We start from the raw sequence: 72,089 nt of genomic DNA on the forward strand, positions 1-72,089 counted from the left end.
AGAAAATCATATCAATACTGATCTTCGCACTAAAAATGAAACCAGAAAGTATTAGTAAATTGCAGCTAAATTGAAGTATGTCTCCTAGGGTTTTCTGATAGAGGAATAAGTAGGAGGCAAGGGTTTGGTTTCATCATGCCTCCAAATAGAGCAAGCAATGTAATGTCTCAGGCCAACTGGCTATTTCTCCTTTTAAAAAGCAGAAGCCAAAAAAGAAAAAAAATCCACCAAGACCAACTTTAAATCTATAATCTTATAATCTAATTATCTGACCAAAAGTCTTACTTTCCAGCTCTATGAAATCTTTATGAGATTTATTCTTGTATCAAAAGTATAAAGATATAAGAAAGGAACAGGCAGGCTTTTGCAAATGATATTCTATAACATCACATTTTTATAGCTACATAATTGACTGAAGGGTACAGAGAATACAAAATCTTACATGAACATTTGTTGATTATAAAACAGTGCTTGATTCAGTAAAAGAAAATGTTATCTTAAAATCCTCAACAAGATATTTCCCATGTATATATTAAGATCACAAAAATATATTACTTGATAGACAACAAAAGTGATGCCTACTTATTATTATCTAATTACTCAACAAGCTTTAAAAAAGGGAAATTTTCAAATATGCTTACCATGGTCATGAAGGACATCCAGCATAGAGTTGAAGTAGAACAGAAATTAGAAATAGTAAGTTTTTAACACTGATGTTCCTGAGTAGAGATAGCATTATGCTGATTACATCAGTCCCTAGAACACTAAATGATAATTCGATAGAGTTTCATTAACCATTTACATAGGAGAAAAAAACAACAACAGATAAAGAATGTATAATGTCCAGTCTATGATATGCTGTTGGATGGACAATTCATAGAACTGTTCCATCAGTATCTAAAACTTGTATAGACACTGTTGGTAGATATCTAATTGAATTCAGAATTGAAAAGGGAGAGCAAAGTGGGTTGCGTTGTCTTTGAGAAATTGCATGGCATTTTCAATTTACCCAAAATTCTTCCTGGAGCAAAAACCCATCATTTTAGAAACCAATATTCTTCTGGTGATGTTATAATCTGCAAATCATAGAATAACATATATACCAAAGAATTAAAATGGTGAGTCATCCCAAGGATGATGGAGAGAAACATGGTGGATTGAATAGGCTGCAGCTTGTTACAAATGGTAAATTGTATGCCAAAAGTGTTACATAAGAGGTAGAGAGATAATAAAGTTTTGCTTTGACCACAATACAGCACCTTAGCCATAGAAGCTTGATAATATTCATAATAAAGCCATGATTATATAGTAGTTGAATAGAGTATAATTATATTGCCTCTTGAAGAATTTATCTTTTATTTTAAATCATATTTATTTGCCTGCTAAACCTAAAAAGATCTAGGGATTCTCTACTTAGAAAGTAGATTGGAGGCAGTTAGGTAGCTCAGTGGATTAAGAACCAAGTCTAGAGATGGAGGTCAAATATGGCCTCAGACACTTCCTAACTAATGTGACTCTGGGGAAGTCACTTAATGCCATTACCTAGTCCTTACTGCTCTTCTGCCTTCGAACTGAAACACAGTATTGATTATAAATGGGAATGTAAAGATTTTTAAAAATGTGTTTTTTTTTTTTTTCAAAATTAGCTAGACTGCTATCTGTAACAGAGGGCTATGATTTCTAAACAAAAAGAAAATAATCTTAATCTGGGAGCATCATGCCTGTCCTTTGTTAGATGGGTGTGGCTTGTCCTTTGACTCTTTGTGACCCCAGGAAACATTGTTTTCCAAGGGCTATTTCTTTTATATATATAGTTGTTGTTTCAAATTTTACAAAACCAAATGGAATAAGTATATCCATATATAAAGAACAAGAATTTAGCAACCACAGCTTTTTGCAAAAGTGAATTCAGAACTCTAATCATGCAAGGGCTTTAACCAAAGTTGAAATAGCTATTAGGTGGTCTTGAAGAGATGAGCCCAGAAGAGTACAATCTCAGGTAGAGATTAAACACCCACTCTAGCCACCAGGAGACCTTCTGAGAGACCTAGGCAGCTTCTCAATAAGTCCCCCTGAGAAAGATTCCAACTATTTAACAGCAGCCTCAAGTGGCCAACAGAGACATTAAATTCATCAGGGAGCAGATCTAGTGAGAGTCACATGATTATCTCACCTAAAGATATTATTCAGTCATGTCTATGTGATTCCATGGACTTTTTATCAATGAATTTTTCTTGGCAAAGATATTGAATTGGTATGCTTCTCCAATTTATGCTCATTTTACAGATGAGAACCTAAGACAAATAGGTGTTGAATGACTTGCCTGGGGTGACAAAGGTAGTAAATAAATATCTGAGGGTGGTTTGAATTGAAATCTTCCTGACTCCAAGCCCAGTAGCCTATCCATGGCACCAACTAGCTGCCCTTTCCTGAAGATATTAGTGGACCTGACATTTTGTAAACATCAGTAGCCTCTCCATGCAAGAACCCTACCCATACAAGTTCCCTAAGTGTTTTTATGTATGTGTATTTGTGGATGAATATTACTAAGTTTATGGGAGAAGATTCTTTTTTTAACTATTCAGTTTCTCTAAATTACTTTCCTTAAAACTAATTGTGTCCTTTAGTTGACTAGAGCAAATGTGAACACATTTTGGGGGGCTTGAGAACTATAGTTTAGATTAGACTTAGCCTCCCCTGAGCAGCTCAAATTTGGGATAGCTAATCCAAGGGTCCTATGTGTGGAGGTATCTACAAAGATATCATCCAAAAGATATGTGATTAGAAAAGGAAATGAATTGGACATTCAGTAAGACCAATAACTATATCTGACATTCATTTTACATATTTATTCAATAACAATTAATGACCGAACTCACAATCCAGAAGCTTAACATGTCAAAAATGAACTTACTATCTCTCTCCCTAAACCTGAACTTCTGACTTCACTTCTGTCTTGGAAGAGTTCTTTCTCTCAGTCCCCTAAATTTAAATTTCTCTCTGAAACTGTTCCTCACCTTGCATATCCAATGAGTTTCCAAATCCTGACAATTCTCCCTCTACAGCATCCCTCAAATCAGTCCCTTTCTCTCTTTTCTCTTAGCTGGTATACAAAAAGGTCTCATAGATAATAAGAAAAAAGACTTGTACAAAAATATGTATAGCTGTGCTCTTTGTGGTGGCAAAAAAACGGAAAATGAAATGATGCTCTTCAATTGGGGAATGGCTGAAAAAAATGGTGATGTATGGTGGTGATGCAACATTATTGTGCTCAAAGGAATGATGAACTGGAGGAATTCCATGTGAAGGGGAATGACCTCCAGGAACTGATGCAGAGTGAAAGGAGCAGAAGAACCAGGAGAACATTGTACACAGAGATGGATACACTGTGGTACAATCAAATGTAACAGATTTCTTCACTAGCAGCAATGTAATGACCCAAGACAATCCAGGACAAATATGAGAAAAACACTATCCACATCCAGAGAAAGAACTGTGGGAGTAGAAACATAGAAGAAAAACAACTGCTTGATCACATGGTTCCATGGGGATATGATTGGGGATGTAGACTCTAAGTGATCACCCTAGTGCAAATACTGATAATATGGAAATAGGTCTTAATCAATGACACATGTAAAACCCAATGGAATTGCTTGTTGGCTGGGGTGGGGGGAGAGAAGGAGGAGGGCAGGGAAAAAACATTAATCATATAACCATGGGAAACTACTATAAATTAATTAATTTTTTTCAATTTTTTAAAAAAAGGTCTCATCTTCCTGTCTGTACAAATACACTTGTAGGGAGAAACAAATCATGTTTTATAATTGAAAAAATATCAATGAATTCCCTAGACAGGCCAAGCTACTCTCTGTCCTTCAAATTTATCTTGGAAACTGCTCAATATGTTTCTTATGACCTCTTTCCTTGCTGTACCTTGTTTTAAAGCCCAATTCAGAATAATGTTCTAAATGTTCTAAATTGACTAAATGAACTAATTCAAATGGGGAAAAATGAAGAGGAAGAACCTCTAAAAAAATTAAAAAATAAAAATAAAGTTCGATTCAAATGCCACCTCTGCTAAGAAGCATTCCCTGATTCCCACATCAATAGCTGCCTTCTTTTAAATATCTCCTATAGTATTTTTTAATTCTCCAATGATTTCACTTATAATAGTATATATTTATATTGTCTCTTTGCATTATCCCCATGCTTGATTGAAAGCATCATATAGATGAGGTACTGATGTTATATTAATTCTGAAGCCACTCCTTGACAAATATGGTGTTCTACATGCAACTGACATCTAATAAATGTTACACAAATGAATTAATGAGGTTCAGAAAGATTAAATTATATAATTAGTTAAGTTAGTTGTGGACCCAGAGTGACTACCTTGTTGTGTCTTTGCCCCTCCAGAAATGAATAAGAAGCTCTTAAAATGGAGGTCTTGGAAAGCCGGTGTCCCAGATAGCAACATATCAAATGAGATGCTAAAACCTAGCATTGATCATGCTCAGGAAGCCTGACTGAAGATGTTTATCCTAACCCTCCAATCCGGACACTTCCTGAGATATGGTCAGGAGGACTAATTACTCCAATACATAAAAACTGAAATGCTCTCAACCCAAACAGCTAAAGATATCTGCATTAGCAGTGAGAGCAGTAAACTATGAGGCTGCATCCTTGGTGAAAGACTAAAGCAATATCTGACCAATGACAGCGACATCTATAAAAGCCAAATTGGATTCGTCCCTTGAAAATGAACTACAGACTTCATCTCTCCCCTATTGCTGCATATTAACAAACATGTGAAAAGAAATCCAACCAAGGGAAGAACTTGCCTTGTTTTATTACAATTTAAAATCTCCTAGAAATCCATCTGGCACCAGGAATGAATCTCCAACTGCTACAATAGAGAACAAACCGGTAGGAGAATGGATGACGTAATTACATTTCTGTACCAATCCATCAACTGAAGGATGAAAATAAGTAACACTCAAACGGATGCCTTCAAGCGGGAAAGGGAGTGAGACAAGGATGCAAATCTCCATAGTTTAATAGATACCTTGATGGGTTACTTACTTTGTTGGAGCAGTGCCCAAGCCCAGGGCTCCCATTAAACCACTCCAAAAGAAAATGCCTAATACATATCCTGCTCTGTAGAGCTGATCCAAAGACCAAGTGCTCTCTTTTTTTCTTCATGGACCTTAGATCATTCTGGCAGAATCTGCAAGGAGGGACGGATTAAGGTGTATGACAGCATCATACTCAATAACTAAGCAATATGAAAGCACTGGTGATTGGTCTGAATGAACTCAGTGTGGTTGGGAGAGCTAATGGGTAGAGATAATTCCTGGAGATAATTCCTGGATCTGTGAATTGTTGGCCATTGTACCTTGAATGATTCTCTACCTCTCTGTATTAACTACATTTTCCTTCTTTACAAAGTAAAGGATTTTGACGAGGTCACCTTTAAATTCTCTCTATTCTATTTATAGAATTTTTAATTGTGGAATTATTCTCTAATAACTGAGCAGACAAATAATCAAATCAATCAGTTTGATTAAATTAATGACTATCTGCCTGCCATTTTGTGAGGCAATGGTTGTTTTTTGTCCTTTGTTTTTAAAGACGATCAATGACATCACAAGGTGATGTCTTGACTGGGGCATGAATTAAATTTAAGTGAGCCAGAATTACACCAAGTTCTCAGTCTCATTGTCTCTTTCAGAATCATCCAAGTCCAATAGCAAAGCAGAAGTTAGAACCACTGATTATGGCCTGGGATACAGTGGATGACCTTGGCATCTTTGATATCTGATCAAGCTCTCAGTGGTCCACAGTGCCTGTTCATGACTATTAAAACAAATTGTTCTCCTCTGTCCATTTCACCAGGAGAAGTGTTCACAATTGGAAATTGTAGGAGACAAGAAAGCGTAAAACATGATTACTTCTTCCATTTAATTTATATTCACCTTGAAGAAAAAGAAATCCATGTGAAAAAATATTTGACCCCCTCCTCACCAAAAAAAAAAAAAAAACAACCAACTTTAAATGATATGTATGGCAAGGATCTGTATTTTCATCTATATGGGATTTTTTTCCCACCAGTGCAGATCATGGCCTGTCTTCAATTTAGTGGATGATAAGAATAACTGACATTTATATAGTGCTTTAAAGTATGCAAATCACTTTGCATACATTAGCTCATTTGAGCCTCACCACAACCCTGAGGGTTAAGAACTAAAAGTTTTATGATCCCTTTTGGCAGATAAGGAAATAGAAACTCAAGGAAATTAAACTCATGGTCACAGTTTAACCATTTGAGCCAGAATTTGAACCCAGTTCACCTTCCTGCTTCCAGACCTTGCATTTTATTCATGATGCAATGGCGCCTTTCTAAATGACTGAGGGGGACACAAAATTTCATTGATATGGGGAACTCTCAGGTAAGGAAATTCCCTTTAATGAAGGTCAATACTTTTTCTGCAACTTGCAATCTTAGAGAATTGTCTAGAACACTGAGAAGTTAAGTGACTTGGCCAGGTCACACAGCAGTATGTATCAGGGGTGTTACTAGGTCTTTTTGCTTCCCTTTGTGATAGATATTAAGTGAAATATGACTTCAAAGAGGAAAGGTATAAATACAGAAAAGTGGGGTTTTGTGATGGAGGTAAAACTTGAACATGGACCCAGGGTTGCGGGAACATTAAAAAATAAACAAACAAACAAACAAACAAACAACTACCTAAATAACATATTGATGAGACTACCAAGAGAAAATTATGTAGGTTTCTTTTTCTTATCACAGTAGATATGTTCCTAAAAAATTGTCTAGTATGTCTGGTGTTTGCACAGTGAATCACATTTGCTCATTGACTTGGAATTTTTAAAAAGTCCATCTTCATCTCTGATCAATCTCTAATTGGATGTGGCTCCTACTATTTTTAGCTTTCGGTTTCATAATATTCCAGACTCTCTTAAGTATTAACCTAACAGAAATGCACTTGAGCAACTCCCTATTTCAAGGAATAGGGAATCCATTGTAATTTGAACTATCAATGACTATATATTTTTTTGTTTCCTACATTTAGATTTTCAGATTTAAAAACAAGTTTTTGCTATGTGAAGATATCTCTAACTGTTAAATCTGTAAGCCAGTTTTTCTGATGACTCCCAGAAGCAGTTTAAAAATTATTTACTCAGTGACCTGCCACTGGGGCCATTTCTAAGGCAAAATGACTAGCTTTGCCTCAGTGTGAGAATTTAAAGGGTGTTAATACCATTTGTACATTGCTAACAGGTAGAAACAACAGAATATAGCACCTAGTTAAGAAGAGTAATTATTTTAAATGGAAAACTATGGGATGATGTGCTTCCTTCCTTAGAAGCTTTACCCAAGGGGAGCTTCTCCCCACTTTCCCCACCCCCAATCCTTGTCCTGACAATACCCTTCCTGGTGTCAGTCTTCTGACCTTGTATCCAGACTCTAATGTCTCTCTCCAAAGTTCCTTCCCTGCCCCAAATGTATTCATCTTTAAAATCTGGTGTATTTTATACTTTTTTTGAGCTGGGCATACTGTTATGGTGGTTGGAACCATAACTAGAATTTTCTCCAATAGCTATTCTGTTGAGGTAGGAAGAGAAAATGGGGCTAGTAATAAGCTCTTGCTTGGCTTAGATCTTAATGGGTCTTTTTCCCCTGTCACATCTTATCAGGGACCACTAATCCTAGAAGTCTGGCTCCCAGATGCCATCTTCTTGGAAATTTTTCCCAATGATGCTGCTGCTGCTGATGATAGCAATGACAAATAACATTTATATAACAAATGGGCTTTCAAAGCACTTCATTAATATATCATTTGATTCTCACAGTGATTGATATTAGAAGAACTGGCCTGTCCTGATAGGTTAATTTAGGTTGTTTTGCCATGTAAAAGCCACATGGATGAAAACATATGGAAAGAATAATTACAGATGCATACTAAAAGCAGGTTTCAATCATTTTAAGAAATCAAGATTGAAGTCTGGTTTCAACTCTTTCCTTGGCTTTGTGTTGGTCAGTGGCTGTGTCTAGGATCGTTATAACCAATTCTGTTAGGATAATTCATAAAGAAAGAAATTTCATGGTATAAAAATGTCTTCCTTTTATGTCCATTTTCTTCTCTCCATTCAAATAGCCTCTTTCCTAGATGCATTCTTCATTATCTCTTGCCTAGATTATTATAAAAGATTCCTTATTGGTCACTCTACCTCTAGTCACTTCCATCTCCAATCTAGACTGCTGCCAATTTGGCATTTCTAAAATTCAGATCTGACTTAGTCATCACCACAGCTCCACTAAAAAATCTTCAATGTCTTCTTATTTTTTCAAGTGTCTCTTTTCCCTCAGATAAGGAACAACAATTTTAGCCTGGCATTTAAACACTTTAACAACATGACTGCCAAACACCTTTCTGATTCTATTTCCTATCTCTTTCCTTCACACACTTTCCTTCACCAACTAAACTTGCCTTGCAGTTGTTCACAATAAGTAACATCCCATCTTCCACCTCTGTGCCATTCCAGGTATTCCAGTTAACTAGAATGCACTCCATCTTCATATATTGAATATTTAGCTTCCTTCCAAACACAGTCCAGGTGCCTCCTCTTTCATAAGACCTCTGCTAATCCCACTCCTAGTCCTCAAGTTACTAGCATTCATTCCCCTCTTATAAGTCAATTTACATTATTTTGCAAATATTTCATATTAACCTACTTTGTACCTGTTGTGCCTTCCTAGACAAATTTAAGCTCCTTGAGGTCAGATACTCCTTTGCTTTGTGTCTTCCTATTTCCATGTGGTAGGAGTTTCATAAATATGTTTGGAATTGATGAAATTTCCTCCTTTATGGCCAGAATATTTGATGAACCAGATACTTCTGCCGTTGATCCTACTATATAGCAGACCATTTACCATATCTATAATAGTTACACAATGACACCAATAATCAATACTACCCATGTTGCTCCTCTGCTAAATTCAGATTTTCTTTGCGGCTCTTGGTTGTAAGTATCTGTTGTAAGTAAGTTTTAAGTAAGCTCTTTCTAAAAGCCCAAGGAAGTATATTTTTCACATTTCTTTTTATTTGGTGTGGTAAAAAAAGAAAGCTCTGTCTCGGTCCCAGTGATTATTAAGTCATTTCTCCACAGGTTTCCAGGGACCCTCTGCTAACTAATTTCCATTTTCAGCCTGGTGATGACTATGTTCATTCAACTAGAGTGATGGAGTTTCTTTTCATTGGGTTTTAAATAGGATATTTGATGTAAGGTTGCTGGATATCACTGTTGAGTTTTGAGTATACCATTTGTGTTTATTAAAAGTTTTATTCAGTGCATACATGACTGACTACTTTTGGATGGTGAGTTCTGTCTTTTAATGGTTAGAAGATAAAGAAATTTTCCTAGCAGCTTATGGAAAATTTCTATTGCTTTTGGTTCATTCTCTAGCTGCCTATCCTCAGAACCATTAAATCAGCGTTTTAGTGAGCAAGGTATTTTGGGGCCTCAAAACATATAACAGAATTTAGAGACAAGAAGAATAGGGTGGTGGCTATGGGGCACTGGACATGGAGTCAAGAAGACCTAGATTTAAATTTGCTCCTCTGTGAAATGTGGGAGTTAGAGTCTATGTCTCTGAGGCTCCTCCTAGCACTCTGTCGATGCACTTATGGTCCCAGTTTGAATCCTGACTTTTCTAATTACATATTTGACCTGGACCAGGTATTTTGCCTCTCTTGTCCTGAACTTCAGTTCCCTCCTCTATGAAATGAAGATAATTATATATACAATTATTTTCCCAGTGGGGTCCTAGTGAGACTAAGTTAAGATATGTGCCAAGTATCTTAAAACTATAAAGTGTTACCTCAATGCCAACTGTTACTATTGTTCATTTGTAACTCTCTCTCTCTCTCTCTCACACACACACACACACACACACATACACACACACACACACACACACACACACAATTATGTGTGTATGTGTAAGTGTTATCCCAAAGGAGAATCACTACCCATTCATAAATGCTTACTATGTCTCTACTATGTACAAACACAGTAGTTTGGTAGAGTGGATAGAGTGCTGCCCTGAAAGCCAGGGAGATCTGGGCTTCCTTCCCACTTTTGACAAATGTTGGCTATGTGGCCTAGGGCAAATCACTTAAACTCTCCATTCTCCAGGCAATTCTCAAAAACTATTAAGTAGATGAAAAGGTGCTAGCCTACACTGGTTGAAGGAATTTCCTCACTCGGGAGTTCCCTATGCCATTGAAATCACAGACTTATTTCCTAGCATACTGTGTGAGTCACTGAAGGTGCTTGTTGACTGACTGCCTGAGTGATTTTTCTGTATTGAATCTTATATTATTTTTAGTATCAGCTGGTAGATTTTTCCTTCATCCCTTAATTTGTTGTTTCTTAGATTCCTCCCAAACAGCACCAGTAAAGGAAATAAAGGCCAAAGTACATGGCTTGGTAACATAATTTCTTTAGCATCCTCTAGAGATGGCTCTGGTTATGTATATGATTAATTATGATTCCTCTAAATCCTAAAATACTTGAGAATTTTGAGAAAAAAATAATGAGAAGAAACTACTTTTTAAACTTCATTGAGGAAGTTTAGGACCAATATAGTTAAATAATAGATACAATAGCTAGTGAAGCTATAGAATTAATTCCTACAAGAACAGCAAACAAATGGTTTGTGAAAGGATTTGGACCAATTTATGGATGGCATTGCCAAAAATGGCTCCTAAGAAAATCTGGAAACATAGCTATGCTTTCTCATACCCCTGGAAAAATGGATTCGAGACAGGGAGAAACAAAGAAAAGAAGGGGAGGAAGGAAGGAAGGAAGGAAGGAAGGAAGGAAGGAAGGAAGGAAGGAAGGAAGGAAGGAAGGAAGGAAGGAAGGAAGGAAGGAAAGAAGGAAGGAAGGAAGGAAAGAAGGAAGGAAGGAATGAAAAAGGAAGGAAGGAAGGAAGGAAGGAAGGAAAGAAGGAAGGAAAGAAGGAAGGAAGGAAGGAAAGAAGGAAAGAAGGAAGGAAGGAAAGAAGGAAGGAAGGAAGGAAAGAAGGAAGGAAGGAAGGAAGGAAGGAAGGAAGGAAGGAAGGAAGGAAGGAAGGAAGGAAGGAAGGAAGGAAGGAAGGAAGGAAAATGGGAAGGAACATAGGAAGGAACAAAGGAACAAAGGAACGAAGGAAGGAAGGAAGGAAGGAACATAGGAAGGAACAAAGGAACGAAGGAACGAAGGAAGATAGGAAGGAAGGAACAAAGGACTTATTAGTCATTTATTATGTATCAGGCACTGTGTTAAGTAATTCACAAATACTATCACATTTGTTCCTCACAACAACAACCCTGAAAAGTAGTTGCTATTATGATCCTCATTCTACAGTTGAGGACATTGAGGCAGACAGAGATTGAGTGACTTGCCCAGCATCACACAACTAAGTAAGTATCTGAGGCTGGATGTGAACTCAGATCTTCTTGACTCCAGGTCTAATACTCTACCCATTAAATCAACTAACTGCCTCCTAATACAGACCAGATGTTCTCTGAGTAGTTGTTCAGAGAGTCAATAAGAACTTATAAATGACCTACAATGTGCCAGGAATTGTGATAAGCATTGAGGATACAGAAGGAAAAAAAATAGTCACTGCTTCAAGGAGGTCACAGTCTAGCGTGGAAGATAGCATGAAAAGAATAATGTAGAAGCAAATTTCATACAGGATTAATTGGGGACAATCAATAGAGGAAAGGCACTAGCATTAATGGCAATCAGGAAAGGTTTCTTGTAGAAGACTGAAGGAGAGAATCAATCTCCCTGGGCTATTTTTATCAAAAGCCAAAACAGAAGCAGTATCATAACTGTGCTTCATATATAATAATCAATCAATCAATAAACATTTATTAAGAGTTTACTATGGGCCGGGTATTGTGCTAAGCTCTTATATTTGTTTGTTAAATGTTGGACAGATGAATATTCATGAAAAACTATCGCTGCATCTTTAATGGCCATCAAGAGAAAAGAAAGAAACTAGGTATGAAATCCCATCCCTGGATAGAAAGTATTGATGTATTAACTTCAGCATCTTATGTCTTGTCATGCCAATATTATTATTGAGATTGAAGGCGAATTGAATTGACAGGCCATGAGCACTATAGTTAAACTGACAGAAGGGGATTTCTTGCACTGTAGAAAGTAATATGGTGAATTCTGTTGGGATTTTAATCATAAAAAATTTTAAAGGCTGTAGAAACAATAAAAAGGCTAAAGAACAAGTATTCCAGAAATTGTCTGATATATTGGGAAAAGAACAATCCTATCCAAAAATACGAGCACTATGTAAGTTGCTCCAAAATAGTCATTTTCAATAACATTTCAGTGCTGATATCTCTTCTTCATAGTTTTCATATCCTAAAGAAACTGCTCATCTTTATCTTCCAATGATTTCATCTTCAATATTTAGCATCTTGATTCAAAAAAGCCAAAAATGTCTTCACTTTATTTCAGTCAGTCAAGAATATTTACTGAGTACTCACTATCTGTTTACTACCTAGGTGACCTTGGGTAAGCTAATTGAAGCCCTTGGGCTTTACACACTAAGGACCACAGGCTTTTCCATCTGACTTGAGCCTGAAACATTCCATATATTGTCTCCCTGTTACAATATAAGTTCTTTAAGAGCAGGGTTTCTATTAGTTTGCTACTTATATCTCCACTATTTAGCACAGGATTTTATATATATTAAGCACTTAATAAAAGCTTCATTTATTCATTCAGAATTTCATTCATTCATTCATTCATTCATTCATTCATTCTCTCATCTGTAAAGTGAGAGGTTGGAGTCTTCCAATTCCAAAGCTCTGGTTCTATGACTGCAAGACATGGACCTTAACTTTAAGTAACATAATCTGAGGCCAAACAAAATAAATTAATATATAATACTTTAAAAATTAGTGATTACAAACAACAAAGACATTAAAAGCTATATTACAATTGTGTACATTTATAATTTATGGAGGCTCCTGTGGGTTTTAAAATGTTGTGGATGTGGGAACTTCATCCCCTAGCATGCCTCAGGGGTCCCTCCCTACTACTTCCTGGTGTGGGATGGGTCTCGATTGGCCCAATCTTGTGCTGAGGGAGGGACTGTGCCCCTACTTCCTGGTGTGGGATTGGTCTTGAATTGGACCAATCCCATGCTAGGGAGGGTTCACGCCCCCTACAGGACCAATCCTGTGCCCAGGAAGAAACTAATTCAAAGTCTTGGAGAGGCTTCTCAGCTTCAGGCTGCTGGACCTCTGGTTTTCTTTCAATTAAAGTTTTACTCTCCTAAAATATGGTACTGACTAGAACTAGTTGGAGATCGTTAGCAGCAATTCAAATCTTGGCACAAATGTACTTCTTTCTGACACTTTTCTTGATAACTTTTATCAGGGACCCCATGGAATATTAAAATGGTTCAACCAAATAATTCAATGAAGTATTTTGAAAACTTAACTTCAATATAATTGAGTTCCATTGTTATCATATTTATTTCATTTTATATATCTAGAAACATAAATTTCAGGGCAACTAGGTGATTCAGTGAATTGATAGCCAGGCATAGAGATGGGACATCTTGGCTTCAAATCTATAGACTCAGACATTCTCTAGCTGTGTGACTCTGGGCACTAAGTCACTTAACCCCCAGTGACTAACCCTTACCACTCTTCTGCCTTGTAACTAATATGCAATATTGATTCTAAGATGGAGGGTAAAAGTTTAAATATATATGTATATATATATATAATATGTAAATTTAATATATAAATATATATTAAATATATATCTATATATATTATAAACCCTTACCTTCTGTCTTAGAATCAATACTATGTATTGGTTCAAGGCAGAAGAGTGATAAGGGCTGGGCAATGGGGGTTGTAATGATTATTGTTTTGATGGTGTTATATGATCCAGGGGAAGCCACTACTTGTGAACAGACAAGTGAGGAAAGGTAGGCGTCGAGGTGAAGTGACTCCTTTTTTCCTCTCTCGCTGCTCTCTCTTCCTGGGCTGTGATACAGAGGGTTACAACTCAAGAAAATGTGGTTCGACCATGGAAAGCCGTGTTGGTGAGTTGAAGGAGGGTCTCCTCTAATAGATGGTGGAAGGGGTACCCCCAAAATACCCGAGCATGAATCGCCCAGGAAGACAAGTCACCCCTCAGTCCGCCGACTCAGTGGGGGGAGGGGTCTTGACCAGCGCGTAGCAATGGCTGATCAGTAACCCCAGAGAGTTGCTTCCTCCAAGCTCCTTGAATAAGTCCCTTTTTACTATCTGACTGTGTTTTGAATAGTTTAATAACACAGAATATCTGGAAATGTGGTGCTCGGTTAGAGGTTATTGGTGTCCCTATTTCTAAGACCCAACGAGGTCCTTCGTTCTGATTGCTTCAGAGCAAGATGAGAATTTCTCCTAAATTAAATACTCAGGGATCAGGTCATTCCATAATTTGAGGAGCCCTTAGTCTTCACCAGATTGCCAAAGTAGTACATGACAGAGAAAAAAAAATAAAGTTAAGCAGCTTCACCCTAATTACCCTAAAAGGGAAAGTACACTCTCCTTTTTCAAATTATTTCTATTTTACTTGTCTGAACCTACTGTACCTGCCAATGAGAACCACAATCTCCTTGAGGTCATTGTTATTTTTGTATCCAGTATATAATACGATATCTATACATATGTAAATAATTTGTATATCGATGAGTTAACCAATGTAGATATCCCTTCCAATTGTACAGATTATCTTTTTATCATGTTCAACTCTCGTCCAAGTCCTCTCAAAAAATTCTCCAAAGGACACTTACTGAATGTCCTTCTTCAAAATCCTTTGACATCAATGAAACATAAGGGCTATCTATCTAAGTTGTCCCTGTCACTTTATGCCCAATCTTCTTCCTTTTCTAATCAAACAAATATACATCCTCCTAAGGGTCTATATTCTTGTGATATTTCTTTTTTTGCATTACTTCCTCGTAATTCCTCATAGGCAATATGTTATAATAAATTTCTACCCGCCATCTCCATCTTCATTGCCTTTTGGAAGACCCACATATTAATTCTTCAAAAACTGCTACTTTCAGACTCTTTGTTAGAATTATACAGAAACATATATACATATATTTTAGCTAAATACAGTTTAGTTACTATATAGGAAGAATGTTGTGTTGTTGCTGATTTTGAATGATGAGAAGGATTTTTGTTTCAGCAAAAGTCTTGGGGTCATTAGAAGGGCTGAAAATTTTCCTAAAGGCTATTCTACGCACTCTGATTATTCAATTATGAGCTCAGGTCATTGTCTAGAAACAGTATCTGTACAAAACCTAATTATGGATTAGCTATATGGTTTGTTTATTCAATTGGATATTAGAATTTCCACCAGTGGTTTCCAAACTTTTTTCATTATTCACCCCTATTTTCTTTATTTTGCCTGGTGGTATTTCTTAGCAAGGGGTAAGGTGTAGATATGTATGATTTTCTCATTTACATCAGGGTAGCTGCTGTGGTCAATATTATGTTATAACTTCTGGAAGTCCAATGTGTTGATTAAAAAGGGGATGATTGGGAATTTGCACATCTCTGGTAGAATAGAGTTGAGGAAAAGTAGACTATAATGAGCAGAAGGATAGGCACAAGATTTATATGGAAGAGAATCTCATAAACCTCTCCTTCCCATCCTCAAACTCATGAATCATATAGCTTCTTAGGCTTAATGATGGCTCCCTTGTAGGTAATACCATTGCCACCAGTGTGGAGACCAGTAGTCTAGATAACAGGGATTTTTCTTTTTTTTTTTCCTATGTGAATAGTTCAGCCAAAATATTTTCAAAAATAATGGGTCTCATTGTTACTAAAATGTTCAAAAGCCAGATTCAATCAGCACAATGTCACCCACAAATAAGAATATGTAGAGGACATCATCATCTATAGAGAATTCCATTTCAATTTGGCCCCTATGCTGGACATTTTTCATAATGGATGGATACACATTCAGTAAACATATGTCTCCATGTTTTACAACTTGCTTGTTATTAATAATCAGACATTTATTAAAGCCATCTATTGTTATACTTGTCAAGACATATCATATGATTTTGACTTTTGCATAAGTGACTTCTTATTGCAAGAGAATCTTTAAGACTGATTTTTAGTCTACTAATGAAATGTACTGTTTTGGTTTTATAGTCAACAAAAAGCAAATGCCACTGGATCTCATATTTTCTGTGCTGTTCTGTAAATGGTATGACTATAATGTTATCTGCTGAAGAATGTCATTTGTGAAAGGCATTTCCTTTCCTGTTCCCCCCTCGTACTTTCATCATAGATGTCCCCTAGATATTTATAGATTATTCTCGTAAAGATTTTTTAGACCTGAGAAAATAGATACATGGATCAGTAGTTATCTATGTTTTCTCAGGTTGCCTTTTGTTTTTTAAAGGAATACTGTGGTCTGAATTTTTTCCTCACCCTTCAGATATCTTGAAAATCAATTCCTTTATTTCCAAAAAATTGTATTACCTCCAAAACAGTTCTCCTCTTTGTTTACCATGTCTAACTACTTAGCTCTATCTTGGGAAAACTGAACTAGGTTAGTATTTCCCAATGAAATCCTGGTATTCTATGGATTGTAGAAAGGGGTCCCAAGTAGCTGTGGGAAAAGAAGGTGATATTGCCATACTGCCTCTTGCCTTGAGGTTTATTTTCATATGCATCCATCCTCTGACCTTGATACCTGTTCCTCAAGAAATTCATGGGCTTGGCCATGGAATTCCATGTTTAGGTGGATTCTAGCAATTATTTTCATTCCCCTACATATTTTGTGCCCAAATTAGTTGGGGGAACATTGTCCTCAATGGCTGATGAGATCCCTTGTGAGACTAACTTTCTACAAGATCCTTGTATTACTTAGGGAAAGCTTTGCAAGGGATGCTTTGGAAGGCTTTGAAGAAAGAAAAAGATGGGACCTAAATTATGATAGGTTAAGTGATGGCATATGAGTTTGGAGGGGAGAGTGACTCAACAATAGGCTGCAGTTTTTGTTTGAGTATGATGAGATATTAGATTATGGGATAAAATTTCTCCCTCATCTTCTTTTCCAGGGATGCCTTTTTCCTTAGTCACCGAACTGGAATTTTTCTACATTTAAATTCCCAGGCCATATTCTAAATCCTTAAACCTTTTTAGCTCATAGTAAGATGCCAACATCCTATTCTGAATGTAGGTCTACATTCTCCCATATGCTATTACTCCAAAAGTTACATCTTGCCAGCTATGTAATTGTGCTTCTTGAGCTACAGATTCATTCTTAGTCTGTGCAAGAATAGAGGAATTGGATGCTTCATCAGGTGATGAATTGAGCCAAGATGGGGCCTCGGTTCAGAATGGTAAAAATGATACTTTGATCTTTTTTGTTTCCAAACTAGGATAAAAGGACTTTTAAGAGAACTATATTGTTCACACCAAAAAAGGCAAAAACAAAAACAAAAAACCCTAAAGACTTATATGCTCTAAAATCCAGCTGTGAGAATATTCCTATCACATGCACAACCCACCAGATATTGAGTTGCAGAATTTCAAGCAATTTTATGAACATCTTTCCCACTGGAGAGGTGCACATTTCTCCATAAAGGTAATAATAAATGAAAACTGATGTAAATATGCAGCAGCTCCTTACATTTTACTGTTCTAGTTAGTCTCTGTGACATGCATGTGTATTTTTTCTGGTTGTACAATGATAATCAAGACCAGGAGAGAGATCTGGAAGTTGCAGATTTCACATTATGCAAAACCTTTCCCAAGTGCTAATTGGCATGTTTTAGCTTGAAAGATGAGTGGGCACATAGAAACTCACTCTTTATTATCACAGTTGTCTGTTCTACTAATGCAATATGCACCACGACCTCAGAGCTCTTTAATGATATATTTTGCGGCATTTTTTTCCCTCCTACACGAATGGCAGATTCAGGATGATATGGTTCTGTTGAGCAAAATGTTATATGTTCTGCACTTCACGGAAACCCTAGGACTAGAAAATGGAGAAATGTGGCTTTAAGGTCTCCAGGGATGGTGGGGAGGAGACACACTCCATGAAATAACTTATGCATTCATATCCAGTGCAGGATCCTTGTTTCACTTCCAAGTGTGACACAAACTAAGCACTTCTCTCAATAGCAGGACAAACCCCTTCGGCAAGTAAAGTCTACTCCCCAGTATACACAAATTACACTGGCTTGAGTTTTATTGTGTCAAAAGAAGCAATCGCCATGCTTAATGGGAGGCAATGGATTAGTACCTTTTGTTTAAACTGAAGAAGGGTTGTTCAGTTACTGAGAAAGTGAGACTGCTTGGAGGGTGTAGTGAAGGTCATTCTCTTACGTAGGGAAATCAATTCTTTTTCATTTCTTCAAATACCAGCGTATTCAGTTCTCTGTTTACATATATTTGAGGCAATTTTGCTTTCATTTGCTTTCAGTTTCAAACACTCCTGTAAGAAATGTATCTAACAATCACTTGAGTTGATTTTTTTTTCAGGGAGGCTTTTTCCTCCCTTGGGGCACTATATCTGATCTCACATAATGGCACAATGTACCTGTTGACCTATGACAATGTGGCTACATCACAGAAAGGGGGGGAAGGAATATGCACTGTTTCCCAGAAGGGAGTGAAACCTTAGACATTGTTGACCTCAAATTTAGTGATTTAAAACAATATTTTGATAACTGTATTTATAGATTTCCTTTGTATTTTATTTTATGCATTTAAAAATATGAAACTGAGAAGAGGTCAATAGGCTTTACCAGACTGACACATCATTCCATGTTACAAAGAAATTTAAGAGCCCCTGCCTACGATAAAAATAATAGCTGATAAATCATAGTTGTGTCAAGGTTTTGTGAGCTACCTCATTTTCCTTGCAGCTTTAACTACTCCAGCCTCTGGCTTAAAACTCTTGCATTGCTTTAATGGTCCTTTATCCTTTTCTGTCCTAGGACTTTGGCATGTCTGAGAAACTCTGGTTCCTAGCAAGATGTGGTCTCTGATTTTCATTTCTCTTGTACTAGGACTATTATCCAGCCTGATCTTTCCTATAGTCTCCCTTTAAGCAATAACCAGATCACCCATGTTATATAACACACTTGTACAAAATAAAAACATTGTTAGCACAGCAAGAAAGGCAGTGAAGTGAGTTGCAGGATTGTCAAGGCAGCAGCTATAGACAGTAATTATGAAGGATAAATAAGAGAATTTTTTCCCATTTATGTTTGAACTCCCGGTATGATCATTATTAACTAGATATATCTTTACAAACTGGTCTATGATACAATGTTGTCCAAAGTCTGAAATACATGTTACACTAAAAAGATTGACATTAAAGACTATCCATGCGTTGCTTCTGAACCCAATGAAACTCCTTAGCATGAAATTTGTAGTTATATATTATAATAATCAGTTCAATAAACATTTATTAAGTGCCTATTCTATGCCTGGCAATGAGGATACTAAGGATACCGAGTCATGGTGCCGTCCTTGCCCTAGTTTGGAGCTCTAATTAGAGCATAACTCTTATTATTGGTTCAGATGATATTCAGATAATCATCAAAAGCCCTCTCAAACGCAATTATAACCTATCACTTAATCACTAAAACTTATAAAACATACTATATGCCAGAAACTGTTAAGTGCTAGGAAGACAAAGCCAAAAGTAGAGCCCTAGCTGCTTTCAAGAAGCTTACATCCTACTGAGGAAGGCAAAATAAACATACACACAATAGACTATGTACGCATGTATGCGCGTGGGTGAGTGTAATGCAAGTAGTTAGGAGAGACTGCATTGGCAGTTGGGATCATCAAGAAAATCATTGTGTAAAAGACATAGGGAGAGGAGATAGGATGTAAGGTATTGTTAAGATTAAAATCAATTTCTCTACTAAAAGTATTATATTTTAGAGGTTTATTAAAGATTTAAGAAATAAAGAAAAACCTACATCTTCCCGGCTAGGTAGAGAGCTACTTGTGTGTAAAAGCAGAAGCCGAGAGAGCAAACCGTGTGTACAGTCAGTTTAAATACCCCTTTTTTTTCTCGGCCCAGGTGAGGACTCAGGGAGATTAGAGCGAATTCTGGGAGCTAGCAAGGACTAATAGGGATTGAAGTCTGGGGTTCAAATCTCCATTTTTACAGTATGAAGAATAAAGAGAAAACTAACTTAGCTTGACCATAAAGTGAAGGAAGGATAGCCTTATATAATAAGTTGGGGAAAATAGGTTGGGATCAAATTGTGAAGGACTTTAAAAGCCAAAGAAGGTTTATATTTTATCTCAGAGGTGATAAGGAGCCACTGTTGTTTATTGAGTAGAAGAATAACATGGTCAGATCTGAGCCTAAGGAAATCTATTTCCAACCTTATTTCATAATTCCCTTTCACATATTAGCCAAACTAGTCATTATTAAATAGAGTCAAATTAGTCTGCTCATCAACTCTGGTACTTATTCTGTCTCTCCATCTCTGAGTCTTTTATCACCCTCCATGCCTAAAATAGGGAACTGCCCAGCGCTAATCTCTACCTATTTAAATGTCTCCCTTCCAAGTTCAGGTTCCATATCCTTTTGGAAGTCTTGTTTGACATCTCCTCTCCCCAACCTCATTTACTCACATACCCTCTAACTAGTAATTATTGCTCTTTCCTCCTGTATTTCATAGTATTTTGTTTTGAATCATCAGAATCTAAGAATCTCAAAGTTGAAATGAACTTCAAAGTCATGTTCTCCAATTTTTGCCTTAACAAAGCATCCTTCTATAATATTAATGAAATGAAAGATTCTAGTGAGGGGGAACACAACCTCTACTTTCCGAAGGAGCTCATTCAACTTTTGGATGACTGAATGTTAGAAATCTTTCCCAACATAAAGCTAAAACCCATCTTTCTTCAGCTTCTACATAATATTCCTTCTTCTGGAGCCAGTCAAAATAATCTAGTCCATATTTCATGTGGTAGTCATTCAAACTCTTAAAAACTGCTATCTTGAGGACAGCTGTGTAGCTCAGCAGATTGAGAGTCAGACCCAGAGATGGGAGGTCCTGGGTTCAAATCTGGTCTTAGACACTTTCTAGCTCTGTGACCCTGGGTAAGTTACTTAACCCCCATTGCCTAGCCCTTACCACTTTTCTGCCTTGGAACCAATCAATATACAGTATTGATTCTAAGATGAAAGGTAAGGGTTTCAAAAACAAAAACAAAAAACAACTCTCTTATACCTGCTGGCTTTTCTTCTCAGGTCTAAATAATCCCATTTCCTTGAATTTATCCTCAGATGGTGTGGTTTCAGGGTCTCACCATTTCAAATTCCATTTTCTAGAAGCTTTACAACTAATCAATGTTCTTCTTAAAATATGGTGCTTAACACTGTTCACAATAGCCATATGGAATCTGACCAGGGTGGAATAAAAAAAAGATTATCACCTCCCTGTGTGGGAGCACTCTGCTTTTCCTAACTTAAAACTGGACTAATTTAAGGCATTCAGATCACCCTATTGCATCATTTTGAGCTTGTATTCAATCTCTGTCCTTTTTTAGAATCACTGTTATCTAGCTACATCTCCTATGTTCACAGTTTTTTTTTTAACCATATGTAAAACTTAACATTTATCCTTATTAAATTCCATTCAATTTGAGTCAGACGAAGTTTTCCCTTCTAGCTCAAGTCAATCTGTACATTTGATAAGCATTCTATCTATATCTTTACTATTCTTTGAGGGAAAAAAACACATAAAAATAGGAACAAGATCCTTGGGCTACTACCCTAAACACACCTTTCAGTTGATATGGAATATGGCTATACTTTAGGAGTCCCCATTCCTCTAATTCCAAATCTACTTAATGATATCAATGAAAATCTAGCCTAGGTGTCTCCATCTTGTCATCAAAATTAGTATAAGACTATATCAAATGCTGCATTGAAATATAGGTATACTTTATTTACAACATTCTCCTGATCTATATGTCTTGTCAAAAAAATTAAACGAAATTGGTCTGATGTGGCCTATTCTTGATAATCACTACTTTCTTTGTAAAACATTTCAAAACCTTCAATTTAATAATAGATTCTGGGCGGGGGGGGGGGGGGAGAAGACAGTGGATTGAGAGTCAGGTCTAGATATGGGAGATCCTAGGTTCAAATCTGACCTCAGACACTTCCCAGCTGTGTGACCCTGGGCAAGTCACTTAACCCCCATTGCCTGACCCTTTCCACTCTTCTGCCTTGGAACGTAAGGGTTCTAAAAATAAATAAATGAATGAATAAATTAAATAAAATAAAAATAATAGATTCTAGGATTTTTGGTCTGAGTCAGTTAGGTGTGAAGTGGAGAGGGCCAGGGCCAGAGTCAGAAAGACTCAATTTTCTGAGCTAACTTCTGGTCTTGGACAGTCACTATGTGATGCTAGGCAAGTCACTTAACCCTGTTTGCCTCAGTTTCCTCATGCATAAAAATAGCTAGAGAAGGAAATGCCAAACTACTCTAGTATCTTTGCCAAGAAAACCCAAAATGGGATCACAAAAGTTGAATATGGTGAACAATAAGGACTTTCATTAGGAAAAAATAGGAGGAAACTCACTGACCTCATGGATTGCAATTGGTGTCCTCTTAACTTTTTAAAAAATTAAGATCATATTTTCCTTTTTCTAATCCTTTGGTATCTCCCATAATTCTTCTTCATCTTTCAATGATCATTGACAATATCACAGTGATTTCACTGTCCAGGTTTCTTTTTCAGTGTAAATTATGTATCAGGATCTGAGACCATGTGTTAATCGCATGCTAGTTTTTTTAAAACTTCCCTGTGAATTTCTAAACTTCTCTCCTTTGGGCTTTTTTTCTCCCTATGTCGTGGAATCTATGATATCTAGCTTGGTCAACATATGTAGACAATTTTCTCCCTTTCCTTTTCATTTTGAGTTTAAAACTTTCTTGATTGGAATCACTATGCTACTGGTAGTCCCCCCTCCCTGACCCCCAGCTCTTGCTAGTTCACTAAACCCCTTGTCAAAAGCCTGTCATTATTATATTTTAAGCTGTGGTCCAGAAATCTAAAACCCATATGCAGACACTATCATCTTAACCAGCTGTTCATTTCTCCAATGTGCCTTTCTCTTCTGAAGCTCTTGTCTTTAATTTGCACTAGTGATGAAAACAACACCTGTGTCCTTAACATCTTCAATTTCTAGCCCAAGACTTCATAATCCTTAGCAATGCTTTCTAGATTCCTGCTGGCAGTATCATTTGTGCTCATTTGAATCTCCATAAATGGTTATAAGTCATCAAGTTTGACAAGACTTGGAATATATCTTGTCTATTTGCCCCAGAAAGACAGCAGACATTAGGATAGATTACAGAGATAAGGAGAGAGAGAGAGAGAGAGAGAGAGAGAGAGAGAGAGAGAGAGAGAGAGAGAGAGAGAGAGAGAGAGAGATGCATGCATACATACATACATGCATACATACATACATAATATAACACAAATATAATTTTTAAATATGGACCTTACCTTCCAAAAGCTTATAGTCTAATGGCTAATGCATAAAGGACGGAGGATCTAAAGCGTACTTGGGAGCAAAAGGCAGCTGGTAAGGAGGTAGAGTAGTCAAGAGAGTGAATTAAGCTAGGAATGAAATGAGTATGGCTAAGGGCCCCTATCTAAAGGTCTAGGTCACCCTAACTAGGTGGCTGCCTTGATACCTCTAAGCAAAAAGAGACCAGCCATCGCTACTAATTTCTTTATTCTTTCAGACCTTTCTAGATAATCTCTGATATGAAAAAATTCATGAGGTCACCAATATCGCCTTGTCCCACTCCCCAATATTACATTTTGTTCACTTTGTGAATACTTTATACATGCATCTGCTTCTCCCTGTTAGAATGTCAGCTCCCCGAGAGTACATATTGTTTCATTTTTGTCATTCCTCAACATCTAACACAGTGCTTGGTACATATTAGGTACTTAATAAGTGCCTTTTGATTGATTCAGTTCAGTTCAATTTAAGAAACTCACATTCTACTAAAGAGATACAACTTGTGCTCAAGCAAATAAATACACAATATAAACAAAGTTTTTTTCAAGTGGAAGATAGAAGGGCTACGTGGAGAAGGTGACATCTGAGCCATGCTTTGAAAGAAGGGATTCTGTAAGGGAGAAGTGAGGATAAGCAGCCTCACAGACTTGTACAAAGTCAGGGAATGAAATATGTGATATGGAAAATAGCTAGTAGGCTTATTTGACAAGTATGGATAGGATGTTAAGGGGAGCAATCAACATTCCTCGGAACTCAAACAGCTGCCTCTTCCTCAAAAGGGCAGGCTTTTCCCTCCAAGTGTTGAATGGCCCTTCTTTCCTTTCTCCTCTGAGTCATATCTTTTGACTCTTTGACCTCCTGACAAAGACTACAATTTTCCTCCTGAAGTTCAGATCTTTCTACTTCATTTTTGAATTCAAGTCCTTCGTCCCCCAGTGATCTGGAAAATATAAAGGCATTCCTCACCTTTAAAACACCTCTCTTTCAGGAGGTTGATCAGACTACACCTAGAACATCAATAGTAGTTACTTGGCCATGACAGAAAGAATATCATATACTTTGTGCATGTCATTACAAATCCTTATGGAACTCCATAAGTACTAGAAGTGTATAGTCTTTGGCATTTCATTAATTATTTATTATTATTTATCTTTTATTAATTCTATTTTTACTTTTTATTATTTTTAATTACATGTAGTAATACTATTTTTACAATTATTTTCTTCCATTTGTGTTTCAATTTCTCTCCCACTCTGCCCAATCCTTGAAGCAATAAGTAGCCTGTTATAGGTTATACCAGTGCCTTCATATTTCATTAATCCTTGCTAGTAACTTGCATGGCCAACTTCCCTAGCAAACTCCTTGACATTTATCCCATTCTGTCTCTTATCACAATGTGTGTGTGTGTGTGTGTGTGTATTAATAGCCACCGCATCCCCCAAAAGTTAAATTTCAGATTCTGGAAGATGAAGGGCATGTCTTATAGCATATTTATCTATGGCCCACAGACACGTCAATGGGCAGAGTTTCAGAGTAAGCAATGTGAGTCTATTTCTGAGTCTATTTTATTTGTGTACTTCTTAGGGCTATCACTTTCTCTGATCCTCTATCTAGGCACAGTTCAACCAAGTTCTTCCATCATCTGGAGCACCTGATTTGGAGAAACAATTACAATCTTAGTGCCAACAGACAAATTGACTGGCAATCTTGTTCATTAGAATAAATGTTTTTAGGAAAACATCAGGCCAAACACTTCTGATGTGGCCAAGAACAGAAGGAATCTGTATCCCAGATATGCGTGCTTCTGTTTTCCATATTTAGAAGTAACAACAGGTTGTGTTTTATCTTACATGGTAATAAAAAGACCTACATGTGCCTGTGAGAGCTTTTGCTATTTCTTCCCTTAGATCTGAAGAGAGGGGCTATGATGAGGAATGAATGGTTTGGACTAGACTTATATCTGAGCTCTGTTCTCAATCTGAGATTCTTTGAAATTAGGCAATGAGGGGGCAGCTGGGTAGCTCAGTGGATTGAGAGCCAGGCCTAGAGATGGGAGGTCCTATGTTCATATCTGGCCTCAGACACTTCCTAGCTGTGTGACCCTGGGCAAGTCACTTAACCCCCATTGCCTAGCCCTTATCACTCTTCTACCTTGGAACCAATACACAGTATTGATTCCAAGACAAAAGGTAAGGGTTTATTTAAAAAAAGAGAGAGAGAAAGAAAGAAATTAGGCAATGAGGTGAAAAAGTGAAAAGGGCATGGATCAAGGAAGATAAGAATTCAAATCTAATTTCAAACTAGTTATATGGTCCAGGACAAATCACTTAACCTCTGTTTACCTCCATTTCATTTTCTGAACTGCAAAATGGGGATAATCAAAGCACCTACCTGCAAAAGTTGTGAGAAACAAATAAGAAAACTATAAAGTGCTTAACACAATGCCTGGCACATAGTATGTGTTATATAATAGATTAGAAAATACTTTGGAATAACAATACAAACACTCTTCACAACTAAGGGTAGCATTGTTTTATTGCTTTCTTCTGTTTTTCTTTTACCTTTGTTTTTCAACATATCTCTCCCCTCTTCTCTCCAGAGAGCCATCTTTATAACAAAGAATAGAAAAGAAAGGGAATAAAAGCAGTTAGTCATTATGTATAGGCAATGTTAGGCATAGTATAATAGAATGTAGGTCACAAGTTTAATTTTATTGAGAAGTAACTGAGGTCTCTCTGGTCTCCATATGGAGGCAAGAGTTCATATCCCAATTCTGACACATCAAAAGGACAGCTAGCTTGCCAGATCTGGAGTCAGGAAGACTCATCATCCTGAGTTCAAATCGATCCTCAGACATTTACCAGCTTTGTGAACCTGGGTAAATCACTTAACCCTGTTTACCTCAGTTTATACATCTGTAAAGTAAACTAGAGAAGGAAATGGCAAACCACTCTAGTATCTTTGTCAAGAAAATTCCAAATGGGTTCATAATGAGTCAAACATAAGTAAAAAACAACTGAACAACAATCGAGCCCCTGAGAGGTTCTTGTGAGTTAACTAAGGTCACTGAGTTGCAAGCATTATTACAGAGAGGGCTTGAATCCAAGTTATATGACTTTTACAGACACTTCTTTTCCCCCTCTATCACACTGTATCCCAGGGCAGCCTTATTTTAAATCAGAAAATTATAGACTTTAAAGCTAGAGGGGACCTCCAAAGATCTTTCAACATACAGTATTCATGAAGCATTTGTATTTATCAGTCTTGTTTCCCCATTAGATTTTAAGTTCCACGGTGAAAGTGACATTTTCTACCTAGATGTTGCAAACTCAAAACACCTAGCAAAATGCCAGGCACCCTATGGGCACTCAGTAAATACTGGTTGATGCTGATGGAAGAGCCTGTCTAGAATGTGAATTGGGAAAGAAAAGAAACACTCTTGGGGTAAGTCTGTATAATTTCCCCTTTTTTAATGCTGGGGAAAAGCCCACATCTTTTATCATCACAATTTGTCTTAAATAGGTACTTGCCAATGAAATCATATTGAACCATATGCTGAAAATGTTTGAAAAAGACACTTATATAGCTTGAAAAATATTCTGTTAAATGTTGAGGGATTTCACGAGAAGGGCACTGAAAGGAAAACTGAAGAGATACTTTGGTGGAACCTGTTCCTATTAAGACACAGCACTACACAGATCAAGATATATAAAATGTATTTAAACATACATCAAGTAGAAATTAAGTCAGGCGGTGCCATGGTTACTCATTTGCTCCCATTCCCTAATGAAATGTCACAATTTAGATCTCTTGCTGAAGGAGATTTTGCTGAGGCATTCATCACACATCTCTTGGTAAGAATAGCATTTAATGTTCCATTAACAAAGCAAAGCCTTTGAAAGCCAGAATGAAGCTCATCCGCAGGAGACTTTTGGGAGGTCGCCATTTTGGTGTTCATCCTTGGGCCAGAATGTAAGTATGTGGAAAGTTGTTTATCATTTTGTAATTTATCTGGCAGATGATGGTTTCCATCAGACAAGGCACTTACAAGTAAGAAAATCAGCTTTTCCCTGGTCATAAACCATGCTAATTGGAAAGCTGAGGGCAGATTTTTTTTGGCCAAAAAGCAGGGAATCTTCTAAAATATTAATGACTCCCTCCTGCCAAACCTTGTAAAGATGCTAAGGCTATGGATTAGTCTAAGAGTTGGGTGGCTTAATGTTTTATGTCACATCAACAAATCTTTGATCTTGCTTTTAGTTCACCCTGAAGAAATAATATTTATCCTGGAATGATCTAGTGGTGGGAATGGGAGGACATTGAGGAATAGTCCGAAAATGTGAGTGTGCAATCAACTTTGTCCCAAGTGATCAGATTGTTTCATTCACCAAATTAGAATAAAATTACAAACAAATCAAATAGAAATTTCTCAATAAGGAATTTAACATTTTCTAAAGGGAAAGGATATAGTAGGTAGTCGGCACGGTATATAGCAGATAGACCAGCTTTGGCAATAGGAAGATCTAGGTTCAAATTCTGCCTCTGAAACATACTAGTACAGTAGCTGAATGGCCACTTAACTTGTCCCAGGCAGCTCTCTGAGAACCTAAGTTCAAAAGAGTTATTGATTTTCATCTAATAAAAGTTTTCATAGTGAGAGTTCTCCATATTAATGAAATCAGTTTTGGTTTCCCCTTCCTCCCCCCCCCCCAAAAAAAAACCATTTAGTAGCCTTCACTCTCAAATAAGCACTGTAGTCAGAAAATGTATTTGTGGTTATATTTGTAAAAGGGGATAGCAGGCCATATAGGTGGCTTAGTGGATAGAGAACCAAGCTGACCCTGGACAAATCACTTAACTCCAGTTGCCTACCCCTTACTAATCTTCTGCCTTGAAACCAATACACAGTATTGATTTTATGATGGAAGGTAAGGTTTAAAAAAAAATCCAGAGGATAGGGATAGAGCCTGGCCCTATAATTTCATGGATACATCAGTGAAATACCAACCAGGAACTCATAAATAGACAAATTCCCTCTAAAAGTCAATGCTTTGCTGCTTATAATCTTAGAGGGTTGGCACTATCACTAAGGAGTTAAGTGACTTGACTAATGTCATACACTCAGTAAGTATCAGAAGTTAGGCTTGAACTTGGGTCTTCCAGAAGGAACAGTAAAGCTCCCATAGGCACATTTTGGTCATTTTATCACCATGTAATGTAAACCATGACTTGTTATCACTAATAATAATGCTGTTGCTGCTGATAATAATAATAATAGTAACTAATATTTACATGGCACTTAGTATGTGCCAGGAGTCAAGTCACTTAATTCCTTAGTGATCGTGCCAACACTATAAGATTATAAACTGTAAAGTACTGACTTTTATCAATAGAGGGAATTTTTTCATTAATGAGTTGCATTAAGGGATTTACAATAATTATCTTGTGTGATCCTTATAACAATACTTTGGGGTAGGGTCTATTATTACCTCCATTTTATAGTTGAGGAAATGGAAGCAAACAAGGCTTACGTACTTGCCCTGGATCACATAGCAATAAGTATGATGTTAAACATAGAACCAGGTCTTCCAGAACCAAAAGAAAAGCTCCCATGGACTGCCAATGGTCATTTTTCCACCATGTAAGGTAATTACACCCTTTGGTCCCTGATAATAATTATAATAACTAATGTTTAAGTAGCACTACTCTGTGCCAGGCATTGTGCTAAGTTTTTACAATTATTATTTCCTTGGATCCTCATAACAATCCTGAGAGGTAGGTATGATTATCCCCATTTTACAGTTTAGGAAATTGAGACAGATTCAAATGACTTATCCAAAGCCAAACAACTAGTAATTGTGTGAGGTCAAATTGGCACTCAAGACTTCTTGACTTCAGGTCTAGCCTTCTATCCACTGTACCACTCTGCTGCCCAATTTCATAAAATCTCCAATTGGGAAGGGAGCTCAAAGACAGTCTAGTTCTATTGATTAATTCCTCATCATAACCCCCTCTAAACCATCTTGAAAAATATGAGCTTCAGCAATAATATTGTGAGGGAGCAAGGGCAGCTATTATTCCCATTTAGCAGATAAGGAAAGAGAGACCCTGAGAGGTTAAATGATTTTGACTGCATTCCTCAGGGCAGTCTAGCTAACACAAGGTTGCTGTGCTGGGTCAAAAACATCTGCATTCTTCTTCTCTCCCCATTCTTTTTTTTGCCAGGGTATTTCTGAGTAAAGCACTGAGGGTCACTGGCAATTTCCTCCTTTCATATATGACCTTTAGAGATGTCTTTCATACAATAGTCACTTGAGTATATTTAAAAGACTGATTTGTAAGTGTTGGCATTTTCACAAGTCCATCTTGTCTTTCCCCATTAGGTTGCAAACTAAAAGGTCCGTGATTTGGTCCTGTCTTCACTTACTGGTTCAGAGTTGACTATAGCCAATCTTTTTAAACCCAGTCAAACAACCAGAGACAAATGCCTTCCTATGTGCTTTCTCTGATGTATCATCTCTAAAGAGGAAGCATAAGATAGAGTGATGGACTTGGAATCAGGAAGCTCTAATTTCAAATTCCAGCCCAGACACTTATTAACTCCATGATCTTAAACAAGCCAGTCGACTTCTCTGAACCTCAGTTTCTTTATCTATGTTTGGGGAAAGGGGTGGCCGTTTAATAACACCTCAAGTATCCACCTTCCTTTACTAGTCATCTCACAGGATTGTTATGAGGTTCAAATGCAATAATACACATAAGGTGCTTTGCAGTCTTTAAAACCCTTTACAAATGTCCAGTATGATTATTCCAACCCCTCTGGGAAACAAAATGATCTCCTAGCTTCTAGATCAAATACAGTTCCTCCTGTTGCAGTGACCCCAAACCAAAAAATTATTTTGGTGGCTACTTCAAAACTGTAATTTTGCTACACTTATGATTCAGAATATAAATACCTGATATGCATTATGTATTCTCATTGCTACAAATTGAGAGGTTGAGAACCGCTGCTCTAGATTATACAGTGAGTAGGTGACCCTTCCCTTTTATATTTATAAGAAAAAGCAGCAACTTTGGTCTAGACAGAAGCAATCTGTGCGCATATCTGCTAGCTATCCTGACGGGGTTCCCTTGTCTGACTCTGGATTAGGGTGCCTGACCGAGGGTATTCACCAGATGGCACTGTCCCTTTGAGGACAGGAAGCTCCTTGGCCTCTTCCACTGAACTGATGAAAAGTCACCAATTCATTGCCTTGTCTATGAAGGGCAGTAGTGCAATAGCACTAGCTTGGTGGGGGATTGACTGATGATCAACATTCAGGTAAGACACAAACCAAATCACTCCCGTACACACACACACACACACACACACACACACACACACAAAATATAATGAGTTCCATGGGAAAGCTACATTAACAGAGTTGAAATAAATTTATACCTCAACTGGGTGTTTTCTGGTCTTTGAACTTTCATCAAATTTGCCAAGTTCATGGTCTATGATCGAACATTAATCTTTACATAAAACTACATACAAAATTGCTGATGCATACACATACTTTAGTGCCCCAAGGAGCTGTGATTTCTGTCATCCAGGGTCCTCCTCCACCAATACAGACCTAACTAGACCTGATTAGCTTATCTTTGTGAGTTGCCATGATTGAAAAATGTGTTCCCCTGAGTCCAACCTAGAGAGGAGCCTCTTTGAAAAGAGGCTAGTCCATGGATAACATAGAATTTACAAGTTGAAGTATTCCTGGCTTTGAGGGGTAGATCTGACAGATCTTGCCTGCTTCTGGGATAGCCTTCAAGAACCTTCCCATTCCTTCATTCCTAATGAGGCATTGCAATGGAATTTTAGCAGAAGAGAAATGCAGAATGCTTCACAAATGTGCACAGCACCAACAGACAAATTCCTCTATTGTTCCATTTTGACTATTACTTTAGTATATCTTTGGACTAACACGTTGACTTTAGAATACATTTCGGCTAAGGGTGTGTGTGTATTTGTGTAAAATATATATAGATAAGTTAAAGCCAAATGTATATACATGCACATGTATATAGGTACGTGTGTAGGCATATATGTGTACATATGCAAATGTGGGTGTATACACATTGCATTATACTACTTGTATGTATATAACATGTGTCAGTGCATATATAGTGTATATGTCTATAAATCAAACTCAAATAAACTATAATTTAAGTACTCATTGATCATTTCATTAAGAATTTATTAGTTATGAGAAGGGGTTGGAGGGGAGGGAAAGAACATGAATCTTGTAAACATGGAGAAATATCTTGAATTAATTAATTAAATAAAATTTTCCAGTATAAAAAAAATAATTTATTAGTCAACTACAATCTATCAGAAAAGACAATCAACAAATATTAAACATCTACTAGGTACTGGGTATAGTTTAAGTACTAGAGATTTGAACACAAAAATAAAACACTTCTTAGCCTCCAATAGTGTTCATTTTATTGGTTTTGTCCACTCTGATTTATTGATTATGCTGGTTCACTCGGCATAACCCCCTCCTCCACCCCCTCCATTTCTCTGTCTCTCTCTCTTCCATTTATACACAAACACATACACACACACACACACACACACACACACACACACACGTGCAATCCATTCTGATCTCCTACAAATCAAGTCTCATCCCAGTTCATTGGCCATCTGTGATGCCAGTCCCAGACTGATGAACTAGTTAAATACACTCTCCATCCAAATGAACGCCATAAATATTCTTCAGTCCCTTTGTTTGGTGATATGGATGGCTAAGTCAATCTTTCTTAAAATCACTCTGGCTCTCACTGTGGAGTTTTGAAGAGTTCTTGTTCTTAAAACAATCATCTCGTGTATGGCTAATAAGGGATATGGATCATTCATGTCCTGAGAATTAGGGATAATGGATGGATGGTCGAAATATTATATATAATCCATGAGGTATTCAAAGGACTCGAAAAGAGCTTCAATATGTTTGATACATTCTTTATGGAAGATTTAGGGAAAGACATGGATGATAATCACATGAAGTAAAGAAGTCATGGGTGAGTTGCAGTGTGTACCCATCCTAATGAGATTACATACAGATCCATTAGAGTTTGAAAATGCTTGTGAGTGGGTGTGTAAGATACTCAGATGCTGTGCTGGTGATTTAATTCTTGGGCATAAATCATATCTATCTTGGTCCCTTCTACATGGTAATGTGAATGTTTATGTGTGTCTCTGTGTGAATTCTTTGTTGCATAGCTATGCTTGCTAGGTATAAAGCTGGTCCTTGTTTATTGGTTTGTTCTCTTTCCTTAAAGGCTCCCGAAGCTCATTGTGAGACTCTCGGATTCTAGTTGCTGACTGTGTCGAATAACTACGTTAGTAAAACCTGCTCTGTGGTTTACCTTCCATTTCCCCCTTCCTCCCTCCCTTTCCCCTCTTCTTATTATTCCTCCTCCTGAGTTATAGGAAGGTTTGGCATGTTCCCCTCCTCTGACCTCTAAGTTGTAACAGGACTCTTATTTTCCTGCCCAACCCTGCCAGCTGCAGGGCTGAGGAAAGTGATCCACATTTGGATCACTCAATCCCACCAAGGTGGCATTTCAGAGGAGGCACTACATGTCTCCCTGCCTAACTTATGTTGCCAGACCCTGCGGACTGTTGGTATACACATGGCCTGAGCTCTCCTTCCCCTAGACCTTGAGGTACCCCAGGACATGTGCTGCTAAGTCCAATGGAACCCCTTTGAAGCAGTGATTTAACAAGTTGCTGGGCCAGAGCAGAGCAGAATCCCAAAGGTCCAATTAACTAGAACTGGGGAAGCTGTAGATGGTTCAGAGTTCAAATTCACCTTGGATGATTATCTGAGAGTTTTGGTCTGAGATAAAAAAGAGTCTCCTATCATTACCTTCTCCTTCAGTTTGTTGACATTGGTAGAGGTTATAGAAGAAAAAAGAAATAAAATTGATATTTGTCACACTTTCTGTATGAATTGATGTTTTATAGAAGCTCGTTTATTCTCCATTTTTTATGTCCTTATCATGTTCTAATTTGGAGTAGAACATTTATTTGTGAAAATATCTTATCTCTCCAAATATCTTCTCTCTCCTACAAGACTATAAGATCCTTAAGGGAAGGAACCATGTCATAGTTTCTTAGAGCCTAGAACAATACATTGAAGAAATGTTTAATAATAATAATAATTTTATAGATATATAAATGTATATTTTATATATGTTCTTTATATATATGAGAATATTGATTCCCCTAGTAACCCATGCTTTTTTATTTTTACTATTTTACAGATGAGGGGACAAAACAACTTAAAAGAACTTAAGAAAGTTTAAAAGTTGTGACTTTTCCAGAGACAGTCACAGTCTGAAGCAAAATTTGAACTCAGGTCTTCCCAACTCTATATCGGGCACTCTAGTCACTGTATTACCTATTACCTACCTTAATAAATGAACATTGCTGAATTCAAGTTGAAGCAGATACACAATAGCTACACTGATGTAGATTACTGATGCTTATATACCAAGGTATAGGGAGAATAATGCAGAGAGAAGGACTAAGCTAAAAACCAGGATATGTGGGTTCTCATCCTTATTCTGCAATTACCTAACAGGTTCTCAATGATCAGAAGTTTATTCATCTGTCAAATGGAAATAATAATCACCCTACTTACTTACCTCCCAGGATCAAGAGAAGTCATAAGTCATTTTATAATTATTTTAAAGTCAAGATCTATGAATGGCCCAAAGTTCTTTCAATACTGAATTCCTACTTTGACTTGTGACTGACTCTAGAAGCTATTTCCGGAGCAAGGCACTGTGAGTAACTCTACCCCTTAGACAGCCAGTCTGCCTGATGTCTTTTGTCCAGAATGGCAACGCTGTTGCTATGCCAGGGCAAATCCACTTTAAAACACGCACACACACACACACACACACACACACACACACACACACACACACACACTTTTTTGCAAAGAAATTTCTTCTCATGTCTATGATTTCAATTGATCTTTGTAATTGATCTTGCCCAGTAAGCAAGACAGAGCTGATGGTTGTCTTCAAAAGTGAAAATGTTTCGTAATAAAAAAGGAGAGTAGACTTAGTGTGTGTTTCTCTCGAGGTCAGAAATAGGAACAAAGGGAAGCCAATTTGGACTTTGTTCTCTTTTGTCAGATGACAAGCTCTCCATCATTGAAGAGAAAGCTAGCTGAACATTTGTTAGGTAATGCTCTAAAATTGATTCTTACATTGAGGTGAGTGGCTGGATTAGATAATTGCTAAGATATCTTGTTTCATATTTTATATGTGTAAAGACAGGTAGTCCAGCATAGTTGGCCTTGAAGTCAGGAAGCCCTGAGTTCAGGTCCTTGGACAATTCATTTCACTTTGAGTGATCTAGGAGACTCTCTAAGACATAAGCTACCCAGAGAGTACTGATCTGTATTAGTAGAGGAAGTTTCCTCACCTAGGAACTCCTTAATTAATTCAGAAATCCAGTCCTAGAGTCTAAAGACACAGAGACATCCACGATAGAAACTGGAGTCAGGAATACCTGGGCTCAAGTTCTGTCTCTGACTAGTTGTGAGGCAATAGGTAAATCTGAAGTTTAGGAGAGGAGTTCCCCAAACTATCCTTACAAATATATGTTATCAGAGACCTCACTTTCATATTATCTGAGACCTTAATTTAAGAAGGCAATTCCATTAATCAATAAACAAATCAAGTCAACAAACAAAACCCTACTCTGTGCTAGGCACTGTGGTATGTGCTGTGGACAAGAAAAAAGTCAAAAATAGCTCCTACTTTCAATGAGGGGGGGAGAGAATCTTTATGGTGACTTTCTCTCATTAGGGTCTCATTTCTTAGACATATATATATATATATATATAACTGATCCAAATTTACATGAAACTGATACAAATTTCCATGAAAAAGAATGATTCTCCAACTGATAGTCATAGGAGAGGTGTATGTTTTCAGAAGATTTTTCAAGCAATTAATAATCCTATTTTTAAAGGCTCCAAATCATGAGGCTTAGAATAATACAAATGAGTGGCTCTAAGGTTAAAATGACAAATATTGGAGAGAATGTGGGAAAAGTCACAGCAATTCGCTATTGGTGGAGTGGTGAATTGGTGTAGTCATTCTGGAAAACAGTTTGCAATTATGCCTCAGATTACTAAATTGTGCATACCTTTTAACTCCATGATCATGATCATTTTGTCATTTTTCAGTCATGTCCGACTCTTACTGACTTCATTTGGGATTTTCTTGTCAAATATACTGGAATGGTTTACCAGTTTCTCCAGCTCACTTTTATAGATGAGGAAACTGAGATAAACAGTGTTGTTACTTGCCCAGGGAACAGTTGTTCAGTTCAGGGGATGTTAATTTAGACCAGTAACCTGGTTTGAGATGGCTACCCACGTCCAGAGAGGGCAGAGCCAGACCCTGAGCTAATACACACAGACCACTATATTAAAACTGAACAGTTTTGGACTTAATAAACAAGGGAAGGTTACAAGGGGACTTGGGATAATCAAAACTAATGTTAATCTACCTATACCCACCAGATCTAAAAATCTCTTCACAGGAATTTCTTCTTAGTGAACTTTCTACTCTAATTCTCCCTAACCCCAAATCTCTAGTCCCTGATCTTAACTAAAACCCTCAATTAAACCCCCTTTTGTTGGATTTAAGGAAAGGGTCTGTGTAAGGCTTTGCTAGGGCCAGAGAAGGTCTTAGAACCAAAAGGATCTAGACTCAATCTCACAATCTCTAAAGAGGGATCAGGTACCAATCAGGAATAGGAAAGGACAGGATTAGCCACCAATGAAATGTGCAGCTAACACCTCCAGAGATTCTCCAGAGTGCCAGCTAACAGCCTTGATCTCAGCCTAACCCCCTTCAAAGTTCCAGAATCTTCCTGTTGGTCTCATGCCACTATTCTCTGCAAACTTCAACACTTCCATTACAACAGGTCACGCAACTACAAAGTGTCTAAAGCAACATTTGAACTCAGAACTCTCTGATACCAGGCATGGCACTCTATGTACTATGCCATCTAACTGACCCAGTGACAGAGATTTGGTAAAAAAGATGAAAATAGCCCATCAGCACAAAATTATTTCTAGCAGTTCTTTTTTTGGAGTGGCAAGGAATTGCAAACTAATAATTACCTATCTTGGCCGAACAAATCATTTCAGACGAATGTAATAGAATTTTATTTTAGTATAACAAATAATGAGTACATTTTCAATAAAACCTGGGAAGACATGTATGAACTGATGCAAAACAAAGTGATCATAACCAGTACAACAATGTATACAATAATTACACTGTAAACACAAACTATTAACCTCTGATCAATGCAATTAGCAACTACATTTCCAGAGGGCTAATGATGAAAGATAGTCCTTTCCTCCTGAGAGTGAAGTGTGATGGACACAGGATGAAGAATGAGAGATATACATTACTTCCTCATTCCAACTCAGAGCATCAGGGTAATCCTTGACTCTGCACTCTTTATCATCAGGCATATCCAATCTGTTGTCAAATCTTGTCATTTTTACCTTCACAATATATCTTGTATATGTCCCATTCTCTTCACTCAAACACTACTACTTTAGTATAGATGTTCATCATTTCCCACATAAACAATTACAATAATCATCTAACTGCTCTCTTTGCCTCACCTGTCTTCATACCACTCATTGGTCAAAGCAACTTTCCTAAAATTCAGACCTGATAAACTCTTGAGATTTTTTATTAAATCTAGGATCAAGTATATACTATACTCCTCTCTTGGCATTTGAAGCTCTCCATGATGTAGTTCTCTAATAAATAAAAGTAATGTTAGTTACCTTCTTGATCAACTCAAAGGCCTTAGCCATCTATCTTGGGATACATGTTATATATAATTTATTAATATGCTGAAATGGAATTTTTACACCAGACATTCTAAAACTGATGAAATCACAGACATCAAAGATAAAAGTGACAAAGTCACTTTCCTAACAATGAGTCAGCATTGGAGCTAGGGAGAACACCCATTCCCTACCAGTACAGTTTTCTTTCAACTACTTCTATTAAGGACAACACAATAGCATGAATGGTCAAAAATATGCAATTTTCAATCACCCAAAGGCAGCTCTTAATTCTCCACTAGATCTTCTATTCTCCAAATGATTTGGATCGATTAGAAGAAGCCCCTAGGAATCTCACTTCCAAAGGAATCATAAAATAAAAGCCACAATTTAAAGGTACAAACATAGAATGAACTGAATGGACAAAACTCGGTAACTCAAGAGCCCCAGAAATATATATATATATATATATATATATATATATATATTTAAATATAGATTCCTATAACTTATAAGGCAACAGCAGATAAGTTTCTAAAAAGAAAGAAAAGCACCTCTTTCTTTATATCAAATATTGGCAGTTGTGAAGGACAGCTCCAACTGAGCAATAAATGAAGTCTCACAAAATGAATAGGGCAGACTTGGGGTAAGTGACCTCAGCAAGACAGTCTATGATAAACCCAAAGATCCCAGCTTTGGGGGAAAAAATCCACTATTTGATAAAAACTGCTGGGAAAATTGGAAGACAGTTTGGGAGAGATTGAGTTGGAATCAACATCTCACACCCTACACCAAGATAAACTCAGAATGAGGTACCACAGCATACCCAGCAGATTGGCTAACATGAAAACAAAGGAAAGTAATGAATGCTGAAAGGGATGTGGCAAAATTGGGACATTAATGCATTGCTGGTGGATCTGTGAATTGATCCAGCCATTCTGGAGGGCAATTTGGAACTATGCCCAAAGGACACTAAAAGTCTGTCTTCCCTTTGATCCAGCCATAGCATTGCTGGGTTTATACCCCAAAGAGATAATAAGGAAAAAAGACTTGTACAAGAATATTCATAACTTCACTCTTTGAGGTGGCAAAAAAAAATGGAAAATGAGGGGATGCCCTCCAATTGGGGAATGGCTGAACAGATTGTGATATATTTTGTTGATGGAATACAATTGTGCTAAAAGAAATAATGAACTGTAGGCATTCCATGTGAACTGGAATGACCTCCAGGAACTGATGCAGAGTGAAAGGAGCAGAACCAGGAAAACATTGTATACAGAGACTGATATACTGTGATATCATCGAAAGTAATGGACTTCTCTACTAGAAGCAATGCAATGACCCAGGACAATTCTGAGAGACTTATGAGAAAGAACACTATCCACATCCAGAGAGAACTTTAGGAGCAGAAACACAGAAGAGAAACAACTGCTTGATCACATCGTTCAATGGGGATATGATTGGGAATGTAGACTCTAAAACCCATGATGGCGAACCTATGCCATGCATGTCAGCACTGACACCCATACCCATTTTCAATGACATGTGTCCACATGTGGGCTCAGTACCCCTCAGACCCAGGAGCCACCCAGCTAGGGTGAGGGGAGGGCTGCTCCAGGTGTTGGCCAGCACCATGGGCAGGGAGGAGGAGCTCTCTACTCTGCAAACTGAGGGCAGGAAGACTGGCCAGTGGCAGCCCCTGCTCTTGCAGTGCCTCTGGGCTGGCCAGCAGGGGAAGGGGTGGGGAAGGGTGGGGCCAGGCCTGCAGAATACTGGGAGGGGCTCCAGGCCACATGCAAGGGGGGAGTTCCTGGAACCCATTAACACACACTTTTAACACCCTGAAAAATATAGCAAATATAGCAATACTTTTACTCACAATTTTTCCCTCTATGTACTTTTGTGAGACCTTATTCTCAGCGTTAAATAATATCAAAACCAACAAAAGAAACAGATTGACAGATGAAGTTAGTAGAGCTTGCTTGGGCTTGAAGTGTACAAAATACCAATGTTCAATTGAAGATTTAGCCAATGAAATTCAGCAACAAAAATGTCACTAATAGGCAGGTTAGTTAAAGCATTCCCCCTCCTCCTCACTTATCTGAGTTCACAGCACCCCACACAAGTTAAATTATATCAAAACCAACAAAAGAAACTGACTGATAAATGAACAAAGAAGTCACTAAGCAGGTAAGTTAAATAATTAGTTTGGGGTTTATTAAATACAGTTGTATATTATAATCATCCATTTTTGTTACTTAAACTATACATATCACAAAATTATGGTTTTTTTTCTCGAAGTGACATACCAACAGAGTTATGCTCAATTTCTTGGTGAATTTTGACACACCAAGCTCAAAAGGTTGCCCATCACTGCTCTAAACAATCAACCTAGTGCAATTATCAATAACATGGCAGAAGGTCTTAATCAATGACACAAGTAAAACCCAGTGGAATTGTATGTCAGTTATAGGGGAGGGGGGAGGAAAGGCAGAAAGATCATGAATCGTGGAATCATGGAAAAATATTGTAAATTAATTAATTAAATACAAATTTTCAATTTAAAAAAATATCCTTCTGTGTAACAAGTCTTCAGATACTCCAAGATAGTTCTTGTTTCTCTGCTAAGTTTTCCTTTGTCTGGACAAAACACACTCAGTTTATTCATACATCTCTCCTATGTTCTGGATCCTTGCCTTTTCTGGACAGGTTGAAGCTTAGCGATGCCTTTCTAAAAGGGTGATGCCTAAAATTGAGATGGGCAGAGAACAATGAGACTACAGGGTGAGGTAGGAAGAGGGTCATCATTTATATATTACCTACTATGTGCCAGGCATTGTCCTAAGCACTTTACAAATATTATCTCATTTGATCTCAGAATAAACCTGAGAGATAGGTGCTATTATTATTATCCCCATTTGGAAACAAGAGGAAACAAAAGTTAAATGAGTTGCACAGGATCACATAGCTAATAAGCTGGGGTCAAATTTGAACTCAGGTCTTCCTGAATCCAAATCCAATGGTCTATCTACTATGTATATACATGTATATACATGCCCCCAAAGAATGAATTTATTTTGACTATATTAATATTGCCTAATATTTCTATGGTAGAAAGTGTCCGGAGGAGGAATATTGGGTTGGTGAGGAAACTGGTTACTATGCTATTTAAGGATAAACTAAAGAAAATAGGGGTATTTAATATGAAGAAGAGAAGATTTAGGGGAACAATAAGTTATTTTCATATATTAGAAGAACTGTCATCCACAAAAGGTGGATACTTCTGTTTGACTTAAGAGGACAGCTTTAGAAGTATTAAGGTAGAACTTGCAGAATGAAGAGTTTGAAAGGAAAACTTTCTTTTTTCTCAAAGAATTTGCTTGATTTATTTATTAAATTAGGAATTGGGATTGAATCTGTGCTTTCCGTGGTAGGGGGAAGACTCAGATGAGGAACTTCTAGGCTTACAAAGAGTAGTCTAGGTAAGTGACTTGCCCAGCTGGGCTCACGTAGTTAGTATATGTCAGATGTAAGACTTGTTTCTAGGTCTTCCTTGCTTCAAGGCCGGATCTCTATCCAGACTATCTCTTTAATTGAATTAATTAAAGAAGATAAATAACTAGTTAAGCTTATGTTATCTACCCAAAGCTCTTCATAGAAGGGTAGACTGGATATTATTCTGATGGTTTAAATAAGTAATTTAAATGGATAATTTTAAAATCTTAACATTCTCATCATCGTAACTATCTAAAAGAACCATTAGCTGTTCCAGGGAGAGGGAGTTTCTCCTCATTTCCAGTTCTGAAGCAAATGATAGAGATCATTTGTTCATTATATTGAAGAAGGAATTTTTTGTCCCAGGCACAAACTGAAATATATGGTCTTTGAAATCTTGAAATTCTGAACCGAGTCAACAGGCATCAATGGGGACAATAGCCTATGAAGAGCAAAATGAGATCAATACAAAGAGATGTCTTAGATTTTTTTGAGAGTTAAAAAGATATATAAAGTGGGACTAAAGTGGGACTGGTGGTTGAGAAAGCAGGTTGATATATAAGTACATGAGTCTAAGCATGATTTTCTTTTTCTTTCCTTTTAAACATTATTTTATTTGGTCATTTTCAAACATTATTCATTGGAAAAAAAAGATCATTTTCTTTTCTTCCCCCCCCAACCCCTCCCATTAGTGATGCGTGATTCCTCTGGGTATCACATGTGTCCTCGATCCAAACTCATTTCCATGTTGTTGGTATTTGCATTAGAGTATTCATTTAGTCTCTCCTCAGTCATATCCCCTCCACCCCTGTAGTCAAACAGTTGCTTTTCCTCGGTGTTTTTACTCCCACCGTTTGTCCTCTGCTTGTGGGTAGTGTTTTTTTCTCCTTGATTCCTGCAGGTTGTTCAGGGACATTGCATTGACACTAATGGAAAGCCCATTACATTCGATTGAACCACAGTGTCTCAGTCTCTGTGAACAGTGTTCTCTTGGATCTGCCCCTCTCACTCTGCATCACTTCCTGGAAGTTGTTCCAGTCTCCATGGAATTCCTCCACTTTATTATTCCTTTTAGCAAAGGTGAACCAGTTTATGCTGACCACCATCTCTCTTGAAATTTACAGGGATCGACTTCTCAGGAGGTGGGAGCTAGGCAGAGACAGAAAGTTCCTTTTGACAAACCGCTCCAAAGTCATCAAAGCACACTTCGTAGATGTAGAGAAGTTAACTCTGCTGTCTCAGCAGTGCTCAACAAAGGAAATAGCATCTGATCTTCTCACATTGGTGCTTTGAAGATGGGGAAAACTTTCTGATGGGAGTATCTTCTGTCAGCCATGGGATCTCTGCCCCTGAAGCAAAAGTCCAGTTGTTTAACAAACTCATAACTGTTTTCCCTTAATTTCTTATCATCTTTCCCTCTAAACCTGTTTCTACTTCTGACTTAGCTCTTTCTATCAGAGATATTACCATTCACATTCAGTTTCTGAAGTTCAAAAGCTAAGCACAAATCTTGACTCTTTTCTCCCCCTTACTTCTCATAGGCATACATCCTTATCTGCTCATATCCCACCTCCATGTTTGACAACAGCTGACCCACTACAACAGCTATCACACATACCTCAAATATCCTTCCTCCTCACATCTGCCTTAGATCCGCTAAAACAATTTCAAGCTTCTACTCAAGTGCCTTCCCCACAAGACCTTCTTATTCATATGTATTGATATTCACTCCAATATAATAACTTCCCAGCTCTTCAATTGAATCATTTTCCTCTTCTACCTCAACTCAACTACATGCAGATATGGGATACTCCTACTCTTCCTCCTGACAAGTTCATTAACTCTAAATTCCTCTATCTGATCATAATATGTTGTCATTCTACTTCTTCTTCATCTATTCTTTGACTTTCAATTCCTCACCTCTCAATATTTTCCCAGGCCATTACCTCTGACTACATTTTCTTCCCTTGGCCATCTTGACCGTTTGGTGAACCAGTTGAACTCTACACTGTACTCTTCTTTCCAGTCCACTGCTCCCTTGTCCTATCTCTAATTAACCTTTGCCAAAAATCATTATTCTATTACTCTCAACATTTCCTACTATCTTTCCTTAATGCTACTGAATGAAGTCAGAGAAAAATATGAAACTGATGACTATGGATTCTACAAATTTATATTAGGTAATCTCATCTGGACCCTCACTATCACAAAGCAATCCTTTCAGACATCTCCATAATCAATTCACTATTCCACTTACCATAATGGCTTTTCCAAGCCTTTTCAGTCACCTTTAAACCTTCCATGGCTCCCTCAACCTCCCCCCCTATCCCAGCTAAGAATCCAGGCTTAAAATTTACCAAAAACATTGAGCCATTCACCAAGAGATCCCCATTTCTCCCTTCATCCTCATTTAACACCAGTCAGATGCCTTCCACTACTTTCTCCTCTTTTACCTTTGTGTCATATGAAGAGGTGGCCTTTGTCTTTGACAAGACTAACCTCTCTACATGAATAGTTAATTCCATTCCATCCTGTCTTCTCCAGCAGATTGGTAGCCTTATAGTTCCCACTCTCACTAATCTTTAATTTCTCCATTCAATTTCTTCTTTCCTTTATTATTTTCTTTTAAAAATATTAATAGAATTTATTTACAGATATCGTTTCCCCATTCATTTTCAAGCTGTTTCCTTGTTCCATAGAAATGCATTCATATCTTCCTCATCCTCAAAAACCACTCACTTGATGCATCTATTCTCAGTAACTATCCTTCTATAGTTCTCTTCCCTGTCATAGTGAAACTCCTATTACAGTGACAACTCCTAGTCATGATGCAACTACAATCAATTAGTGTGTCCACTTATTTTCTTCTTAACTCTCTGGGATTTTGCCTTTGTCATTCAACTAAAATTCCTCTATCTAAAGTTACTTCTTATCACTGGATTGTTAAATCTAATGGCCTTTTCTCAATCTCCACTCATCCTGCAGATAACTTATTTGTATGTTCTGTCTCCTGCATTAGATTATGAGCTCCTTGAGGACAGAGAATGCCTCTTTTTATTCCCCTAATGCTTAGTATAATACCGAGCACATAGTAAGTGCTAAGTATTTGTTTATTGACCTCTTAAGTCTAATGTATTCCTGCTAAGAATTTCTACAATTTAGCCTACATATAGTTTCCTTATGCTTCCCCCCCTTTCAATTGATAGCTCCTTGAAGTCAGGGATAATGTTTGTCTTTTTCCCCTTTAATTCCCAGATCTCAATTCAGTGCCTAGCACATAATAGACATTTAATAAATGGCAACTGAGTGACTCCTCCCCTCATTTTGTAATGTTCCTTCCTAAAGCCCTAAATTGCTTTTTATTTACTAAGTCCTTGCCTTTCTAGAAATATGTTATTTTCCTTCAGTAAAATATGAAGTCAGGAACTGTGTTATTTTTATCTTTTTCACCTCTAGTAACTAACACGGCGTGTTAGTGGTGGTGCTCAGTCCTTTCAGTTGATTCCAAACCTATATGACCCCATTTGGAATTTTCTTGACAACTATTCTTCAGTGGTTTGCCATCTCCTTCTCTGGCTCATTTTACAAATGAGGAAATTGTTTCAAACAGATAGAAGTGACTTTTTCAGGGTCACACAGATAGTAAATGTCTAAGGCTAGATTGAAACTCAGGAAGAGGAATCTTCATGACTTCAATCACATAGTAGACAATAAATTCTTGTCAAATGTAATGAAATACACAGAGGCCTTTTGATACAACAGCCCTTTTTTCTTACTCTTTCTCCTTCCATTGCCATCTTCCTAACATAGACCATATTACCACTATTGCAATAATAGTTTATTGCAGTATCTTCCTAATAGGTCTCCCATGTCCATTCCCTGCCTGCTCCAACTCCAATTCCTTTGCTGATATATATATATATATATATATATATATATGAAGGCATGTCATTCCTCTGCTTATTCCACTTCAGTGGCTCACTTGCCTAAGTAAACATCTTTGTCTCAAATTCAGGGCTCATCACAAATTTGTGCCACTCAAGATTTTCAGACATAGAAGTATAGCTTTAGATTTTAAGGGACCCTCAGAGACAATCTAGTACAATGTTCCCATTTTATGGACAAGGAGACAGACTCAGAGAAGTTAAGGTATCACAGGTGTAAGTAGAAGAGCTGGAATTTGAACCTAGGTCCACTGACTTCAAATCCATCATTCTGTCCTTTATATTATATGACACACTACTTTCCTCTAACAACACTAAATTACTATTCCCTCACTACTACTACCCCTAAAATTCCAGAATTTTTCATTTTCATGCCTTTTCTTCTACGGTTTCCTCTATCTGAAATCTACCCTCCCAAATGAATTCCCACCTATTCTTTAAAGTGCATATGAAATGCTGTTTCTTCAATTGAGCCCTCTCTGATCAAATTGTCAGCAATAATATTCCCCAATGAACCTTGTTGTGAACTCCTCCTATCCACATATCTTGCCTTATTATATTTATCCATGGTTTTTTTGTTTCCTTAGTAGCCAGTAAGTCTCATAAGGACCAAGACTGTGTCTTTTCTAAATTCATAACTTACCCTAGTTTCAAGCACAATATTCTAATATGAGTTTGTGGAGTTGGTGAATGAATGGATTTGATCAGACCTTGAGATCCTAGAAGAGAAAGGTCAAAGATAATGGAGGCTATTATAGTAAACATAAATTTATTATTAAAACAACTCACTATTCATGATTTAAGTAACTCTTATTGACCTATACTTGGGGAGAGGAGGGGAGGATATCTTTGATCTCCAGTATTTTCCAGTCTTCAACAGACCTATATTAAACATCTTGTCCATGGCTCCAGCTTTGAACATTACACAGATAATTCACAAATCTTATCTCCAGCCCAAACCTCTTTCTACACAAGCCTATTTGGCTATAAGACATCTCCAATTCTACATTTCACCATTTCAAGCTCAGAGCCAAATAAAAACATCATATTTTCTCCAAGTCAAATCCTCTTCCTGGCTTTTTTATTTTTGTCCATGGCAATGGTGTCAATGGCACCACCATTTATCCAGTTTATAATACACCAAACCTTACGTTTATCTTCAGTTGTTTTTCCTATCCTTCATTTCCCACTTCCAAATAGTTAAACAGTTCTGTTGATTCACCCTTAACAACCTAACTCAAATGTGTTCTTCCCTCTCTAGTCCATATACTACTGTCAACTATGTGACTTTAGCTACCTTCTATCAAGATTATTGCTTTTGCCTCTAACTTGTCTTTTTTCTCTTTTTTGTCTCAATGAATTTAGGAAATAACTTCTAGAAAATAGAATGCCCTTAGTGATATTCTTTCTCAAGTCTCTTTCTTAAGTCATCAAGTTTGCAAACATGTATTAAACACTATGTGCCAAGCATTGTGCTAAGCACCATGAATAAAATTATAAGCAGAAAGACAATCCCTATTCTCAAAGAGAAACACAAAAGGAAGCTCAAAAAAGGAGAGGAAAAAATGTGTACATATAAAGTACCTATTTGAGCCATGGTAGAGAAGTCTGAAGGAACAAGACCAAATCTTAGAGAGAAATAAAGACATGGTTGGCCTAGATATCCACCTTAACATGCAAATTCTGGAAGAAACTAGCCAATCAGAAGAAGTAACAGAGATGAAAAGTACTTCCAATATGAAAAGTCTAGGATTGAAGCAAACTTCCAAGATGAAGAGGTTTCTGTAGAATTAGTAGAAGAATTCTAGAGAATCTGTAGTATAATCCTCCCAGCATACTCCGAATTCTCCTCCAGGACACACCAAAATTCATCATAGACCTGAGCAAGGATAGACAGGTCAAGGTAGATAAAGTAAGATAAAAGTCTCTATCAGCATCTGGGAATGGGAAAGGCTTCTATCTCGCCTCTACTTTCTCACTTTCCCTTTTAACATATTTAGATCACAATTATACACCAATAAAGGGCAGATGCTGAAACCTTCTTTAAAACATTCAGACACTGGCTCTCTGTCAATTGTCATATCAGAGGCCAGTTTATCCCTATTGTCTTAGCACAGTGCCTAGTTATAACATGAAGACTTAATCAATGTTTGTTGGATGAAAGAATGAATTTGTTGTTATTTTTAAAAATCCTTTTAACTTCCATCTTAGAATCAGTATTGTGTATTGGTTCCAAGGAAGAAAGCAGTAAGGGCTAGGCAAAGGGGGTTAAGTGACTTGTTCAGGGTCTCACAGCTAGGAAGTGTCTGAGGTCAGATTTGACAGCAGGACCTCCAGTCTATAGACCTGGCTCTCAATCCACTGAGCCACCCAGCTGCCCCCAAAACAGTGAATTTATGAATCTGTGGTTCAATGAATGGCTCTACCGTGATGAAGTGTATGCAAGTTTGAAATGAGCCTTTTTAAAAAACATTCAGGAACCAAAGTGCCTAGTCATTAGCAAGAATGAAAAATGCTAATAATTTATTAGCAAGGGTAAAACAAGCTAAGAGCCAGATACACTGCATCCAAAACTTTATTCATGCATGTATTCAGCAAGCATTTACTAAGAATCTACTATCTGCAATGCCCTGTGCTAGATACTAAATGCACAAGAACAAGAAAAAGAATCACAATTCCTGCCCTCAAAAAGCTTATAGTTTAAACTTTTCCTCAGTATTAAAACATATGCATGTGTCTACACAAACACATTGCACTGGGGACTGTGGAGAGAGAAAAGAAAAGGAACAAGAAATAAAATAAATTCTTTATTCCCTAAGAAGCATAGAGTTTAAGTAGGGGTGATAAAGTATGAAACATTCCAAAATAGCCCCAAAGCAACAAAGAGCATCAGAACAAATAATCAGTCTCTCTGTCTGTCTCTGTCTGTCTGTTTCTGTGTCTCTTATACACACACACACACACACACACACACACACACACACAATTTTAGCTTTTTGGCAAGCTAATTGAAGGTAACACTTTGCAGGGGTGGAAGGTTCAAGGATGGCAAACACAGTCTGTCCAAATCCACTGAAGATAATGTCATCTGAGCAGTTTCCCTGGGTCTTTGTTACCAGATAACCATAATGACTTGGAATTTCAATCTCCAAATAGCTATAGAGTGAAAAGATTTTTTGGTTTCTAGCCAATCTCCACAGCACAGGCACCACCTGGATGTGAGCAAGTGACTCACAAACCTTTAGAAAGGTCTTGGACTCCCCTTTACCAAGATTGTCAGTCAGGGCTTTCATTAGCAAGAAGTCAAGGGCAGATCTGAGCCAAAGACACGGTAGTATTGCCCATCAAGGCTGCCTAACACAGTTGAGTTCTATAGCTTTGCTGTCCCATTATCTGTAATGAAATGGCCATGGATGAGGGCCTGTGAAGGAATGCAAACACTTACCAGGCATGCCAGCTGCTGTGTGATGTTCTGAGCAGAAATAGCCTACCTAGAGCACAGCTATCTTCTCTGCATTGAGTACTGTGCATTCTTGGTGGCCTACATGGTAACGTCAGAAGTAGCATTGCCAATGGGAATTGTTCTCTATATGGCAATGCTAAGCATATGCTTAGGAGCTCGTCTGTATGGTGGCTTCCTCCCACTCCTGACTTCCTTCCACCTCTGTTTAATAAGAGGTCTGATGTAAGATACAGTCTTGGAAAAGAGTAAAGCCACAGGAACAATGGAGTGCCTATATTTGTCTAGGGAGATACATAAATATATACTATATAAGAATATATAAATATACAGATATCAGAGAGAACACACGCAAAAATGAGAAAGACAGAGCAAGAGCTAAAGAAATGGACAGACAAAGAGAGAGGCAGAAGAGAAAGATAGAAACAGTGAGAGACAAATGAAGACAGAAAGAAAAAGAGAGGGAAGGAGGGAGAGAGGTAAATAGAGAAAGATAAAGAGGAAAGGAGTGAGAGAGAGAGAGAGAGAGAGAGAGAGAGAGAGAGAGAGAGAGAGAGAGAGAGAGAGAAGAGACAGACAGAAAGAAAGACAAACAGACTCAGGAGGGAGGAAGAAAGGTTAGCATGGAATTGTGGATAGCATACCAGTCTCAGGGTCATGGTGATCATTGAATTTAAGTCCAACTTTTAAATATACTGGCTATGTGACCTTGGGCAAGTCATTTAATTTTTCAATGCCTGAGACAGCTCCCTAGGATTATAAATTGTAGAACAGATACCATATAGCCATCAGGGAGCTGTAGAACAGTCAAAATGGTAGAGGGAGTTTCCATACCAATGAAAGGTAAGACTTTCTTTAAAACATTCAGACACTTTGGCTTTTAATCAGATATCTTGGATGGTTACATATTTTATGTAAATGTGTTTGTATTCTTAGACTTGCACACTTCCAATCCTTTGCCAAATGTCATTGTTCTCTTTCCAATATATTTTGTGTGAATCCCATTATCTCAGTCTCAACAATATGAGCCTAGTATGAGTCCATGAGTCCTCCTCCTGAATAGCATTTTGATGGGTACACCAGCTTCGTGAACCTCCCTCCTCTAATCCATCTTCCACTCAGGTGCTGAAGTAATTGTCCTAAAACTCAGGTCTGACCATATCACCCTGTACCCCACTCAGTTAACTACCACTGGCTCCCTATTACCTCTAGGATCAAATACAAAATGTTTTGTTTGTCATTTAAAGCTTTTAATGAACTAGTGAAAGTCAATGTTAGAAATAATGATACCTCAAAACATTTCATCCCAAACTTGAAATGTCTATGACCTGGCCTCGAAGCAGAATAAAAACTTCAAATCTATACAAATAAAATCAGGTTCAACTTCAGAGCTCAGGAAAGGAGGATAGACTGTAAGGAAGGAGGTGTGCATTCAACTAGATCCTTACTCAAAGAGAACCAGTTAGTTTATTTATGTTATTAATATGAGACCCTAGAGTATATAAACTAATTAAAATTTATTTCAATTATTAATTGAGCCTCTGAATTGGAGGCACTTAATAAATTAATTTAAAAGTATTTAACTCAAGCCACTATGAAAAATACCAAAGTCAGGGAAAGGGCTGTCCAAATAGATGAGTATTAAATTGTATCTCCTCTCTTAGCCAATAACGAAAGAAATGAAATTCCACAGGGATTCAATGACTGGTGGTGTAATATTATAGGTAGATGACTGGACTCAGCAAGACACCTGGGCTTAAATTCCAGGTGTGTCATTGACTATGTGACTTTTGGAAAATCATTTAACTTCCCTGAGCCTTAGTACCCTCATCTATAAAAAGAGAGTATTGGACTAAGTAAGTAATTGGACTAAAGCAGCAGACAAGTAATGTAGTATATAAAACAATGGACTTGGAGACAAAAAGTGTGAGTTCAAATCCTTCTTCAGATACTTTCAAGCTGTAGATCCCTGGAAAAATCTCTTAATCCTAGTCTCAGTTTTCTCACCTTTAAAATGGGGTGAATAGAATCTGTTTTAGAGGGCAATTGTGGGGATCAAATGAGATAATGTATGTAAAGTACTTTGTAAATCTAAAGTCACTTTGTCAATTCTAGCTATCATCATCATCATCAAATAAACTTAGTATTCTTTCTCACTGACATTCTTCAGGAAGAATATCCTGAAATTGTCCACTCTAGGAACTATCAAAAGTATGACTCTGGATGGTATAACCAATCTGTGTAACCCTGGCTAAAGTCTGAGGATTGCCAGCATTCAATGAGATCTGTGAAAAGAGGTCTAAGAATCACCAAGAGGAGAGGTCCCCAAATAGAAAGATGTCTGAAGGCAAGTGATCACTGACATTGCTATAGATTAGCGTGAAACAATATACAAATCGGAAGGATGAGCAAGAAATAAGCTTGAAAAGCTCAAGCTGATAATAACCCTTCTTATCATTTTTTCTTGCCAGCAGAAATTCTTGGGTTCTTTAAGCACTTGCTGATGGAATGCAGCAGTATGCCGAGCCCAGATAGATAAAAACAACTTTGCTTGAGCAAGAGAGAAAGAGGGAAGTAAGGATTTGCAAGTGCACACACTCAGGGAACTATCTAGCTTAGTTATGAACATGGAAATACAGCAAAATGACTGCTATAAAATGAGGTTCGAATTCTTGATGGTAACCCAAAAGAAACAGTCAGGAAAGCACTCCTGCAAATAGGTTTAATTAGACTACAAAGCAGCAGTCATGTTTGGGAGACTGTCAAGTGATGCTATCCGTCCAGAAAGAGAAAGGAGAGTGGCTACTTATTCTCTACTTGCCCAAAAATAGAGAGCATGATAATAATATTATTTATTATGCTTACTCTGTGCTAGGCATTGAGCTAAGCACTTAACAATGGTTATTTCATTTGATACTCACAACCATGGGAGGTAGGTTCTATCCTGATCCTTATTTTACAGGTAAAACTGAGGTAAATAGGTTTGTTGATTTTTTTACTTGCCCAGGGAAATGTAGCTAGTTATTTTCTGTGGCTATGTTTAAACTCAGGTCTTTCTCACTCCAGACTCAGATCTCTATCCATTCAATGTACCATCTATCTGCCTCCTAAGAGGAAAGGAGAGCTCTTTCATCTTAACATGGCCATAGAATGGGGAAAAGAGAAAGAAAAAGCAGCCATCCAATGAACCTTCACATCCTTCTGCACTGTTCTTGCTTTCTTTGGGTCATGTTTAATTGTCTAGTCCCTTGCTGTAGTTCCTATAGCACATTCCACTGCTTTAAAGGTCTTATGCCAGATGGAACTATCAGTCACATTTCAATTTAAGGGGAAGTTTTGAATCTAGGAGTCCCTGCTCTGTTATCAATAGAATGTTAATTCCTTAATTCAGTCATACAATCCACCATGGCTCCATATTTGGAAACATATTGCTTTGGTTGGAGCCCAGTGTGAAGAAGAGCATGTCCTTGATTCTGAGTAATTAGATAGTATAGAATTATCAACTGAAAATTGCAGTTTTGCCAAGGATAGCTATGTAATCGACTAAACAGTCCTTAATACATCAAGACAGAGTTGTATCAGTACATATCAAAATATTATTCAGGAGACTGGGAATATAGATGACTTGACTATATTCCATTAATTAAATAATGTCTATCAATGATCAGCAAATTAATGAATTGTGTTTATTTAAATTTTTTCAACCTAATGGTTTCTTTGACAAATGGCATTAGTGCCTTAAAGCATATCAAGGAGCTCATATTTTTTTAATTAACAGAGGGATTAATATGAGCACAATCCATCACTTTTACAATCAATAAATGAGCAAATAAGCATTAATTAATCACCTACTATAATCCAAGCCCTCTGCTGGCCCTGGAGATACAAATATAGAAGTGAGACAATTCTTGCCCTCAAGGAGCATAGATTCTCCAAGCTCCATTTTTATTCATTAGTACTCCACAAAGATATCAGAAATCAGTTAGATTCTATTAGGTTAAGAACATAATTATAATTGTAATTATAATTGCTGATTATTAATATATTTGCCAGTTCATGGACTTTCTGAATGATAGCAATAGTGTTGTGAAGAATGAATCAAACTCTCTTTGTCTATCAACCAACAACTTTTAAGTTAATCAATCAAAAACTTAAGTACCTCTACTTAATACCTTACCAGTCACTTAGTATGAGAGATCACAAGTCACTTGCTAGAGTGGGTGATAAGTCCAGAGGCCACTGCCCTGCTTCTTGGGCAGTGCTAGGCAAATTGAAAGACTGATTGTTTCCCATAAAGTGGGAGAGCAACAAGAAGTGATATCAAGAAAACTGCTTTAAAAAGGCCAGCTCAGATTCAGTCTTGAATTCTACCTCTGTGAGCTGGTCTAGAGGAGGAGATTCTTTCCTTGGATCCTGTGGTGGTGAGTGGAGTGATTCCTTCCTTGTTTCTTTGTTGAGGAGACCCTCTCTGTTCATTGGCACTTCCATGGGACACTCTCTTCAGTGTGAGTTCTGCGGAGATTCTTGGCAGTCTTAGCCTCATGTGAACTGAAGGTTCTTGATGGATTCTTCAGCATCTCCTGGCTCTTCTGATTTTGGCTTCCTAATTAGGGCTTTGGATTCTGGTGAGATATGCTTTTGTATTCGTATTTGCTTTCTGGAGACATTAGGATTAAACTTTGGGTATTTGTAAGTAGGCAGTGCTGTCTGTCTCTTTATCTACATTTTTCCACTTTTACTCTTTCTACCTCTTTGTAAATAAAACTGCTATAATATTTTTAATTCAGCAACCATAATATTACTTTAGAATTCTCATATTTAGCATAAAACCTAAATTTAAATTCTTACAGTGCATAGCATTGTCCATACAAAATCTAGGAAGGTAGTGTTTTTACTCCCTTGATTTTTTTAGTTATTCTGAATTTCTACTCCTCTGATCATTTTATACTATAGCTGCTACTCCCTGAAGCTCCCTAAAAAACACTGAAGCAATAAATAGACTGAGCCCTACCAAGAAATGCTATACTCCAATCTACTTATTCAAGTCTATTCTTCAACCCAGAGGACTGTGACAGAGGCTGGCTCATAAGAAAAGTGCCAGGCTGAAGAGTGTATGGAACTGATCACCTCAGTGGGGGATTGGCCCCAGGAGTTTGGAATCTGGAGGAGGAGAAGACTCTGGCTGTTAGAGGAGTTGGTCTCTCAGCCAGTAGAAGCTGAGGAGAGAAGGTGGAAAAAGACTTTCTCCTGAGGGTTACTCCCTTTTTCCTGTCTGTGATTGGAAATCTTTCCCCCCAATATATCCCAATTGAAAAGACTATTGAAGAGGAAACCTGAGAAAGACATTTTAAATCTCTGTCCAACTTTACTTCAGCTCTTGTTGCCCTGAGTCTGAACAGTGGCCAAGGGGTGAGTCAGCCTGACTTTCTCTCAGGGGGCTCAGGCTTCCAAGGCCTGAGTTCCCCCCAAACTCAAGGAGGGAGGGAAAAGTGTTTAAATAGAGACAGGGACCCCATTTGCCCCACTTTTCTCTCCCATTCTTTCCCTGCTAGTTATTCCATTGTATTACCCTGATTGAATTGACATTGTTATCTTTTCCCCAAGCTGTGAATCAAGTGTGAGTGAACAGATCAAGGGGAGACCCTTTGGTCTCGAATAGTGGAGGGGGGGACAAGAGGAACAGAAGAATCTAGGAGAGCAGCCTTAGCTAAGGAGGGAAGGCAGAAAGGGGGAAAATCTTTAAACCCCTCCTCTTCTCTCTCTGAGCCAACCTTAAACATCAACTGTCTCCCCTGAACCCCACTTTGAGAAGGGGGGTGTCCACTCTTTCTCTCTCTCTGCTGAAAAACTGAACCCCTCAGTTACAACTAAACAACCCCTCAAATACAGAATCAAGGGTCAGCACCCAAAGATTTAGACTGTTCTATTTCTAAGTCACTTCCTAGAAATGTCAAATATGCAACATTAAGTCTTATAGGCTAACTATAGCTCCCCAAATGTACTATTCCAATTCATTGAAGAATAAGCTTAGCTCACAATGTGTTTTGCATGTTTGAAGTTCAATTTATGTTTACATTCATTTACTTGCTGTGCAAAACTTTTTTCAACTAACTCTAACACACCCCAATCTCTTCTTTCTTTTAACTCCAATAAACCTTGTAAAGTGTGCATTCATCTTTTAAGCTATACTTTACTGGTTTAAGCCCTTAAGTGGATGATTCTATTCCTTTGGCACTTTTCCTACAATTGTGTAACACTTTTGTTAGATGATTCTAGGGTATGAGTTATATAGTTAAAACTACAAAACACATTCTGTCTAAGTCAGCCCCCCATTGCATCTATTATTTTTCAATTGCAATAGAACACTAACAAATTGATTCCAATATTAAAAAACAATTAAGTGTAAACATGCCTGCTATTCTTTTAAAGATAATACCCATAAAGTGAACTTTAAAAAAAAACACCTAAGTACAAATTGGTCTGTTCTTTCAAAGTCTTAATTGTTGTCATCAAAACTTAATTTAACTGATCTTATTGTGTCCTCAAACTTTTATTAAAATGTTCTTTTATGACAAATCCTGAAATGATCTTGCTGTTAAGTTCCTCCTGGGATTTCAGATTCTGTAACTCCTTACAAGTATCAGCTATAAATACTTCAGAATAAGGAATTACTTCTATAATTATTACTTTAACATGATAAAACTGAAAAAAGTTCCCACAGGTATTTCCCCCCTTAAGGCTTCTATTTTTATCCTATATGCCAAAATCCAGGGGAGAAAGACAGAGACAGACAGACAGAGGGAGACAGAGAGAGAGAGAGAGAGAGAGAGAGAGAGAGAGAGAGAGAGAGAGAGAGAGAAATTCAAGACAATTAAGTGAAGACAGCAGAATGCTTCTCACTCTACTGAATTTCAAGTCTTTTCCATCAAGAGGTTTTCAACTTTACACTTAAAAAATTAAATAGGTAAAACATTCATTCATTCATTCAAGAAATGAACATTTTTAAGCACTTTCTGTTCTCAAGATTCTAGAATTACAAAGACAAAAAAATCAAGTTCTAACAAGCAATCTGCAAATGATTAGAGTTGGAAGGGGTCTTCAGGACCATACAACCTAAACTCTTCATTTTCAGATGAGGAGATTTAGTCTCCAAAAGGCTGAATGGCTTGTCCAAAGGAACATTTATTCTATAAACTCCAAGTTATTCATTTACTCACTTAATGATGCAATCCAACCACACTACTTTGACTGTCCAAACTCTACATAATTTAAATATGACTATCTTTAATAACACCATCCCTCTAAGTCAGCTGCATTTTTTAGAAATTGTCTCTGACCCAAAGCCAAATTTAGATTTAAAACTTAAATTTTCATTAACAGCCTTTAGTTTACTAAAATAATCATTTCATGTGGATACATTATTTCATGAACTGTTCCATATTCATGGAAGAAATTTATACATTGAGTGACATAGGTTTTCATTAAATAACTTAGAACATCTCTTACATCTATGATTCTTTGATCATATGCCTCTTTACATGTTTTATCTCTTCAACTAGGTTTCAACTTCCTTCAAGGTAGGGTCCACATACTTCATCTACCCTTTGGTGATGAGCACAATGCTGATTAATGGAGGGATATAGCAGTGCTTATTTGTCAGATTGTTGACTGACAACCTAGGAATTTCAACTTACATATGAAATTCCTCCTTCATGATAAGCATATTAGGAGCCCAAGTTGCCATGTAAAACTGAGTTCAGTCACAAAGGCAATACTTAGAAGGTCATTTTAGGTCCATATCCAAGAATTTCCCAGGTGGAGAATAATCAATAAAAATTGTGAACCTGTTGATACAAGATCACTTGGAAGTTATATTTCATAAGCCTGAAAATCCTTGGATGCAAAAGGATCTAGGAGATCTTCTAAGTTCAGCCTCTTTACCGCATAGATATTGAAGTAGGCACAGAAAATTAAACAACTTTTCCTAATGCCACATGGTAAATAGAGTCAACATTCAAACTCAGTTTCTCTGATGACAAATCAAGTCCTCCTTCCAGTATATTATACTTCTTTATTTTTAATTTTTCTGCAAAACTTGAGATCCTTGTTAGGGAATAGAGGGAAGGAGATGAGAAAGAAAGTAAAATTCCTAAGCAGACATTGAGAAAAAAAAGAACTACTTATAGAAAGAAGGCACAGGTATAATAGTGGCAATTGTCTTGAAGATTACCAAGTTATGCTCCCAAATGTTCAGAGCTCATCTAGGTGTAAGGTAATGAGGATGGAATGGACACTAGTGTCAGGGAGGGATCAGAAAGGCTGCATGTAGAAGAAGGGACTTTAGAGGAATTTTGAAGAAAAAAGACTCAGAGGGTGAAAGCTATCCAAATTGAGTTCAAGCTCTAGTCTTTAAGTAGATAGTAGCAAAACCAAAGGATTCCCAGCATAGATTCAAGTGAACTATATCCCTAGAATATTGGAATCACACATTGTTTAACAGAAGTAGAGCTGGATAGGACCTTGACCATAGGACTCAGCCACATAATACCTTTTCATTTCAATAACTGTGATGAAATGATCTAGCCATAATTAAGCTTCTATAGCAGTATACACATTCATACACATATGGTAAATACCTTCTTATATCTTCATATTAGATTGGCTATTATCACTTTCTCTAGAGACTTGTAGTTTGCCAATTTATTCTTATGTGAAAAATAACTAACAGATTCCCTTTATTCTCTTGGGGACACAGAGCTATTCTTGTTCCAGGAAAAGCTACCTGTTGGCTTTTTACATATGAGATGAAGATTTTTTTTTAAATTTGTCTTGGAATGAATATTCTTAGTTTGTAATTTTTTGGAAAAATCACTTTAAAAGATGAATTAGCTGGAGGCCAGAAAATTTCTCTGCCAACTGCCAAATAGTTATATGACAAGGGAAAAAAGAATTGTTTGGCCTGTTTTTGTTGTCAGTAAATTCTGATGTTGTCATTGAGGAAATATTGACACACTTGTGTTATTCATCTATTCCCAGAGCACAGGTTTTCAGGGGCCTCATGGTTTCCCCTTAATATCCATTCCAAGGCTGGTTGTGTTCCTGGTTGCTGTGATGTAGAACAGGGCTCAAAACTATGAAGTAATGTTATTGTTGGTTTTCAATCCTATTCCCTCAGGCATCTGTGCCTATTTAAAGTGCCTTATTCCTCCACTGCTCTTCTCTTTCGGTGCGACTAATGGAAGTTCACCTCTGACTCCTCTTAGCCAAAGCATTTCATTCCATGTAGACTTCAATAAGTCCTATCAGGACAAGGACAGCCGGTAAGTTGACTTTGCCTGTTCTGGAGTGAAGAAGATATGAAAGGGAAAAGAGTATGGAAGGAGTGAAAACACTTACCTATTCATTGTTCTACCTGTCCAGGTCTAGAATATGGCTATGCTCCCTCTCAGTTGCCATCCTTCTGGACAAGAACTAATTTGATATATTGGTATATTAGTCAGACAATTAATACTTTTTTCTTCATTTTTTTTATTTCTTCCTTTTAAAAAAAATTATTATCTTTACCGAAATGACTTTGGAAATAATAAATATTTCTATGACACCAACACAAAAGTTTTTAGTCACAGAAATGAAAAATTGGCTAGGGAATTAAAGACCTAGGTTTGAATCCAGTCTTTAAATAACTCACTAACTTCTCTTAAGTATAGTTCCTCCACTGTAAAATTGGTAAGATAATTTATTTTACAGTTAAAAGAGATCTCAAGGTTGCTTCCTAATCCATATCACAGAAAAAAAATGGTCTTCTTGCTTTAATCATAAGCATATAATCATCATAATAAGATTGTCCCACTCATTTCTTGAATCTGCCTCTTGGTATCTTTAGTTTCCTTCAGAACTTGATAAGATTGAGACACAATCTCTACCTGAAGCCTTTCCTGATCCCTCCTCAGATGCTAGTGTCCACCCTCCTTACCTGATGTCTACTTTTTTTAAACCTTTATCTGCCATCTTAGAAGCAATGTTGTGTATTGGTTCCAAGGCAGCAGAGTGATAAGGACTAGGAAAGAGAATTAAGTGACTTGCCCAGAGTCACACAGCTAGGAAATGCCTGAGGTGATATTTGAACCCTGGACCTCTGGTCTCTAGGACTGGCTCTCAGTCTATTGAGACACCTAGCTGCTCCTACTTGCACATTTATTGTTGTATATATTTATATATACAAGTACTTAGGTTGCATTCCCTGAAAAAATGTAAGTTTCTGGAGACAAAGTATTTTTTTTCTTCCTACTTTCTCTTCTTCTTTCTTCTTTTATCCCTTCTTCCTTCCTTCCTTCTTTCCTTTCTTCTTTCCCTCCTTTCTTTAATGCACTGCCTAAGGCAGTGCTTAATACATATGAGCCCTTAAAATGCTTTTTGGCTGATTCATCTAAATCTCCACTTCCCTCTACCTCTTAATATTAGACAAGAAAAATGAGACTCAAAGAATGTAAGTGGTTTCCAGAAGGTTATCCTTGTAGGAATTTGAACCCAGGTAATAAGACCCTAGGTCTAAAGTCTCTCTCCATTGCATTATATATTCATTTGCCAAACATTTATTTAAATGCACACTATATACAAAGTGCTATGCTGGGCATTGGGAATAAAAAGACAAAAATGAGATAATACCTATCCTTAAGCAACTTCTATTTACTGGGATAATGAAATTTGTATATAAGTATGTAACATAATACAAAGAATTGGGAGTGTGGAAAGAGTTGAAGTCAGGAAAGCACTCATGCAGGAAAGAGTATCTGAACTTTACTGAAGCTCAGGATTCCATAAAAAAAGTGGTAAGGAGGAAATGAGATAGTTTCTAAAAAATTGAATAGGAAATGATCACTAAGATGCTTCCTAGATTAAAATCTTGTGATAATATATTTTTAGGATCTCTAATATTTGCTAATATTTGTCCCAAAATGAAGTGGGCTGACACAGGAGAAAAGAATCTCCCTCCCTGAAACTCTTTAGATGGCACCCCGAGCACCATTTTCAGGGGATATCATGGAGGAGCTTTCTGCTTAGAGATGGGTTAAACGAGATGACTCTGTGATCTTTGCCAACTCTAAGACTCTTTGACACCATGATTCTTTGCTTCTGTTTGTCAGCATAGCAAGTGAAAGCAGGCAGGGAAAAGTATTAGAAACCCAGCCCTTCCATGATAAGTGACAGGAGTTGTTGAAGCTATTTACTCAGTGAGGTGGGTATCCCATCATTCAGTCTGAGGTGCATATGGCATGAGAAGAAGACAAAATCAGTCATTGTCACCCTTTTGATTTCTCATCATTCGTCACCTGCTCTGCTGAATTACTACAAGCATCCACTCAGGAATGGTGGTGAGGAGGAGGGCGACAATAGTGACAACTATGATGACAATGGCAATGGTAGCAACTCACATTTATAAAACGCTTTGTGGTCCCCAAACTGCAGTTCTCACAAGAACCCTGTGAGACAGAGGCTGTACTTTTTGTTTAGCTCAGCACTCTCATAGTAGCAAGGCTCTTTATCATGACATATCATAGACCAGAGGTCTTTAGTATTTTTTGTGCCATGGACTGACTCCCTTTGCCAGTATGATGATGAAGTTAATAAATTCTTTCTCAGAATATTTTTAATTCATAATTGAAAGAAATGCTAAATTTCAGATAGAGTTTAGTGAAAGTAAAGTTTTACCTTTTTCCCATTCATATTCATGCATCCACTGAAATAGTGCCCCCGCCTTGGTTAAAAACCTTTGATACAATTTCCTCTTAGTCCTTCTATCTCTCAAGTATTCACTGAACACCTACTTTGGAAAGTATATGGCAGCTTTCTAGCCATTGAACAAGCTGCACACTTGTTGGAGATGATAATAATGCAAACAAAACCATGGATACCCTACAATTATATATAAACTGCGAGGGACAAATGATTGAAGAACAAAAGACCATTAGCCTTCACCGTCCCCTGGTACCACAATTGTGTGTGGTAACATCCTGGAGCATTTCAGAAAAGAAAAGAATGTGTGCCTGGGAATTGTCAAGAAGAGCCTCACATAAGAAGAAGCACCAGTTTAGAGCAATGGATAGGCTGCATGGTTTATGGGGAGGAGACCTAAAGAGGAAGAGAAAACTGAACTGCAAATTGCATATATATACCATTTATTGGTTATCAAGAACTTTACATACACTATCTTATTTGATCTATACAAGATTCAGATCTTTACATCAGATTTCAAATTTAATAAGATGGAGAAATTTAGAAGGCACCAACACAGCCCCAGAATATGCTTCTTTCTCTGACCAACCCCTCTCACATAAACACATAGAAGCCATGATGGTGTGGCCATGCCTAAATCCTAAGGCATTTCCTACTCCTTTAGTAGCTTATAAACCTTGTGCTATACCCAACCTCCAAGTAGCTAGACCCAAGGTAAGCCAACCTCCCTGCTCTCTCCCCAGTTCCACTTGCCCCAGGTACAAAAATTGGTAACTACAGCTCTGACAAAAGAATTATGGGATAGATAATGTGAATAATTTGAGATGTGGGAATTGTATCTTTGATTTAATTAGGAGAGGGAATTCCTGATAGGAATGCTTCTAATAAGAATATAGCTGAGCACCTATTTGCAGCGTACAACTTAGCTGCTTGGGACACTGGGAAGATAAGTGATTTCCAGGGGTCACAAAACTTGTATGTGTCAGAGATAAGGCTTGAAACCAAGCTCTCTTGACTGGGGCCAACTCTTTATCCACTTTTTCATGCAAATATTACCCCTTCATTTACAGATAAAGCAAGAGGTTGACATAAATGTTGAAAGGTAACTGGATGTAAGGTTAAATAGGGGGAGAGATAGAGGACTTTCTATTTCACAAATAGTCATTTAGACTTAATGTAGTAGGTTAACAGGAAGCCAAAATAGTCTCAGGAATAGGGAAAAGGCATAATGAAAACAGCCTTTTCGGAAAACTCTCAGGGTACTTAGGTGGTGCAATAAAGTGTCAGACCTGAAGTTAAGAAGAGTTTTCTTCCAGGATGCAAATTGGGTCTCAGACAGTTATTGGCTATGTGATGCTGGGCAAGTCACTTAACCCTCATTTCCTCATCTATAAAATGAACTGGAGAAGGAAATGGCAAACCACTGTAGGATCTTTGCCAAGAAAACCCAAAGTGGAGTCACAAAGAGTAAGACATGACACAATCACACCTGGAGAAAGCACTGAGTAATCCTTAGTTTGTTGTTATAATAATACCAATGTGCCAGGAACTAAGTGTTTTACAAATATAACTTCATTTGATCTTCACAACAACCCTGCAAAGTAGGTGCTTATTATTATTCCCATTTTACATTCGAGGAAAGTGAGGCAAATATAAGTGTCTCATCCAAAGCCACGCAGCTAATAATTGTCTGAGGTAGGATTTAAAGTCTTTGTTTTGTGTTCTTCTTGATCCGTCTCAAAATAAAATCTGACTAAGATATTAAAAAAAATTATGAAAGGCAAACAAAACAAAAACCGTCACAATATTTCATACTTCCACAGTCCATCCCAGCTCTAGATGTGTGATCTGATAATCCTGATAAGGTGACCCAGCTCTTTCCTGTTACCAAAATCAATGTACCCTTCACTGATGACCATATGCATCCATAGAGCATGATTTAAAGCCAGACACATTAAGATTGTCTCTGGACATAATGCGGCAGAATTCATTCCATTCCCTGGTGGGAGAGAAATTCTCTTATGCCACAGGGAAGACATCCCTCTCAGGACTCACACAGCAGCCTGGCTTTTCGGCAGGTTTCAGATTTCCCCTACAATCACCTAACAACAATCTTAATCTCTGAAATTGGACTAACCCTGGGACACAGGAGAGAAGCATTTGCTCTGAAAAGGGAAGCATCATTTGAGCAAATGATCTGCTTTATCCTTTAGTTGCCCAGAGAGCGAGCATTGCAGTGTAGAAGGCAGATTAAGAAATATCCCCCCCCAACCAAAAGGCACCCACTTTTGATAGGGAGCACACAGAATACAGTCCTCTCCAACAAAGGCATTCTTCACAGTGCTGTACTCCAGAACTGTCTCTCCTCCCCAACATTTTCACAAAAGGTTGTTTTTTTTTTTCCTAGTTAAAATGATCATCTAAAGTAGCCGGGATGAATGGAACCCAGAAAACAAGCTTCAGGACGGAATAGTTGGAGGTCATCTGGGTGATAGGGCCCAAGTATAAGAGGGATAGGGCATCCTAGGGAAGCAGTTTGGGGACATTGCAAGGGCAGTAGAGGATTCTTGCTGACTTACTGCATTTTCCCCCTTCCTGCTACTTGACTCTCGCATCCCATACCCCATGGGTACCCTGTGGGCCCCACAAAGCAGAGGAAATGGGATAAAATTTTTGTCTTCTTTCAAAAGATGGTTTTGCTGTCAAGATTCATTTCCCCGACAACTTAGGCCACCTCAATCTCTCAATCAGTCAATCAGAATTCAGTAAGTATTGGAAAAATAGGCACTGGGGGGACAAATAAGTTTACATTCGGTAAGGAGAGACAATACACACACACACACACACACACACATATATATATATATATATATATATATATATATACAAGCCTATATAAAATAAGGACAAAAGAAGGAGATAGTGATTGCTCTAGGAGTAAGGAAGGGTGGATATGTGGAACAAGAGTGTGTTGAACAACCAGTTCTGGGGAAAAATATGCACAGGACATGTTTTAAAGTTTCATCTGCATTAATATTTTCCCTATTATTTTCATAAGTCTGGACAATTAAAAAAAAAGTCAAGCCATGACTTGTACCACTGCACAATTTCTTAGGCTCCCACTGAAAATTTAACACACAACTCAGGTCTGAGTTACTGATAACTCTAGCATATCCCTGAGTTCTTAGAGAAGGTGGCACCTGAGTTTTGGGGAAACAAACAAACAAACTAACAAACTAGAAATACTAAAAGGTGGAAATGAGGAAGGAGTGCATTCCAGACTTGAAGGACTTGGCCTTCTCCAGGTAGAGGATGGAAAAAGAATTCAACTGTCCTGGTCTCTTTCCCTCTCGCTATCCCAGTTCTCTTTCCTCTTCACCAGCTTACTGGCCTCATTCTTTTGTTAAAACAATAAAACACATCCTTTCCATTGGCTATTCTGGAGTCTCTGGCTCTCTGTGGTCCAAGTTGGTTCAGCAGAGATGCAATGTAATCCATTGAAGAGTCTCCTACAATAGGGCAAGAAGGCATCCTCTCATTTCCACTAAATGTCTTGGTTGGCCTCATGGTTTGCACTACCCCATGATGGATGCGTGTGTAAACTTAAACTGCAGGCCTTTTATGAGATACATGCTGTTTCCCTAGTTTTTTTATACAGCAGCATCCTGCTTGCAATGAAACAAGCTTATTGGCTTTTATATGCTTATAAAACTCCATGTAGGTCCAATGTACAAAAGACTCTTTGTATTCCATGTACTTCCACAAATTCTATTTTTTCCACCCCCAAACCCTTTCCTCATCTGCCTTACCTTTCCTCTATGAGCTGGAGATTTTGAATTCATTCATCCTAGTTTAGGTGCCTCAGTGGTTCTTTAGTCTCTTCCTAATAAAAAGAGGCAACATTGTATAAAATTATTTGGAAAACTTAAAGATCTATATGTATCATCGTTGATATTGTTATGACTATTATTATCATCCTTACTATTATCTAAGGGTCTTGGGGTCCTTTTGTATCGCCATAGGGTACTACACTGCTGAAGATGTATGGTTATAGTTTTTTGTAATAACAAAGAACTAGAAAGTAAAGGAGTACCCAACAATTGGGAAATGGGGAAATAAAGAATGGTGTACAAATATAATGGAATAGTGGTTAGTTTTGAGCCATAAGAAATAATGAAGGGATGACTTCAGAGAAACCAGGGAAGATTTGTCATAATTGATGCAGAAGGAAGTAAACAAAAGTAGGAGAATAATTTTATAGAATAATAGCATGGTTCATATGCCCAAAGGGCGCTAAAAGACTGTCTGCCCTTTGACACAGCCATAGCACTGCTGTGTCTGTACCCCAAAGAGATAATAAGAAAAAAAGACTTGTACAAGAATATTCAAAGCTGCGCTCTTTGTGGTAGCAAAAAATTGGAAAATGAGGGGATGCCCTTCAATTGGGGAATGGCTGAACAAATTATGGTATATGTTGGTGATGGAATACTATTGTGTTGTAAGGAATAATAAAGTGGAGGAATTCCATGGGAACTGGAATGACCTCTAAGAATTGATGCAGAGTAAAAAGAGCAGAACCAGAAGAACATTATACACAGAGACTGATACACTGTGGTACAATCAAATGTAATGGACTTCTCTACTAGCAGCAATGCAATGATCAAGGACAATTCAGAGGGACTTATGAGAAAGAGCACTATCCACATCCAGAGGAAGATCTATGGGAGTAGAAAGACAGAAGAAAAACAACTGCTTGATCACATGGGTTGTTGGGGATATGATTGGGAATATAGACTCTAAATGATCACCCTAATGCAAATATCAATAATATGGAAATAGGCCTTGATCAGTGACACATGTAAAACCCAGTAGAATTGTGCTTCAGCTCTGTGAGGGGGTAGGTAAAGGGGAGGGAAAGAACATGAATCTTGTAACCATGTAAAAATATTCTAAATTAATTAAATAACATTTCCCTCTCCCCAAAAATTAAATTAAAATTAAAAAATAAAAGCATGGTTCAGATAAATGACTTTGGAAGATTTACAAACTTGAATCAGTGTAGTGACCAACCTCAATGCCAGTCAGGACCAGTCCATCAGCTGACTAGCATTTATTAAGAACCTTCTATGTAGGGACAGCTCAGGGGTGCAGTGAATAGAGCTTGGAATCAGGAAGACGCATCTTTAGGAGTTCAAATCCAGCCTTAGATATTTACTAGCAATGTGACTCTGGGCAAGTCACTTCATCCTGTTTGCTTCCATTCTTCATCTGTAAAATAAGCTGGAAAAGGAAATGATGACTCATTTTTTATCTTTGCCAAGAAAACCCCAAATGAGGTCATGGAGAGTCGGAGATGACTTAAAAATGACTGAATTAATGTCTCAGGGACTGGGCAGAATTGCAATAGAAACAAAAAGAGGCAAAAGGTAATTCTTGCTCTCAAGAAGCAGAGGGTCTAATGAAGGGGGCCATATGCCAACAACTATGTACAAATAGGAGAGGTTTCACCTGACTTGTCAGAGGGATCCACTGATACCAAAAGATTCATGACTGCTGATCAAGATGTCGTTGGTTAACAATAAGCCACTCAGAAGTATAGTTGTCTAACAACACATCTTGTTTTTCAGCTATGAACTATAAAAGTACAGAAGCACCAATCATCTGTTGGTCAAGCTATTTTTCATACCTACCTCCCCAACTCTGACTCCTGGAATTCCTCACTCTATTGCAGGCTCAGGGTAAATGTCTTCTATGTGAGGTCCTTCCTGATTCCCTCTCCTCCATGGTTAGTTCTCTCCACATCCAAAATTACCTTGTATGTATTTTATATTGATTTTTCTGTTTACACGTTGTATCCTCAAGCCCACTCCAATAAGCACTACCATAGAGAGGAAGCAACTTGAGGTTGGAGCCGGAGAAGTGACCCTGTAGGCAGAAACTGGATGTGGAATAAAAAAATTCAGGTTGAGACATTTACCAACCATGAAACTCATGATCATTCATTTTACCTTCTATGTTTCTCAGTTTCTTCAACTGTATAATGTAGTTCATAATAGCATGTATGTTACAGGATGACTGTGAAGACCAATTGAGATAAATAATTGAAAAGGACCTGGTACAGCGCCTGGCAATAATTAATAAGTAGTTCTCTCCTCCCTAGATTATTATGTGGAGCACCTAGCCCAGGCCTTGACATATGCTTATTGAATCCAGTTGAATAAAATCTCTCATAGAGTTCAACTCCAAGTTAAAGGCTCATTTCTTTTTCTGTTCCATAGCCTATTACTCTGCTGCCACATTTGGGGATTTACTTTCCTAATAATGTGCATGGCCGCCACATTTCCCTGATGTCTATTTGTTTATGTTGTAAGTCCAGATAAACATTCTGATGTATTACATAGCGTGATTATTAACATTAGTCAAATATTCCAAAAGACTTTTCTCAGTGTAAGTTAATCCATAGTTAATCACGACCTAGAAATGAAAATATGGCATTTGTACTATTTTCCAAATAAAACCCCAACACCAATCATTCCTCTTTGGTGCCAGAATGCCTACAGTATGCTCAATAATCTACATCGTGTTTTACTGATAAATGAAAGAGTTGTGATTTAAAGAGCCAGCCAGACTCATATTGTGGTGGAACATAGGATTCAAGATGGCAAACCAAATGGTTAAATACCTACTTGCACCTTCTTACTTACATGTCAGATACAATGCTCTGGTCATGCAAATGTAAACACGCAGGATAAACTGTAGTTAGTATTCCTTTTTCTTTTTAAATAAAAATTGGTGAATATATTTTCACATCCATTTCAATCTTGGAGAACAATAAGATGCTCTTTCTTCCAGCTGAAGACATATGGCATACTACCAGTTGACCATATATCTCATCAGTAAGAATGCATACCATTGACTCCAAAGGAATTGAATATCATTTCCAATAAAGGTAGACATCATGGTGGATAGAGCCCTAGCTTTGGAGTCAGGAAGAGAAGTTCAAATTCTACCTGAGACACTTGTTAGCTCTGTGACCCTGGACAAGTTGCTTAACTTTTGTCTGTCTAGGTTTCCCCATCTACAAAATAGTGATAATAATAACATCTATCCTCCAAATTATTATGGGGATAAAACGAGATAATACTTATAAAATACTTTGCAATTCTTAAAGAACTAAACAAATGAATTATGCTTTAATAATTATCATCATCATAGAGTAGTATAAATACCATCAGATTAGGAATCATGAAATCAATTTTGCCAATAACCAGTTGTAGGATTTGGGGGAAGTCATTTCACTAGGTCTCCAGGTGCTCATTCATGAAACAAAGAAGATTGGTTTGAATAGTATTAAAGATTTCATCCAGCTCTGAAACTCCATAACTTCTGTTTTTACTGACCTGCATCTTGGGGAAAGCATTTGTTTGGACTCCACTATCAACAATGTACTCAAACTGTTCAGAATATTCTACCCGAAGTCCTCCTAGACTAATTCATTTTATTTTAAGGGAAGGATGTTGAAAATCAACAATATGATTCTCCATTTTGGGACTGTGAGTCCCTCTGGGTGACCAAGCACAGGGAGAGAAAGGAACAACTTCAGTGCACCCTTGGAATCTCCATTGGGGTCAGACCACAGGGATAATAATCTCCCAGCTGTTGGCAGCTTAATACTGCTGTCAGCAAAAGAGTTTTGTTATGTACCCATTCTGAATGAGAGGGTTGGACATAATGATCTCTAAGGCCCTTTCCATCTCTAGCATACTTTGATTTATGATATATAATAAGTTCATGTAACAAAACTCTTATGAAGGAACACATTGAAAGCCCACAGTTGCATTGTTATAGCTACATAGCTGTTGACTTTACCCCAATTGGGCAGAAGTTATTCCCCTATTCTGGGCTAGAGAATGTCATATCTAGAGAATGTCCAGATAAAAGATAAGTAATTCTGTCTTTAATTCAAATATATTTGGTGTTGTCTCTTTACCAATTTATAATAATAATAGCTAACATTTATATAGCTCTTTAAAGTTTGCAAAAAGCTTTATGATACTAATTCATTTTATCCTCATAGCAACCCAAGTTTATTGAGGCTATTATTATTATTCTTTTATAGTTGAGGAAATTGAATCAGTTAGAGAATGAAGGATTCTTCCAGGGTCATACTGCTAATAAGTATCTGAGGCTGGATTTGAACCTGGTCTTTCTGACTCCAGGTCTGATGCTCTGTCCACTGAACCCCTAACTTCCTGGTAATATGTATGTTTTAATACTCCAGTGCACTTTTTATCTCATTAGAAGAGGTGTTTTAGGTTATTTATCTACAAATTTTAGGTCTTAACACAGCCACACCTTCTCATTCTGTTAAATATAGTCATGTCTTTATAGAAACATTCCATTTTGGCCTTACCCAATGTGAGGAATGCCTATCTCTAGTTTTTAGTGTTTCATGGGTACCATCATTAGATGAGAGCCATTACTCTCTTATCTCTCATTCTGCTTAATGGTACCTTTTACCCTTCTTCTTGAATGTATCATCATTGTTAACATGCCACAGTGTACTTATACCTACCATATATCTTTCCTTTTTCTTTTGGACCACTAGAAGCTTCAAAGATGAATCCCACCTTAATCATTTCCTACCTGTCTGACCACCAAGAAGTCATTTAAGTTATCTAGTCCTCAGTTTATCTATAAAATAAAGGGTTTGGGGAATGTGGTTTCTAACATCCCTTGTAGCCATATGGGAGTCCTGGGACAATATTAGTATTTAAAAGATGGACTTTTATTACTCAAATTTACAAAGAGCTAAACCAATTGTACAAAAAATCAAGCCATTCTCCAATTGATAAATGGGCAAGGGAAATGAATAGGCAATTTTCAGTCAAAGAAATCAAAACCATTAATAAGCCCATGAAAAAGTGTTCTAAATATCTGATAATCAGAGAAATGCAAATCAAAACAACTCTGAGGTACCACCTTATACCTAGCAGATTGGCTACCATGACAGCAAAGGAAAAGTAATGAATGCTGGAGGGGATGTGCCAAAACTGGGACATTAATGCATTGCTGGTCGAGTTGTGAATTGGTCCAACCATTCTGGAGGGCAATTTGGACCTATGCCCAAAGGGCACTAGAAGACTGTCTGCCCTTTGATCCAGCCATAGCACTGCTGGGTTTGTACCCCAAAGAGATAATAAGGAAAAAGACACATACAAAAATATTCATAGCTGTGCTCTTTGTGGTGGCAAAAAATTGGAAAATGAGGGGATGCCCTTCAATTGGGGAATGGCTGAATAAATTGTGGTTTAGGTTGGTGATGGAATACTATTGTGCCCAAAGGAATAATAAACTGGAGGAATTCCATGGGAACTGGAACAACCTCCAGGAAGTGATGCAGAGTGAAAGGAGCAGAACCAGGAGAACATTATACACAGAGACTGATACACTGTGGAACAATCAAATGAAATGGACTTCTCCATTAATGGCAATGCAATGATCCTGAACAACTTGCAGGGATCTATGAGAAAGAGCACTATCCATATTCAGAGGAAAAACTGTGGGAGTAAAAACACCAAAGAAAAACAACTGCTTGATTACATGGGTAGAGGGGGATATATATGATTGGGGATGCAGACTCTAAATGAAGATCCTAATGCAAACACCAACAACATGGAAATGGGTTCTGATCAAGGACACATGTAATATCCAATGAAATTGTGCATCTGTTATGGGAGGAGTGGGGGGAGGCGTGGGAGGAATAGAAAATGATTTTTGTAACCAAGGAATAATGTTTGAAATTGATCAAATAAAAAAATAATGTAAAAGAAAAAGATGGACTTTTATTACAGTGAGTAGTTAAAATGATTGGAATTATTCCATAATATTTCAAATACAATCCAGCTTTATCTCCTCATTCTATTTGTTTCTGAAGCCAGATGTATGTGTATATATATAATTTTACTTGATGCATCTGTCTAAGATATATACTACATATGCATAGACAGGTGGATGGATGGACAGAGACAGAGAAAGAGAGACACAGAGACAGAGAGACAGAAAGAGATGGATAGATAGATGGATAGGTAGCTGTAGTGATAGCTGGAATTAGATAGATAGGTAGATAAATAGATAGATAGATAGATAGATAGATAGATAGATAGATAGATAGATAGATAGATAGATAGATTGATAGGAAAATGGATGGATGGATAGAGAGAGAGATAGAGACAGATGACAGAATAATTCAAGAGAATCCTATTACTACTAGTCTAATCTTACCAAATGACATTATTTTAAGGGTTAAAAAGTACTTTACATAGGGTATCTCATTAATCAGTACTGTGAAGCAAGCACTTTTATGATGACTACCTGCTTTCAGATAAAAAAACAAAACCCGCTAAGATTCAAAGATGTCAATTGCCTTCCACAAGGTCATAGAGCTAGTGAATCTCCAGATAGTATTGAAGCCCATGACTTTCTAACTCCAAATAAAGTTTTCAATGCCTGATGATAGCCACAAAATGCTAGTGCTCCAATTTGATACAATCTGAAAATGGAAAGAACCACTGAGATCATTTAGTCTATCCCCCTCACTTAACAAATAAGGAGAATGAGGCTCATAGAGATTGAGTGGCTTGCCTATAGTCACAGAGGAATTTAATGCGACTTAACCTCAGGCTCCTATGCTACAAATTCAATGCTTTCCTCATACCTTTTCATCCTGCCTCCTCTACTTCAAGTTTTAATCTTGGCCATGTATGTGTTCTTCATCTACTTTATTTTTTATTCAATATGGATGGCAAAATCAATCTCAAGTCAAATAAAAATACAAAGCAATATATGATTAAGTTCCAAATGAGTGGTACAGGGAAAAAAAATCCAATAGACATTCCCTAGACTCAAAGAATCATGAAATCTTAGAGTTGGAAAGGATCACTGAGGTCTAAGCAAGGTCTATAGAAGAAATCTCTACAAAATATACCTGAAAAATTGCAATCCAGCTCTCCCTGAAGACTTTTTTTAGTTAGGGGTAACTTGCTCCTTTCAGGGATGACCAATTCTACTTTCAATGGCTCTAAGTGTTAGGAGAATTTCCCCTCATTAAATTCAAACTGAATTTTCTCTTTTTGTACCTTCTATCAATTGCTTAGAGCTCTTCCAGTTTTAAGTACAATAAATCTAATTCTACATTCATATGGCAGAGCTCAACTACTTGAAAATGTGTCTCCTGTCTCCTAAGGTCTTCTCTTCTGGTTATATTGCATATGGTAAAATTCTTAGGTCTTTCACCAACCTGGTCACCCCTTTCTGGATAATTTCCCCTTGATCTATGTCCTTTAACTGAAGATAAGGAAAGGAAGACTCATTTAAGTGCCTATTGTGTACCAGGCACTTGGCAAAGCATTTTACAAATATTTCAGTTGATACTTATGGCAATCTATGATGTAGATGCCTTTATGATTCTCCATTTTGCAACTGGGGAAACTGGGGCAAGTAGAAGTTGAGTGACTTGTCAAGGGAGCATACAGTAAAAGTCTGAGGCTGAATTTGAACTCATATCTTCTTGACTACAGACCCAGTTCTCTATAAACTGTGTCACCTAACTATTTTCTCTCCTTGGCAGAGAAAATAAAGATGAAATAAGAGCAGAAAAGTTCTTCTTTCATATCATCCTGTTCCTCTTTTCCACGAATATATCTTAAAAGTGAGAAAAGTCACTATCCTCGAGACAGTCATGAAGGAAATAGGGGTTGAGCTGGACTGAAAATGATAGACAGATTTTGGATTGGTGGCAAAGACTCAAAGATGACTGAAATTTTGAGCCCAGGTGACAGAGAGAATGATGGTGCTGCTGATACAGAGATGGAAGCTTGAAAGTGGAAATAGTTTCTGTGCAAGGATGATGAA

The sequence above is a fragment of the Monodelphis domestica genome, chromosome 6 (genome assembly GCF_027887165.1).
Source record: "Monodelphis domestica isolate mMonDom1 chromosome 6, mMonDom1.pri, whole genome shotgun sequence".
NCBI lineage: Eukaryota > Metazoa > Chordata > Mammalia > Didelphimorphia > Didelphidae > Monodelphis > Monodelphis domestica.